The 68,650-nt window shown below is 40.0% G+C and overlaps 1 protein-coding gene across 2 annotated transcripts; it reads left to right on the top strand.

The window, feature by feature from the left end:
• Window positions 1-25,975: 25,975 nt before the first annotated feature.
• EHF (ETS homologous factor) lies at window positions 25,976-41,137 on the top strand. 2 transcript variants are annotated; one of them, XM_009513971.2, is made up of 8 exons: window positions 25,976-26,304; window positions 28,811-29,056; window positions 29,374-29,433; window positions 31,811-31,879; window positions 31,971-32,039; window positions 35,031-35,090; window positions 37,553-37,748; window positions 38,552-41,137. In XM_009513971.2, the coding sequence occupies exons 1-8, from the start codon at window positions 26,208-26,210 to the stop codon at window positions 38,649-38,651; spliced, it is 897 nt and encodes a 298-aa protein (XP_009512266.1). In that variant the 5' UTR covers window positions 25,976-26,207; the 3' UTR covers window positions 38,652-41,137. The 2 variants fall into 2 exon arrangements, with proteins under 2 accessions (XP_009512266.1, XP_009512267.1); XM_009513972.2 differs by lacking the exon at window positions 31,971-32,039.
• Window positions 41,138-68,650: the final 27,513 nt, after the last annotated feature.

Genomic DNA, 68,650 nt, shown 5'->3' with positions numbered 1-68,650 from the left:
AAGGAGAGACTCACGCCTTTGAAATTCAGGGCTGTGCTGCTGTGGGTCACTGAGTCTAGTTTGCAAGCCACAGAATGAGTCCTAGTAAAGTCACTACAATTTTTCTCATTCTTTCCTCCCACAGATGCACCATGCCAGCTGCTAAAAGGCATTTCAGAAAGGGCATGGGAGAAACCTGGGAGAAGGTTTTTCTTTCTAAATAAATCAAGTCATTAATTCTGACTAATGCATAGTTGCATAGTAACCCTGTATAGGGGTGATGAAGTGCCAGCTTCATGCCAGTGTGCCTCACTGCAGTACCTGTGATACTGTTCACATGGTCACTTTCCAGGATTTAACAGCCTCATTGGTAACAGACAAATGCAGCTCTTCAGTGCTCACTCATCAACCAGCCACGTAGCTGGATAAAATTGGCCCCTTCTCCTGGCAAAACGGATTTACACATACTTTCAGCTGGGAACAACGTGCCAAATGTAAGGATTAGAAGAATGAAATCTTTGCAGTGGAAAAGATATTTGGATAATATTATAGCTGCCAGACATGGGAAGCCCAGCTCAAAGACTAATGCAGCAAAACTCTAAGGGCAAAGGCTGAACTTCTGTGCCCCTCAAAGTTAATTACCATGATAAGTGCTAGTACAATAGTCTGGTATATGCAAGACCTTTTATGGGGTTCCCTACTTAACTCTGTAGAGTCTTCATATCTAGACACATCCACGGCAACTTGGACTGTCTCACAAACAGAAATGCATTCATCTTTATAGTGTTACATTGTTTCGGGAAGAGTTACTTCATTTCCAGCATACTCGAGATAGATCTAGAGAGGCAAACTGCTGAAAGGCTGTGGCAGAACCCAGAGGAATAACCCAGGCCTCTGAAGTCCTATCTATGTTCTGCCTTGCAAAAGTATCTGCTCCACGGTGCAAGTTTTGTAGTGGGAAACACCTGACTTTCTCTGAGGTCAGAGTAAAATATTTGCTTAGCCTATCCTCTATCTCCACTAGAACAATATTTGCCCTGGTCATGCATGCATCGACCATGCGTATTCCCTGGCAGGTAGTGTACTGGTATGTCCAAGTAAGGGATGTGAAGGAAATTCTTGGGACATATAAAGGTATGGCACATATATCTACTGAACAATTTCCTTTTAACTGCTAGCGAAGTGAAAGTATAGTAAGGAAAGGGTGTATTGTTTCAATTTCATTATACAAACAAATAAAAGTACTTGCAGTTCCATGGAATTTTAATGCAGTTAATCATAAACCTGATATTTGCATCTCATGGGCACTGAGCATTGTGTAGATATTGGAGTTGGGATAAACTGGTTTGAAACCTTTGCCTGCTATAGCGACGTACAAGGGTTAACCCTCACTCCCCCACTCAGATGCTGGCAAAGAAAATCCTCTCATAATCACAAAGATTGGAAGTTAGCCTATGAATTGTTCACACCTTATGCTATCTTGCAGGTAGCTGCTTGCTTTGGGATGTCCCCAAAAGATCTGTTCTGGTATGATTCCTAAGGCTGACTTGAACCATGATGGGTTGGGTTTTTAATGCCCTTTGTACCTATGCAGTTCTTAGGCCCCTTCATTAATTTCTGTGAAGCTATTCCAACTTTGCCTTATGGCAGATGTGTCCACTCCCTGACTCTAAATGCTGAAATCTTGGAGGCTTCCTTAATAGCCTTTCCCAAGTACATGAATGTACCCATTTGAATGCTCTCAACTCACATTTATGCACCAAGACAGACATATGCATAATGAGTTTCTTACTTTATCCCCTCCTCAGTCATTCAGCCATGCAACGCTCACCCACATGCACGCAGACATGCATGAAAATGCACTCATACAGAATCTTATTACTCCTCAATGTCATGAAGAGTGAGAAGCTCACATTGAAGAACTTGGTCACCCACACGTTCATGCTGCCATGGATCTCTGTTGGGCATATTCCTACTTGAGCAATCCAGGGGCGCAGCACTTGTGCCATAGATTCCTCATAACTAATCAAATCCATAATCTTTTAGTCAGACACTCTGCACCCCAACCTGTCTGTCTCTGTATTCTCAGTTATGACCTCTGTTGTCCTGGCCTTGAACTGCTTTTGATCTAAATCTGGCTGTGGGTATTTGTGTCCAGGGATGCCTTTGATTCCTCGTCTCTATTTCGTTTTGCCACACCATATGGATTACAAGGGTGACTGCCTTGAAAAGTAGCTGATTACAGTGTGAACAATTTCCATTTTCACATAACTGGCCCTGCCATCCCTTTTCATTCCCATTTTATTTGCTCCTTGATCTGTCCTTATGACAGATAACCAGTCTTTTGGCAGCCTGTTGTCCTTAATTTTTAATTTCCTGCTTTCCCAGCACATAAAAGAAACCATGCATGCTCCTTGTAGGTCTCTGCTGGAGATTATCTCAAATCAAATCCTCTCCTCTGAACAGCTTTTAAGCTTGAGAATGTTCAAACCATTTAGATTTGCAAAGACCCCCAGTGAGCTCTTAGGTAATCCAACACCCTTAAACTGGGAAAAGTCTACTTTGATAAGAAATAATGGTAGAATCGAAATTCTGCAGCTGGGTGCCACTTACCCATTTGTAGATTTCCTAAAAAGCTTGACACCATACGGTGTATATAAAATGCCATAGCAAAATACAGATACAGAGTCATTAGTGAGGATTTAAGTGCAGGAATGAACTTGAACTCTTGTGTAGCTCAATAACAAGGTATCCACATGACACAAGACCACTTCTGAGCTCTGTAGCTATTCTCCAGTTCCTACATATGTGAATCGGTGGCACCTGGGGGATTGTGCAGTGATTTGTAGTTACAAATGATCCTAGCACAAACATACTTCTATATTCACCAAATTTTGGGAGCAAGAGGTGCAACACTCATAGGAACGGTTGTGCCTCTCCCAGGCCCTGTGGTTTCATCATGTCCTGGTTTATGAATGTAACAGGAAAAGTATTTGAGCCCTGCTAAAAGTTTATCTCACCATATTTGTGCTCCTTTTTTATCCTTGTGCATTATTTTGTGTTTGCATTTAGTGAAAGATAGTTTTATGTTCTCAAAAATCAAAGCTTTTGTTTTGCTTTGGTCCTGGCAGCATCATGGTGTTTGCTAAGAGATTCAAACCACAACAGATAGAAAAGACCCATTAGGTCATTTTGCCCTACCCATTGTTTAACACCTACTATTGCATAGTTATGAAGCTTCTTCTCTGAGAGATCATTGCACAGTCAGTATAGCCTCATAATAAATTGACTCCTGAAATGGCAATTCAGTTGTCTATACAACTACATTAAAAAATGCTGTTAGATGATATACCTTACCAAAACCTCACAGAAAACCATGGAACTGTGTTAGTTCATGTGGGCAGAAAATAGTCTTATAGTTTCTTACCAATTGGTCCTGTTGACTCCTTATAAATTTTTGATGTTTTTCTTTCAAATGAGAAGCAAAGCATAACAGATGCTGCACTGGATTTAATGGTCTCCTCAGTGCTACATGTCTTTTTATTTGCCATGGACATTATTTGTCAATATTAATCTCTCTCCATATTTCTCATGAGTTTACTCCCAACAGTTTGAGTAACAATGTGCTCTTGCAGAAAGGAGTGGCTGGATGCCACTGCACTGTTACATTGAGTTGGTTTGACCTGCACACCGAGGAGACAAAAACAAACCCATAATTAATAGTAAGCCTATATTCTCTCTAGGATTTGCATTTTTTTCTTTCAATGTTTGTGTAACCAATTCATGTTTGTCCTGCTGGTTCATTCTAGCCCTTTGTTACCCTTATCTTTTGCATGGAAAACCTAACTTATTATTTATAAATTTTAAAATCTTTTTTTCCCTTCTTTTCTGCTAGAAAAGGAGTCTGATTTAGAGAACTGTTAAGTGCTAAGATCTCAAATTGAGGTGAGTGGGAGCTGTGCTTTCAATACTTCACATAACTATAGAATACTAAGTGCTCTAAGTATGTGCTCAGAATGGATACCTTGAATTATTAAATGGCTTTATCTTGATCTTTTTAGGATTCCCCATTTAAAATAGGGATAAAAATTATTACCTTCTTACCTCACAAGGGAAGCATAAAGGTGTTTTGGTTCTAATACTTTAATATTAGTGCTAATGCATTAATATAATGTAATACACTAATGTACACATATTAAATGTTTATTTACATTATAAATAAATGTGTTTCTATAATACCTCAAATACCATGAGGATGAACACTATAAGAAAACTCATGAGGAAATGAATAGACATTTTCAGAGCAAGTTTGATTCATGTGCAGCAAATAAGCTCAGGGACACTCCCTCAATCATAGTATTGGCTAGCTTCTCTTCAAATGAGTATCATCTTGTCTGTTCTTAAGTACAGTACCTCCTAACTTGTCACAATGTTAATAATGTTCTCCTAGTGCTGTTTCTTGTGTATGGTTTCTAGGTTTTGAATGTGATGGGCAAAGATAGGTGTTTCAGCATTGCGTATCCCGTGGGTTAAGCCCATGAACGAAACCTTTAGATCCTCTGTAAAGATATCTGCCTGTTGTATTGACAGTAGCTGCTGGGCCAAATGGGGGAAGTCATTGGAAAAATTGCCTTTTCAGGAGGGTGAATGCACAGGAATAGCCTTTGTTACCTGCTGGGAAAGCCCTGTGAAGCCAGGAGGTGGAGAACGCTCAGTGCAGAAGGAAGCTGCAGGGAATGTGGCTTTTCATCATGGAATACATTATGTGGACTGTGATTTCTCAGTGAGCTATAAAATGGCTAATTTTGGTTGGATTTTATTGGGCATGGTAAATAGCACACCCTTAACTTGACATCCCATTTTCATCAGTCTTTGCTTCAAACATAAATGTACTTAACCTTTCCAAAGAAAAGGCAGGAATATTTTTTAATACGGATACAAAGAACAGCATTTTTTTGTCTGCCTTCTTTAATTTGTCAGAAAAACATACACTATTATGGATGACAATTATTCAAAAATTTTGTTGCAAAGCAAATCCCCATTATGGAAAATTTCAATTTAGCCAAACACCTAAGGGATAGACTTTGGCAAACTGTAAAGAAAAAAATTACAATGACTTGCAAGCCTAAGTAATGGGCAACCTTAGTAATAGGTGGTGCTTGCCTATACCATCGAACACACTTTGGAAATACCACCTGTCCTGCTCCTTCTGGCTTCTCTAGCAACGTTTTTACAGAAAGTATATTATTTCACAGCAAACTTTTTGAATCACTTCTGATATGGGGGCAAGAAAATGAAAGCAGGAATATCATACCCTGAATTCTCTGATTGCTCAGCGAGTCTAACCTACGTATCAGCCTATTACACGCTCCTTTTGATATTCCACTGGAATTCAACAAATGAAGTGGAGATTAATATTAATGGAAAAGTAGAAATTACCATACATTTGTTCTCTGTTCTCAGGTGTCAGACACTACAGTAACAGACGCCAATTTAAGAATCTAGACAGATTTAGATAATTTCCTCAATGCTTGATGGCTATAATTAAATTAATTCTGGGAATCTGCACTGACACTTCTGCCATACTGTGAATATGGACTCCTAGCTCCTAATTATAGAGGTTTTAATATTTTCTCTGCCACCTAGAATTGTCTGGGGACCAAAATCATGCTAATTTTCTGGCTGCATTGCTGGAGAAGGATACGCAGAGAGAAAGCTCTGTCTGTCTCCGAAAGCCACCCGTAATTCTCTCTGTGCTGAACCACATGTAAGTGTCAATAGCATACTTGGGAGCATGGGGGTGCAGCATAGCTGGACAGGCAGGGCAGTAAATTTAAGGAGCCACCACCCTGTGTGGCACCGTGCCTTTGAAAATAGCACACTACTAAATAATGCATGCTGGTGTGCTGGCCAAGTTAGCCTCACCTTGCCCAGACCTGTTGGTACAATGTGCTTTTTTGTCTGTCTGGAATTATTCTAGGTCTTAGCAACCAGAGCTGTCTCTGCCCTTGGGAGCTGAGACAGAAAAGGCTTAGAGCCACACAAACAGAAGTGACACACCAATCTAAGTACCATATTTGAACCAAATTTGTGCTGCTTTTGCTGGTGTCCTTTCTAGCAGTAGGAAAAGTCTGATTTCCCTAGCTATGTTGAAACTCAGTGGACACATGCTTCTGTGGTGGTTCTGCAGCATGAGATGTATTTAATGATGTAATCTCTCATGTTTAGCTCAGTGGGATGTAAGAGGTGGTTCTTTGTTAAAGATATCCTTCCTGGGAAGGGAAGTGCTCGTTATTGCTTTCTCATTCTTTGCTTCCTTCTTAGCTTTTTCCTGTTCTCCTGCTCTGGATTGATCATCCATGCTGCTATGATAAAAAGACATCATTCTGATGGTGAAAAGTTTAATATAAATACCCACCAAGACATGAACTGTTATGCAAATTCTTAAACTTGGTGACATAAATGCTTAGAGAACTCTTATAGGTACTAGACCTACTTATGAGAACTCCAAACTGTTATCTAGCTGTCTTCAGTGATGTCCTTAACCTTGGTGCTGTAGCTACAAGACATTACTGCTCTTGAAGATGGACATTTACAGCCATCCTTCTTCCTCAGTGAAAACGTTCTTTGATAGGTGAGAATCAAGGTGAGCAGCCATGGAACTTGACTATAACCTGAGTGAAAAACAATATGATCTTCCCAAGCAACACTTGTACACAGGTGCATCTTATCTGTATAAATAAAAGCAGGTCAGGTTTTACTGTAATTGATGTTAGTGTAGATGATAGGAACAAAGGTGACATTCCTAAAGTCTGAGATGCACTATTTATCTTGAAATCAGGTTCAGCATAAATAACAAGTATGAAATGTTTCCCCTACAATGAGCCTTGAATAATAATTAATAGTGTCTCTGGATGTTGAAGGAGAATTCATTCCCTGTGTTTGGCAAATTTAGAACTGAGAATGCTTGTCAGCATCTGTTGGGAGGGAGATCTATGATGAGCCCTGGGATCAAAAGTGAACAAAGACTGGAAAAGTCAATTCACAGCAACCACTGAACAGTCACTGCGTAATAACATTCAGCAATTCTTGTGTTTTATGCATACAAATTAATGAAACTTCAGAACCTTCCTACGTTACTACATTTTTAGCTGTTGTCACGTTAGATGCCTTTTCTGACTAGTGAAATAATGAGAGAGAGATGAGGGTTCATATTTTCATTTAAGCACCTTGTTTCCTGCTGAGGACCATGGTCGCAAGCTGGAGGGGTAACTCACACATGCTCAAGGAAAGCTTTGGACTCACAACTCTCAGATCTGTCCTGCAAGCACAGATCTTCCGTGAAGAAACAGCCTTTCCTTGCTCTTCACCCCAGGTGACAGCTGAACTGATGACTGAATTAGTGAAAGGCCTCTAACGCAATGCCCAGGTTGTGGCTCAGAACAAGCAAAAATGTTTTTCCCTGACTTCCATGGGCTGTGAAGCAGGTGCCTTAAGAAAAGTTTTAGCTTTGCCCTGCCGATCTTAACCTTCAGAATTAGAAAGGTCAGAAGCAGAGAAATGTAAAGCTGAGCACTCATCTGCTGATTTTCTGTCCTGCTAACCTGTATATAGCTGAGCTTTCATACTCAACCCCATGTACACATACAGTGATGATTTTTTCCCTCATTTTGTCTTTACTTTCTCTCAGATGCCCAGAGAAGCTGGAAGACCAAGAGACTCCCCTTTCTGCAGATTCATGGTTTTTGCAGGATGTTCAAGGTATGAAAAGAAAGAATTGAGCCCATAGTATTGGCTCACCCAGTCAACCTCCCTCCAGCACAGGGTTATTCCATACCATGCATCTCCTAATGTTATTTCCAGACTAATTTTAATTTAGGACATTCCTGCTTTTCATTTCTCCTCATTCTAATTATAATCTCCCTATCTACCTGAAATAACCTCCATTAAAAAAAAAAAAAAGGGATGGTCCTAAAAAAACAACTACAAAGAAATCAATCCCTCATCCATTACCAGGTTTTTCTTTTGTTCTGGAGCCACGTGTGTAACCCGGTTAGACCTGTTCTTTTTGAATACTGAGGACTGAGCTGGCCTTATGCAAATGCTCCCAATCTCATCTTGGTTGTTGTCGTTGAAGACCCAATCAAACGAACAGGAAATGACCTAAGGAATTTCCCTATTGGCTGCCTGAGTGTTCAGCAAAATGTTTTAAAATTAATATCACGTCCATTTATCTTCACTCCTGGCAGTCTTTAGGAGACATAACCTAGTACCTGTGTTTTCCCATTGCCTCAGTTAAGGATTTCCACTCCAGAATCTGCAGCTAAATGAGGTAAGGTGTTTGGGTATCTTATTTTAGATATACTTCCTTTAAATTAACACCACTGAAAAAAAAAAAAAAAAAAGAGGAAAGTGTCTACTGGACTCATGCCCACCCTACCGAGCCCCTCCCTTCCCACTTGGGACTAGCAGCTAAGCTCATTTGATCAAAAGGCTTTTTAACGTTGCAATAAAGATGTCTGTTTTCCTATTTTGAAATTGTATCTTACTTGTGTTTAAATATTTCTGTTGTGTTTATATTTGATTGGGGCCAGATGTACTGCCTTTACTTACCCAGAATGGCATTGACTTTGAATTGAGCCAGTGGCTTTGTCAGGATTACTTAAAGTTTCCTGAGGATTCTTTTTATTATGATGTATTTAATAATATGCTGGGTCCTAAATCTCCTGCTTTTGTCCACAGAGTGGTCATCTGTTCAGTAAGGCAAGGGGTGAGAAAGTGGACCTTCTCAATATCATTAAGAGTGCTGGTGTCGCAGAACTGGGAGACACTTTACAATGATGGTGTTCCTTTTGCTTTTAGTGATGAAGATCTTGATGGTGATTGTGCTGATAACAAAAAATCCTAAAATATATTTATAATTTGGCTTGGTTTTATCCTTAAGGCAATTTCTTGGCAACTCCTGTGGTGAGGGGGGGGTCTGCCTATCTTAGTCCCTTCTAAGATAAAGCACCACAAAGAACCCAGCTCAAGCACTGGGTAGGTAAATACAGTGTGAGTAGAGGCCTACAGTGTCTTTGCCTGTTTAATTTCTTTCTCTTCCAATGGTAATTTTACTTGAATAGAACCAGAATTGGCCCCTTAAGGTATAGACACAGCTGTTCAAGTAATGGTAGAAGTAAACGTAAAGAAAAAGTTGCTCAAAATCCATGTCGATTTTGTAATATATGTGGAATGGGCTTAGTGATGAAGGCTTGCATTTCACCATGAGACATTTTAGGCGCATACTTTTGTGTATATGGTTATAAAGTCATTGAATTTTATCAGTATTGTGCTTTCCGATTACTTCATCTAAAAATATCTTGTCAACTTTGCTTCTGAAGTATATCCAGCTATCCTTTTTTTCATATTCTTTAGACAATGAAACTGGTTCATTGTGACAGAAATGAACATTGAAGTAAAAGTTTCATTTAGTGGTTTTGTTTGTACTTGTGCCACATGGGACTGCGTTAAATATACCTAATTCGCACCAGTATTTCCTGTAATCTGTGAAAAAATTTAGTGGAATAAAAAAAATACACTCCTTTAAGTTTTGTTTTGATAGCAAATCTGTGGGTAACAATTTAAGTCAGTTTTCTGACATCTATTTGCGCTGTAGAAAATTCCAGCGCTGGAAAATACAGAACTTTTCTATTTAATGCAAATGCAGAAACCGAAGAAAACAGTTGCAATTAAAAGTAGAAAACCAACAGTATTAAGGTGTTTCATCAACAAATATTGCAATTAATGACAGTTTAATTCCTGGCCCTTAAAGTTTTCGAAACCAGAAGTGATTGTTGTGATAACAACACAGGACTTCCCAGAATTTGTCAGAGTTTAATTAGTTGACTTGAACTACAGCTTATCTTCTAGAAAACTTCTAATCTTGAAGAAAAAAGTCCAGAAGTCCAACAATGGGAAAATCAGCAGAACTTTTTGAAGTGCTCCAGCAATTAAATACCATGCCTCTAAAAAGATTTTATCTCATTTCAGTCTGACATGGTCTAACTTCAGCATTCAGCCACCTGATGTTGTTGTCTTGTGATGTCCCCTGGGTGGCAAATTCCTCTTCCTTGTGTAGGTAGCTAGGGACAAATCCTTCCACAGCCTAATCTTTGATAATTGTGTAGTAGTCCGAGCTCCATAGGCTATTCTCTCTCATGGAAAAACTTACACTAGAGCCAAATCCTCTAGGACCTCGACCTGTTCCGCTCTAAGCTTTTCCATCCTTTAATCAATTCAATGGTCCCCTCTAATTTTTGAACATCTGCTGTGAAATTTGGATGTCAGGACTGGAGACAGGCTGTAGGAACAGCAGTGCTAAACACAAAGGTAATATGAGTCAATATACTGGGAGTTCAGGATCAGGGGTTTATAGAGTGTGCCCAAGGCTTTCTTAGCATCACTGTCCTCCAGACCCCCTTCTCGCCTTCAAGCATTGGTCCGACATGCAGAGATGAGGTTATTGTTAGTGGAGCTAATGTTGTTTGTTTGCTCTGTTTTTTTCATTTTTCCTAGTCCTAGTCTTATTTGTAAAGCCTATAAGGATGGTAAAAAAGTGTGCTTTTCCCAAGTCACAGTAGTAAAGGATCTCCTATCAGACCAGTATAATGCTTGGTTTGCCCCAGCACAAATTAGGTAGCCCTTCACAGCAATTTATATGGTGACAACAATACATATTACCCCAGTCATGGTGAGATCAGGTAATAGAATGTGGTCTGTTTAACATGGGATATTATTACCCTCTTTTCTCCTGAGACAATATACTGTGGTATTGTCATAGTAATTTTATATTACTTCAGATATTCTCAGTGTGTTGTGAGTTTTCAGCCGTGGTGGAAACAGCCAATAAGACAGTTGGACAATGACAAATCATCTGGCTCCCACTGAATTTCCTTTTTTTTTTTTTTCATTTCCAGTGAGTTTTATTGTTAAGATCAGTACTTGTTCTGTCTGGGAGGTACAAGGTAACAAATTGCAGTGGAGAGAGATCAAACTAAAAAGGAAGAAATTGTCCAGAGACACAGATGAAGAAAGATTAGAGAGGAAAAAGGAGGATTTCTGTACACGTGTCTGTGTCCAGACAGGACTGACGTGTTAGGCTGTTGCCTGTCCCACGGCAATTTGCACTAAAAAAACCCCTGTGAGGTTGAAATCCTACACCTGCTGAAGAAGTGAATATTTATATAGAATTCTCACAGAGGAGGATTAATGATTTTATTGCTTCAGTGAACTCAGAGGACTGTCCATGAGCCATGATAACTTTCCAAAATCGAAGCTTGCCTAGCCTCTCTTGTTCATTGCTTACACACTCTTTAAAAACATGTCTAACAGTCTCAGGACAAACTATTCAGTCTTCTCCCAGGCAAACTTTCTACTGACTGCACTGTAACCTGGATCTATTCTATGGAGTCCACAGTTATGTGCTTTCTATTGCTGTTTACTTACTTAGAATCAATTTACACACACCTGTCCGAGCTCTTTCTGCAATACGATGAATACCATCTCTGTGAACTGGAGCAATGACCTACTGTACAGAGAGACAGGTTGGAAAGTGGGTCCTACAGGACAGACCTGTCTAGCTTAAAAATTGGTCAGTGTGCTGAGACCAAGCTACAGATAGAGATGAATGGCCCCTTCTTATTCTGATGGTAATGTGACCACCCTTTATAGGATTTTCTGCAGTGCTCTTTCTCGTTAGCCTTCCTACAGTTATAAAGTAGGTATTCTTGTTGAGAACTAGGTGTTCCTGCAGCAAGCAGCACATAAAAAGAAAAGGGTCACAAACTTAATTGTCAGTTGTCATTGCTAATGACACATGATGTTAGGATGTGGCAGAACCAAGTATAAAGTCTTTGCTGTACATAAGGAAATGGACAGAAATGCTAACGATCTTTGTTGCTTGCACAGTTTGTGAAGTTTAGTGAAGTGAAGTCTTTGCCCCATCTCACAGCTTAGTTACTATCGAAATTTCAAGCATAAACTCATGGAGCTTTTGTCCTAATAAGAAGTGCCCTGTGAACATGAAATCCAACACCATCTTCAGCAAAGTGTGCTGGCTTCAGCCACTCAGCCAGTCTAGTGCTCAAGGGCACTTCAAGATCTCTAACCACAGATGCCTGCTTCTCTTTCTCCCTGTCCCTGCCTTCAGCACGCTCTGCAGCTTACACATATTTTGGCCCCTGATGAACCAAGGATTTATTTCAGTAAGTTTTCAAGAAAAGCGTACACTGAGAATTTGGTATGGGTGAAATTCATAAGTAGCACTGGTGATAGAAAGGGTAAATAAAGAAGCATTTGTTCACACAGCTGGTATATGGAAAAGTAAGGATTAATTTGGTTTCTGTAGAAGTTATCTGGAGTCTTTCTTAGTATGGGAGCTGCTTTGTGCTCTACTGGGGTTGTAGCTTGCACCAACTCCCTCACTGAATGCCTAAAATACTTGGTACATTTGTTGGTCATTGGTCTATAGAAGGGTGAGAATGAGTAAACATGGAGTCATGCAGCCAGTGGAGCAATAAACTGGCATTTGGCATTTTGCGTGTCTCCCTCTGAGGAAGAGCCCTCAAAGCCTTCCTTTCCAAAAGCTGACATCGCTTGTAGTTATCATTACCTCTGCTGATGTTGTGAAATGTGCTCCACAGGAAAGAGTATGAGAACTAGTAGATAAAACAACTAGCTGGGGCTGGATAATTGGTGGTTATAGACCGATAAGATGGGGTAGTAAAATAGAATTGCTTTGCAGTGGTGAAAAGAAAGTAATTCTACTTAAAGGATCTGCAAACACATAGATTAAAATAAAAGTTCCTGCCTATTATGGAGGAGGGATACAGACATAAACACTGGAGATATTTCCTCAGCTCACAATCAGGTGTAGCTGTAATAGTCTCCTGAGCCCCTATGAGTCTGTAACAATTGAGCAACTATGTATAAAAATACGTTCTTTTTGTCCAAATTACTAGTGCCATTATCAGAATTGTTTTTGTTTTTTTTAAAACCACTCTGGGTTTTCTTTCATCTAGCAGTGAGCAGGTAACTAATTTATATTGCTATATAATTAACAAACCCATGTAAACCCATGTAAAACTGCCCAAGATGCTATGGTCAGGAATCAGACTAAGTCCATGATATAATGATTACCCCCAAACTTTCTTAATGATTTTTACTGAAACATATAATTATTATTACACAATACTTTAGAAGCTTGCATCCTGATGATGCACTTTCAAAGTACGCTTGGTTAAGCAATTGTCTCATAGATTGGAATGGCTATGGAGGGGCTTTATCAGGGAGTCAAATTCTGATGCATTCAAGGGCACTGTTCTCATCTCTTTTGCAGCAGGACCTAACACACTACTCACATAAAACAGACTTTACTTGTAATAGTCCCAGGCAGCTGCCTTGATAAGGGAAGATGAAAAAGTTTTAGAAGACTGTATGATTAGATTAGATGAGTAGATGAGGGAGATAGGTGATTAGATGAGTAAGATATTCTTACAGGCTAATAAAAAATGACATGTACAAAATGTAAGATATCATTTTTCCTTCATTTAGTGACTTGTAGATATCCTTACCCCTCCCAAGACTTTTTTTAATGGAGCTGTAATACTTTGTAAGAACAGGTAGAAACTTCTTTTCCTTCTTCAAAGTCTGAAATGATTAAATGTTTTTGGAAGATAGTAAAATTGTAGTCAATCTAGGAAATTTTTCTTAGCTTGCCTGTAGCCACTCCCTATATGCATATACTCACACAAATATATTGCACTGAGTACATGCACATCCCTTATCTCCTGCACAGACTTTCTTGCTTTACTTTATAATATAGGAATTCAAATATTTGCCCTCATTTCAATCCATTTTGTTTGCTAATCTGAATAACTAGCTTCTTCATTTAATCCTTTAAAATGCAAAGCTCTTTGCATTTGGTATTTGGTATATATGTGTGTTTTGTCTGTAGGTATAAATGACTGGCTAGCGTTGTCCTGCAGTGCGGTGAGGGGGGTGCTCACACCAAGAGCCCCAGCCCAAGCTGTCTGCGACTTCCACGCCTGCTGTTTTTGCCCTATGCAGCAGTAGTTTTTCTTGCAGGAACACGTGCGCAGCCTTAGAGCTGGTGTACCCAGGGCTGCCCTTCCCCATACCCCAGACTATAAGCAGCAGGCCTGCAGCTCTAGAACAAACCAGGCTCTTCTGTGCTAGCTTTGATATAATGGAGGGAAGAACAGACTTGAAGGTGTTAACACAATCAATGCTTTATATATGTGAAAAGCTAACAGGGCTTTGGGTCTTTTAGAACCAAGGTGTCAGGCTGCCTTATGCTATGACACATCTTCAATATTAAAAATCTTACGAAGATTTAATCATTAAAGATAAAAAGAAAAGAAGAAAAAACTCCCTAGCACCTGAAAACAGCTGTTATGAGGATCTCTGCTAACATTCCTTCCTAGAACAATGTAAAAATTGATATAATTCACATGGTACTAAATCTCCTCTTGACAAAAACAGTTGTTTGAAATAGACCAGAAATATTTTTATTGGTATTGTTGGTGGAACCTGTTCCAGTTACCTTGAGGACTAAGTGAGATACATACCTGCACAGGGGAGCGGAAAGAACTGAGGGAAGTGAGCTTTTTTCCCTGTTTCTGACTCCTCCAGCCTCCATCCTAGAGACCAGCCACAAACTCCACAGTTGCTGTAAGACCTGGCACTCTTGTACCATAGGTAGATAATTGAAGGTGAAGTTTTTGTCTGTTGCTGTTTGCTGGTTACAGGTTTGTGGTGGTGTTTGAAAGAAGCTTAGCTGGCCAGGTCAACCAGTCTGACTAAGTAGAAGGCAAAAAATGGAACAGAGAGGAAAAAAAAAAGAAACAAAAATTTAAAAAAGAGAAATAAAAGAAATAAGGAAGAAGAGAAGAATATCAGCAATCAGTGAGAGAGGAGGAACAGGATCACAAACTTCACAACCTAGGCAGCGTTTGAGACAGTCAAATCTGGTAGCCTGCAGAGGCTGCATTTCAGGATTACTGTGGTGAGGCTCTGCAGAGGGTTCCCTGGTGACCATGTGCACAATAACCAGGTAAGGCAAGTTTATTGCTTCCAGTGCAGCTGCTCTGTAGTGACATTACTGCCTGTTTGCACTAATATCTTAGTCTGGTATTTGACATTTTCCGTCTTTTAAAAACAATTATACATAACAGGCTGAGTTGCACTTTTGTGACTTGGACAACCTGAATATAGTTTTTTTTTACATGTCAGCTGACTGGGATGGGGATCCTCCCTCTCTGTTGCCAGGTAACTTGCTGTTTAAAATTCCTTTCTTCCATTGTTATAAAAAAAATGAAAGGAAGAAAAAAAGCGCCTTGAAATAGCCACAGTTCCACAGAACAGAAATTTTTAATTTCAGCCAGCTCTACTTATGAATTTCTAGCTTATTTTCAGGATCATACATATATAGGTCAAAAGCAATTTTTTTTAATTTAATATTTCAAGTGTAGATTTAATTGTTTGGCTAACTTAACATTCAAATCTCTACTAGGCACATAACAGTCATGATACACAGAAGAGTCTTGGTTTCAGTCTGAACAGGTCCCTTTTTTTATAGAAAATTCTTTCCCTTGTTTAATGCCTTCTCTTTGCCCTCAAAAAACCCATGATCATCCTGTCAGCTGCATGTTGAAATTTTTGCTGGAGACATGATGCAATGGATAGCAATGGAGCTTGAGCTGGAAGATAAGAGTTGGACTGACTTGTCCATTGACTTGTTATATGACTTAAGCAAATAATTTCAGCTCTGTGTCTCAATTTTCCTATTTGTAATAAGAAGGTAAAGCTAGTTCCTTCCTTCGTTTCTGTGCTTTGTGCTATTTACTGCCTGTCTGTGGACTCTTCCTTTTCTGCTTTATGACTGTCAGTGTTTCAGGAGTCCTTCCATCATTGTAGATGCTTTTACTGTAGATAAGCCCTGCAACCTTGATTATCAGAAGAACTTTAAAGTAGCCCAGTTCCAAGATGAGTACCTACTTCTCATGGAATACTTTTTTTTTTTTACTTTCTTTTAAATAGTAGATTAAGGGTTGGAGTATGTGTGTGTTCATATGGGAAAGCAAACCTTCCCAGGGCTTCAGGTTTTCTTTACCTCTTAAGAAAGTTCCTTTACTGCTTACCCTTCATTTGTTGCTTTTTCCTGCTAATTTTTGAACCACTGTGTTTCAGATTATTTTTCTTTATGTATTTTGTATGACACCTCCTGTGTCTTAAGTCTTAGACTAGTGTGTTACTTTGACCTGCTGAGGTTTCAGCTGATGGAAAAGTACAGTATTGAGGTTGCCTCCGACACCAGACTATTTTGTAGCAAAGGACTATTTATGAAGCGGGAGAGAGTTCACGTAAGAATCGAAAGAGTACTTTTGTTCAAAACCCAATGGGAAAAGCTCTATCGTCAAACCGGCCCAGGCTGCTGAGGCAGATGCCTGGCTTTGCTCTTTTGTTTATATTCCAACAAATCAAAGCTGACCTGTGTTGTTATCAGAGTAGAGCAGCAGGTGCAAAAAAATAACTCTGCTGCCAACTCAAACGAAAGGGTAAGACTAATACCCTCTGGGAGGTATTGAGAAGATAACAGAGAGCCATGCCAGCAACTGAATTAACGGCTCTATTTACGGTGGGTTTTACTTAATAACCTGCTCCTAACACAGACACATAAATACTCCATTGTATTTTTTAACGCAACCTCTGGAGAAATCAATGGAAACAGGATGGGCAGCTTTTGCTGTGCCAGGTGAGAAGGAGCAACTCCATGGAAGTGTTGCTCCTCTAACCACATGCAGGAGAGAGAAGGAAGCTGTTATTGGCTTTTACAAAAGCAGGGAGACATTGATTACGACAACTTTTTGCCTTACTTATAGAAGGTGGCTGCAGAGCAAGGAAACTTCATTCCCCCCATTTTCTGGTTGCTTTTAATGAAGACAGGGAGCGTAAATGAGCGCCAGCATATACGTCAGCTACTGTCCCAGTGCCATGTGGCTTTGGGAGGCTTAGGGCTTCCTTGAAGTCCTGGGTGCGTGGGGTGAGTAAGCCTGCTGCTACACCCAGGGGGTGAAGCAGACAGCTCTTGTGCAGCCAGTGGAGTGGGATGCCAGGGCAGTGGTCTTGCAATCTCTTATTCTTTACACAACAAATACAATATGAAGAAACCACATGGATGTAGCTGGGCTCCAAAGAAATGTTTAATAAACACACACAAACATGTGAGCCTGAATGACAGTCAAATAATAGTCTGACAGCAGGTTCCTGAAACAGGGTCAGTGAGCTCCATTGAACTGTTCCAGTGGAAGCTGCCCACTTGGGGATGCTTTCCTTTGCAAACAGCTGCCCAGCTTGGGATACTTCGTAGTCTAGAGAGGAATGCAGTGGGAGCAGGCATCCTGGCTGGAGCTATCATGCATGTGGGATTGGCGAGTCCCAGGTTAGCACTAGGGAACATGGCTGACCCAGGCAGAGAAGTCAATTGTCAGCCGTTTAAACCCTCCCTGTCAGATGCACAGAATCATCCTTCCCACCTTGAGCCCTGCACTGCCTCTGCTATGTCTCTTCCTTGAAATATCCTTTTGCTGTCATGCCAGCAAAAGAGTGTGTGATCAGATTTTGGTTAGCCAGGCAGTGGGTTGTAATAAGGTATAAACACTGCTGTGGACTAGGTTAGTCCTCCAGCAAGCTACCTAGTTTAGGATAAAAAGCCTTATGCTCTTCCATCTTCCCTGTCCTAGCTAAGTTTTGCTGTGGCCCTCATGTACCTAATGAAGAAATACAATTAGTTTGTTGATTGAATGAATCAATTCATGTTGAAAATAGTAGTATCAATGGGAAAAATTGCATGTTCCTCAAGGCACTGTCCTGGTTTTCATATCCATCCCATGTTCCTTATTCTGTTTAGTTGTCACTCAAATTGAGCCCCAAAGAGGAAACCTGTGGTTTCCAAGCAGATGCCCTTTATAAACACAAAATGTATGAAATACATTTTACAAAAAGGAAAAGAGAAGAAAAGGATCTTTTTATTCTGGAAGTAGGAAAATCAATGGTTGCTACTGTTGAAAACCAGATTAGTCCCATAACAACAGAGAAGTGCTGGTGGTGACAGTGGTTAAAATAAACTTCTCCATAAAGTACTGGCCTCTGCAGCAGCATATGTCAGAGCCTCTATAGCTGAGTGGCTGTTATGTCAGAAATACTTCAGCATCTAATGAGAGCCAAACATGAATACAAACACAATTATTATTGTCATTATTCACTAATAACTGAACAGTCACACAAGCTACATTAGCAGTATGGAAAGCAGTTCCCTCGATATGCTGTTAGTCTTTAATGCAATGCAAAGAGAAGCTGTCATGGAAGGTAAAGGGAAGTGGTTGGGGAACCGGAGCCAAGGGAAAAAGCAAAGGTGTTAGAACATGATGGTAATATTTTGTTAGCTGATGAGGTTCTTGCCTAATTATAGACATGTGGCTTGTCAAGCTACAGGGGCATCTAGAGTGCTTTTTGGCCATTTGTATATTTAGTGTATTGTAAGCAAAAGAAACGTGTTTAGCAAAAGGAGATTAGGGAGATGAGCTGGCTTCTGGTTAGAGGAAGGATGTATGAGAGAGATAGGAAGGACATGAAAGGAGGTGTGGATTTGTTCCATCAGGTGTGGTATTAAGTGCTGAAAGAAGAATAAAGAACAAAGGTAGTTTTTCCCATTATTGTGTTTTCCAAGACACTGTATCCCTGAGGCTAGACTGACGAATCTATGGCAAATGACTTCTAAAAATTCAGGAAAAATGGCTGACCTGAATTACCACAAACTTGCTGAGGTAGAGCAGACAGTAATGAAAGGAGTGCCATACGCTGGTCAAAGCCGTGTTTTGCAGCACCAACTCAAAAGAATAAAAAAAGAAAAAAATCCTGGGTTTTTTTTGCCATTTTTAGCTAATGTGTCTACTTGTTCCAAACATTTTAAGGATATGTTAATGGAAAAATAACATGAACATTTATCACAAGAAATAAAGTCTTTTCTTGACTTGCTTGTGTTAGCTCTATGACTAGCAATTCCACTAATAATATATAGATCTGTGGACAGATCTTCTGCAAGAAGAGAATGAGGTTTTTGACAGTAAAGTTAATTATTATATTCTTTTTTTCATATTTAAAAACTAGTGGCATGGCAAGAAGAGGCACATCTAGCCTGTGATATGACAAGGAAGCATGGATCCCAAACACTGGATCCTTGTTAAGTGGCAGGTTCCAGTTCACTGTTTCTTCTGCTAAGGTAACATAACTATGGGTAAAATTTGCAGAAGTACCAACCTTTGGCCGTTAGCACTGTCAGACACATCTATGCCTTGAGGACTCTATGTTCACAGTTGGCCTTCTGTTTGCTTGCTTCTGATTTAGAAAAACAAAGAAGGAAACCTTCTTTTAAAATTCTCCCTTTTATTTTCATTATACTAATAAGTACCTTGAAAATAGAAGTCAGTTCATATGAAGATTGTTGATTGTGGAAAAAAGGGGTCAGAGAAAAAACAACCTATGAGACTTTGCATATCGTCAAGTAAATTTTCTTTTTTTTTTTTTTTCATTCATAAAGTGAACTTTGTTCTCTCTCAAAAAGGAAACTGAACTATGGTTTTGTCTTTAAATTGCATTGTTAAAAGAGAGATAAGAACCAAACCCAAACCCTAGAGCGGAGGGATAGCTCAGATAGAGATCTAGATCCTAACTTTTCTACCCAAGTTTCTCTTTAGTTAAAATATATATGCAAGATTTTGAAGCCTCCATATGAACATGTTAAAACAACCACCACATAGCTCTTACAAAAGTTGCCTTGTAGTGCATCATGAAAATCAGATCCTTAGTAATAAAAGATTCCAATCAAGCTTTATTTGATTTTGTTTATCATGATCCTATCTGTAATGTAGGTAAATGTTAAATGCTCCTTTTCTATTCATCTTCCTTTTTCTGGTCTTTCAGTTTACCTTCAGGTATACATTTAATATACAAGGTTCAAAGAAAACAAAAGAATAAACCAAACTCTTCCTTTCCAAAAACCCACAACCGTAAATGATCAAGGTTTCAGTGTATCCTCTGAAAGCTCACCAAGAATCAGATTTGCACATGCAAAGGTGGGTTTATGCATATGAACCACAGCTGTATACACCAAAAATATAGAAGCGTAGGAATGTGCAGTTGGGAATCACAGAAGGGGAAAAGATTGGCCCCAAATCCCCAAACCAGAATCCTGAATACAAAGAGATTTGGAGATTACTTGGAAATTTTTCATATAAAAATGATTCCTTGAACTTCACACTCACAATGTAATTCAGTAAACACATTTTGTTACTGTGGCCCAAAGGTACATATGATGGACAAAAAGTGAAGTGCATCAAATACTCAGTATGTTATACAACAAATATTGAGTGTGATCATACTGCTTCTTCATATGAACTTTCTTCAAAGCTTTCAAAGACTTTGGAAACAAATTTTTATGGGGTATGTTTGCAATGATATTAGTGGAGAGTCTTGAGATTATTATCAGCCAAGCCAAGCTGCATAAGATGTCATCTGAAAGGTACCTTGTGGGTCATAGCAAAGTGGTCCAAAGTTGAGCATTTTCTTGTGGACACCTGCCAGGAATCAGCCTCCAGATGAGTTGTTTCTTTTGAGGCTTCTCTCTGCACTAAAACAAAGGGATGGAAACAACAAAGTGTGTCATGGCTACATGTGGATCTACATGGCCAGAAGGGATCCTACCACACTGCAGAAAAGGTCATATCTGAAAGTGAGCTGTGGCAGGGATGATATCTCATCTGGGAGTTTGGCAGACACCAAGGATGAACCTGAGACCTTTGCAAAATAGACAGATAGAGATCACAGGGCAATCCAAGGGTCAGCCATAACTGTATGTGTAGGCACGCTGGCTCAGAATAAGACCCTGGAGCCCTGGTAGTAATACACATTAAGTGAGAGGAAAAAAAAAACCCAACCCAGAAGATCCAAAGCTCACAGTAACATGTAAACAGGCTCTCAGCGTTTATATATTCAGTTTTTGCCTGCCCTTACCACTACTGGAGATGTAAAATAGGTGGTTGGAATGCAAAGCAGTTAATTGATCATATACATTACAAGTACAATGCATTTATGTTTCTGAAGTAACCATATGTGTAACGCAGGTCCACTTGCTTTGTTGTAGTTGTCCTTTGTTTCTGGTGTCTTGAAAACTCGGCCCACTTCGTTGTCTTTTGATTTTTCAAGAAAAAGATTAAAAACCGGATTCTGTTCCTTTGCGGCTGCAGTTATTACCCAGTATCATTTATTTTAGATTGCTGTTTAAGTGCTTGACTGTAATCCAAGTTGCAGTAATGATCTGAAATATTTAACATACTCTGTAGATTCTAGTTCCACAAAATCCAAGCCCTGAAAAACAGGCATTTTGTCTTCACTGTGTACATAACATACTTCAAAGAAAATAAGCCCAGGTGAAATCTGCATTTGAAGTTCAGCCATGATGGTAAAAGGGGAAAAATGGGGAAGGATCCCATAGGTAAATATGCCAAAAGAGATCCACCCTTTTGGACAGGCCAGGAGGAGCTGCACTGAGCTTGTCTCAGCTAGAAGTCACTCTTAGACTTTGCATAGCTTACGGGTGGAGTCATAGTTTAATAGTTTTAGTCAGTTTTGCCTTAGATATCTTTTTTTGTGTGTGTGTTTTGCATAGAGTACATAGCTTTACAAACCAGAAGTAGGCCCCCTTCCCCTATGGGCTCCACACCCCCTCATATTTCTAATTAATGAGACCCCTAGTTCAGTTCAGTGTTGTAACAAGCAACCGTGCAAATTAATGTCAGAACAATCACTCTTGTTGTAGTACTTTAGGATTCACTCATTTTCTCTGTATTGCTTATTTGCCTTTCATACTGTGTTCAGCACTTTCCTGTCATTTAATATGAGCTGTTCCTGAAAGATTCTGGTTCAAATAAAGGAGAAACTCATTATCAGGATGTTAAGACTCATTGGGTTGAATGTGGAAATGGGGATCAGAGTAATTTATTTTCAGAGCACACCTGTAGTGCAATAAAATAATTTGCATAGGGTGCACTATACAGTGTCCAAGGTTCAAGGATTTGTAAATATGTTTTTCTGCAATGCTGGATTTGCTCCATGGGCAGGCCATGGCTCCTTGCTCTTTTCATTACCGCAGTTTACGCAGAGTGGTCAGGTGTTCAAGGAAGAAAAGAAGAATAGAGCAAACGATCTCCTGTTACTGCCAAGTCACTGGGTTGTGGCTCAATCAAAGCTGCTCCTGACTACAGTGAAAGCCTTCACTAAGAAAGGCCATCAGGGTTTGGTCTTTGAATACCACCTGATATATTGAATGTAGGTGAAAGATTCTTTTTGGATGCATTCATCCCTTCTCATAGAATTCTCTCCAGAAAGAATGTTGCTGAACACCAGTGCACAACTATATTTAATCTTGCTGATTGAGTAAAGTGCTATTTGCTTCCTCTCATAACTATGCAATGTTCCTAGTAGTGGTATAAGATTATACTCCAGAGATGGCTCCTCTTCAATGGAAAAGAATGGAAATGTGTATACAGATACACACAATGCACACACACACAAACACAGAGGCATATGTGTGTATATAAATACATGTGACATTTCCCGTGTGCTTTCATTTATAATGTACCATGTCTTTGTAGAGAGACACATCCCAAGACCTTTATATTTCTTCCAAAATCTCAACTCATCTAGAATCCCTTTTTAACACGGTTTCCTGAGGAAATGAGGTTTTTGTTGTTATTCTCTCTGTGTGTTGGCTTTTGCATTTGGTCTGTAACAATCCTTGAGTCCCATCGCTAATTTTAATTAAATTTGATATGTGGTAGAAGTCTCAAAGATATGAAGTTCTTACAGGATTAATGAAAACTGACTTCCAAGTACAGGAGTAATATCTATTAATACTCCATCTGAAAGAAAGAGTGAAGCTTGAGCTCACTCCTTTGAGACGATGAGATATTATGAATGCCCCAACCGTGGGAAAAACTTCAATCAGCACTCACATCTTACTAGACAGTAGAGAATCCAACCACAAGATACACAGTCATAGGAAACCAGGCTTCATTAGTTCCACCATTCGCTTTGATACATGGCATATGATTAAAAGAAAACTGAACATATTATGTGTCCTTCCCCTTGAGGCTTCACACCCTTTAACTAGGTTTGTCTATACACAAGGGAGATTTGAGGATTTGGCCCTAAACTAATGAAAAGCATGCCCCTTCCAATATCCTGATTCAAAATCTTTCCAAGTATGGGATGAGAAACTGCTATAAGCATAAATCTGCCATGAACTTGTATCAAAGAAAGGCATATATGGGATGAAATGGAGACAATCACAGTTTTGTTTTCATAGGGAAAGCATTTTTGAGCATGATGCTGTATGCTTCCAAGCAAAGGTGTGGAATTATGTTAGTGGGACTTTATACTCACCCTGAACAAAGTGCTAGAATGATTTCCAGGTAAGGAACACCCTTGCATTAAGATAAAGGAGATGACTTGACAATTTTCAAGTCACCAAGAAACCAGTACCTTGAATAATACACGGAACTTTGGGAAAGTTTGGGTTAAAGCTAAAACCAGTCCTGTTCCTGTGAATAATGTCATATTGCAAATTCTTCCTCTCAGGCACAATTGTTCCCACAGGTTATACTGGAAATTAATTAAGTTATTCTGGCTGAGATAACTTATATAGCTTTCAAAAACATATTGATTGCTTCATTTATAAAGCAAGTTCTATGCACATTATCTGAAAATACTATGAATGTTGTTTAGGGATAACGTGGAAAACAATTGCTGCTAGACTGTGTCAGGGAAGAAGAGTTTAAAGGAAAAATAACTGAAATCCGAATCTAGGGAAAAGGCTGTCAGAGTGCTTCTTCTCAGATCTCTGATATGCGTTGGTCATGGTTCCTGCTGGGGTGGAAAAACTATGCAGGACACATGATTTTGTTTATTTAACGAACCATAGCTTGAGTTGCTGAATCAAAGTGTCATAGGACCTTTTAGTTTGGAAATTCACCTGATTAGTTATGATGAAGGAAATATAAGAGTTTACCTGAACTGAATTTTCAGGGAAAAATTACACAGGAGATTAAACACAGAAATAACTTTGGTTCATATGCACACATGTTCCCAGACACATTTTTATTTGCACAAGTGTCAGGCATGAAAATTACGTAGAATTCCAGAACTACAGAATTTGCAGAAGGCAAAAAAAACCACCTAACACAGTACCTGAAATTCTGAGATGGATTCTGAAAATGTGACTTCAAATCAATAAGTTGAAATTCAATATTAAGTGCATCCTGTAATTTTGTTTAAAAATAAGTTTATTTACCAAACTAAGTTCCCAAGAGTGTTTTGCTAAGCCTCAAGTTTTATAGTTTTTCCAGAATATCTGGTATTCTACCTCACCTCTATCTGATGCTCTAATAAGGTCTTTATCATTTATGCTTCATTCATTCATACCTAATTGTGTTAAATGATTAAAACCCATATAGCTACAAAAAAAGGCCCTGAACTAGGATATACTGTAAAACACCATTCTCTGTGATAAACTTTCTAAGACTTTTTAAGCAATTCTCAGTAACCTTTCTCTCCCCCTCTCCAAATATATATATCTGGGGCGGGGGGAGGGGGGGAAGAAAGAGAGAGACTTGTAACTTTTAAAAGTTACAAAAATTATTTTAAATTACAGAGGAAAATACCAACCCAGGTCGTCTTCAGGCTGTTCTTTAAAACCAAGGCTGAGTGTTTCTACTGACTCCTTTTCTTCTACCAAAAAATTTGCTGGTATAAGCTTGTAGAGGGTCAGGCTGTGCTCTCAAGGAAAGTTTTGTTGTTGGCCTCAGTGGCTGACCAGTGACTTTAACTTTCATGAGTCCATTTTGTATTTCATCCCTTTTTTAATTCCAAGGTGAAGTCTAGCTTCATTCACATGCTATCCTGATGTCTAATGTTTCGTTTTTACAGACACTGTGGCTTCCAGCTTAGAACATATTTGAACACAGGTTTCATTTTTTTCTGTGTATTTATATGAGTAACAATCTGAGGCCTTTATAATATTTAACAAATTACTTTCCAAACTCTTGAAGAATGTCTATGGTTATAATGTATATTTTTAAACTTTGCAACTTCAAACCACTGAAAGATAATGTAAAATATCAAGAATACCTGTAATTGGGGAATTTTGTATACCTTCATGGTAAAGATTAATCATATAATAAATATGTGACATTTTTCTAAAATATCATATAAGTAGGTTTGTTTTTTTTAAGTATAAATAAAATAAAGGACACTTTTAGTCATGGTGCTAATGCTAAGATAAGTAGAAAGGAAAGTTTATGTTACTTAAAACAGGGAATGCTGTCACTCCTAAATGCTGTTTCTGTTACAAGACTGTCTGTCTCATTTTCAAGATCATTGACTGATTTTTTGGTGGTTTGAAATGTATGATCTCTGATATTTGTTTCTGGGAAGTGTTATGGACACTGCTGACACAGATCAGATAAGAATCTGGGTCAGCTGACAAGATATTCCCTGTAACATTACCTCCGTGTAGCATTAACATGTAGGCCCTTCTGTGTGAGGGCGTTTCTGAACATGGGTTGTTGTCAACCGTATAGTTTCAATTGCAATTGTTGATAAGCCTTTCTTCCCTCCTAAAAAAAATAAAAGAAGAAAAGGAAAGCATGTTTAAACCACATTTCTCTTTAAATTAGGAAAAAAAAAAGTAAAACTATTTAGTATTTTATTTCTCAAAGCTTGGCAGTTTTCCTGTATTGCTCTGTAAGGAGCCTTGCCTTTTCATTCAGCTTCATTTCTGATTACAGATTATTCATTTATGGATGGGCAGCTGTAGAAACTTGCTTCTTGCATATGCAAATCAATTAGGGTAATGTTTATCATAAGGAGATTTTGTGGCAGTGGAAAAGGGGTTGTGGCAACATGTTCTTGATTTCAGTTGTATCTTCTACAAATGGAATTGGCTTCCTCACTTCAACCTCAGTGGATTCTTTTTTTTTTTTTTTTTTTGCCATTTACCTCTTGGACTAGACACTGCTCACTAAGCAAGCTGTTCAATTCACTTACAGATCATGATTTTGGAAGGAGCTGGCAGAATGAGTATCAATTCCAACAGCAATCTACTCCACCAGCAGCCTTCCTGGACAGACGGATATTCCACATGCAATGGTAGGAGGAATTCAACAGCTCTGAGCCATGTTTTTTGGGGGCAGGCTGAGGGGGGAAGGGGTTACTACAGCTTTAAAGATGCACAAGTGTTATTTTTCAGTAACACTAACTTACTGGAGTTACAATTCTGGTATGAAAAATTTCCATTTGTTGCTTTATCTGTAAAAAGCTGAACTCAACACTAAGTTTCTGAAAGCGACCAGTTTATGGTTCATTTCCTTACTGGTTCTTTTTCTTAAAATGAATTTAGTGGTGTTGGAAGTGCCAAAAGCTCCCTTTCTTCAGTCCAGAATTCTTTCTCTCTTACCTTTAACCCTCACACCTTCTCTGAACCACATTACTCTTCAATGCTAATCACCCCTCCAGCTTTCCAGGGGAATAGTCTTTTTGCTCCTTTACTGTATTTGCTTTATCAGCTCATATTCCTAGATAGCTTTCTAATTAAACTGACATTAGAGCACTAGATAGCTTGCAATCTGCAAACTTTTCATTTTTTTCTTACTGTTTTCTGATTATGTGCCTGTATATACAAGAATGTGTTCATATATACATATTCTTTCTCAGTATAAAAGTATATACCCATATATGTAGTTTTTGATATAATTTTTAAATTATTTTCATCACTCAGTCAATGGGTAAACGTTAAAATCAAAGCAGACAAACACATACTGAAATTGTCCTTCTAATCCAAATAATGCTGCAACAAAATTTACAATGGAAGCTCCCACTCAATGAAACTCTTTTTCATTTGTAATTTCTTAATACTTAAGAAATTCACATAATAAATGTGCCGCCCTGTCTGTAACAAATTCATGGGGGAAAAAGCCCTGGTTGAGTTTCACTTTGCACTGGATTTCATGAAGGGAAATGGTGGGTCTCTTTTCGTGTTTCCAGTGTGAAACTCCTTAGGATTCACTTATGTTTTAGAGGGCCAGGAAGCTGAAAGATCAGATCGGCCTCTACAATCATTCACCACTTCACTTCCTTTTACCGAGCTACTCTTTCCTTTTACTAAAGGCTCTCCATTTACATTAGGAGTCTAGTGGCCTCTGAGATTCCTTCACCCTCCTGAAGTGATGGGAAGATATATAAACCTCCGTTTCAGGGAATACTTGACGGCTCCGTCAAACATTTATTCTCTGACATACCACAGTCTTAATTTCCACATTTGTTCCCCAAATCCTTCAACAGGAGGATGAGAAACAGTCCTGCAAACTCCCTAAGTTACTGGCACATATCTTGTTGGCCAATATTGGTAAAGAAACCTAAGTAACTCTGAGGCTTTCTTGTGTTTACCTGGAAAATAGCATTGTCCACTGTACCTTAACCAAAGAGACCTGAGGTCCAGTGGTGCCTGAGGGGACATGATTTCCTAAAATGAGTAATTCTGTTGCTTGTGGTCCTCTAGCAATATCCGCTATTGACAGTATTTCTCACAGCTCTGTAGGTAATCTTTTTCTTGGGGAGACTCAGAATGGACTGGTGCCATATCCTGGAGTGGGGCTACTGTAGAGCTAGGCCATGGCAGTCTTTCCTCCTCCTGTAATTCAACCACCTCTGCAGTCTGTCATCCTTAAACGCTTCATACACTTGTGAACATTTTATCGTGCCACCGTCTCTGCCTGGCATACTCCATTTTCCTTTCCCAAAGAGTAAATTGCACTGAAGTCCTTTTGCCAGCCCTTCTGTGAGAGAAGACTAAAGCAGTCCTGCCTTTGCTCTTATCTTATATGATTATCCTATCCACACACACAATTTCTTTCATTTGCACACGTAAATTATAGTTGTGTAATGACATACAACTGAGGGCAGTTTAAAAGATTGCCAAGAAAAGATCCAGACATCCTAACAAGAAAATTAGGCACCTTCCGTAACTAAAAATGAGTTTTACAGTTGCATACAGAAATCACCTTACCTGACTACAGAAATAGTGTGGATTAATCAGAACACAAGCTCTATCAGGAAGCTGTGAGCCTTACTGATAGACTTTTACTGTGGAGCAATATGAGAGTGCCTTGGCTTTTACTATTCTTTGATTGAATCCGACAATTCATATTCAGTCCTTATTAAGTCCTTATTCAAAGGAAATTTTCATGTCACATTATGAGAATTTTGCAAGGCTTTTCTGTCATTTTCTGAGGCACTAAATTTTTTTTCCCTCACAAGGATCAACATACCTTTTCAATAGTATTTCTGTAAGGTATCTTCCATCAAAGAATTTTGGTGTATTTAGCCAATATTAATAAATTAATTCCTACATATTCAATGTGCCAAGAGAGGTGTAATGTAATAATTCCAGTTTTCAACTGGAAAAACTGAGGCAAAAAAAAACCTAACCCCAAACAATACCTTCTCCAGCAATAGCTACTGAGCTAGTGTTAAGGACTGAGAAAAGAACCTACATCTGTGGACTTCCAGGGCATGCAATTTAGCTATAGACCTTTCTTGTCATTGACATAGTCCCATAGTGCTAACAGAGACAGTAAATACCTATTTTCTTTTCCAGTGTCCAGCAGCTTCTATGGAACCCAGTGGCATGAAATACACCCGCAGTACTGGACTAAATTTCAAGTCTGGGAGTGGCTACAGCATCTCCTTGATACCAACCAACTGGATGCCAACTGCATACCCTTCCAGGAGTTTGATATCAATGGGGAACATCTGTGTAGTATGAGCCTACAGGAATTCACTCAGGCAGCTGGGACAGCAGGGCAACTGCTTTACAGCAACCTTCAGCACCTAAAATGGAATGGTAAATAGGTATTAGGCAGAGACACCCATACAGTGGTCTAACTCTGGGATCTTCAGAAGTCGCATACGTTCCCCAGAGACCTACCTGGCAGGCCTTATTTGCTATGTTTGCTATACTGCTTATACCTCGTTCACTGTATTGCTAAATTGCTTAGTTATGACATAAGGCAGAATTCTGAAGGTCCATGAGAAAGGGTATGTTTCCCACTCCAGAATTAGCCCTCTGGCTCAGCTGTAGCAGTTGCTGCTTGGAGCTAATACCTTTGATTCTTCTGTGCTTGTTGTCATACATCCTATCTGCCATATTCTTTCTTGCAGGCCAGTGCGGAAGTGACATGTATCAGTCTCATAATGTTATTGTGAAGACAGAGCAAACAGGTGAGTAACAGTTGGATAACTTGTCTTTTGATGGTGACAAAAAGGGGAAACTGTCTATTCCAAAAGAGATATCAAAATGGCATTAAATAAAATGGAAAGTGTATCATGCAGAATAGAAGTAAAACAATTACAGGTCAACGTCTACTTTTGAAGGTTTGGGTAGTACCACTGTATCTTTGTATGTGGCCACTTTTCCTAGGACACCTCTGCAGTAACAGCAGTCTATACTGATGTTCAGAGTTGGAATAGTTAGCAGTGTTCAGTGAGTGCAGCTTTGTAAAGGACTTCATTGTATGCTTCATTCAGTGGATTTCAAAACAACTGTTTTCACAGTATTCTCAGTTTAAAAAAAAAGATTAAAAAATTTTGTTAATGTTTGAAACATGAGGAAATTTCCAAACAAAACAACTTTGAGAGAAAAAAAATGTTACATTTCAATTTCTTCACGTGTTTAAATGAAACTGAAATTCAGGAAGTATTTTGGTTTGACCAAATCTGCATTTTTCCTGTGGCAGTCTCTTTTTACCAGTGTGTTCATAGCTAGATCCCTTTCCTCCTAGGACTTTGTTTCACAATGAAAAGAACTGCAGTTCAGTTCAATCTTCCTCTTCAGACACAATTATTTTCTGGGTTTCTTTGTCAGACGGTCTCTGTCCATAGCCAAACACACTCTACCCCACTAGTCCCAGCTTCTTTGTATGTGGGTGTGTTCACAAGCCACGTTTTAATATCTCCTGGCAGAATGAATCCACATGTGTAACGTGTGATGTCTCTGACAAACACTGCCAGCCTGTTTATTCAGCTAACTGAGAGCCTGTCCAGCCAGGGACACTATTCACCTTCTGCCTGCAGTAGGCAAGCATTGCAATCTGCAATCTACTCCTTGCCCGTGCCCATGTAGTGCATGTGATGTGCATGCAGCAGCCTTGATGCTTGTCATATAGTAGGAAAATACAGTAATCCTTTAAGTCCTGATTTATGAGATCTTGGTATAATATTAGTTCCGCCTCCCACTAGAGATACACGGTGCAGTGAAAAGTATGCAGTGAAAAGCTGCACATCCTGGAAAGGTCAAAGCCCAGGACTAACTGATGGTTCTCCTAGCTGTGCCGAATCAGTAGTGGTGTGGTGTGTCTCTGACGATGCCAACCACAGGCAGTGGGAGCAGGTTTAGTTTCTGCATGGGGAGGAGCAGGCAGTGCAGATTGTGGCTGCTGGGGAAGGGACTCCTTGTGATCCAGCAGGGACAGGGCTGGTGGTTTACAGGGGAAGACTGCCTCATCCTAGTAGACTGTTGCAGTTGCAAGGATATGGGTACTGAAAAAGGCCAAAGCAGGAAGACAAGCTGTCTCCCTGTATTCTGGCTAGGTAAGGCCTGTTTTCAGAGGAAACATTAGGCAGATCAGGTGTCCAAGCAAGCAAAGGGTGTGTGCTATTGTAGGAACACAAGCTCTAGGTGCCCAAACATGCAGCTATTACTTAGCACGCCTGCTAAATTCCTATGTCATAAGTGGTAACTCGGCCAAGCATGATGATTTAGCTGTAACTCATTTTTGTTTTTTTTATTTCATTTATGTGAACATGAAATAAAATTAAGCAAAACCTAGATTTGAACCTTACATCTCATATTTTCTGACCTGGATTCAAATGAAAGAGAGATTTTTTTTTAAGGCTTCTGACCTCAAAAATGAACTGTGAAGAGAGTAATTTCCTCTCTTTACCAATGTACAGGTCATAAAGACAATACTTCTGTTCTGCTTGTATTGATCCATCTGACCAGAAGGTCACTAAAAATTATTCCTCTTTAATCATGTTGGTGATTTTTAGCCTAAGGATGGGGACTTGACATACCTGGAATAAAATGGCCCTTCGCCTAGGATTAGGCTTTGATGTTTCTCACTGTGTGCTTACACATGAAGCTCTGTTTCAGAGGGGACTTTTGAGTTCTACCATTATAGAAATAAATACTCATTATAAGCATCCTCCTGTTTTGCTAGATATTTGAGAACACTTTCATCTCTATGGCACCAAAGCACTGTCATAATCACCAGGGTCTGAGCATTCAGGACTAGGTTGGGTAGAATTAGAGTTGATCTGGCATAGGAAACCTGCCTCAAGGGCAGGCATAAAAGATATATTATCCAGGAAAAGGAAAAGCCTACTATGTTATTTCTAAAAGTCAGTGCTTTGTGTAAGTCTGAATATGCAAAATGCATCCATAATTTGAGTGAAAGGAAATAATTTTGTGCACAGCCCCTTCACTTCTTGGTTCCCTTTTTTCGTACATTTCTTATTCCCTCCGTGCTCAGTATTCGCCCCTGAGCTAAAAAAATGTTCTTTTAGTGATCTGATTTTCCTCTCGGTCCTTTACTTTCAGATCCATCGTTAATGGTGTCCTGGAAAGAAGAGAATTACCTGTATGACAGTGGATATGGTAGCACAGTAGGTAACTAACATCACCATACTTCATGCATTTCTGAGATGGTTTTATTGTTGTCTGAGGCTATTACTTTAAATGTCTTCTTTTCAATTCCCAGAGCTATTAGACAGTAAAACATTCTGTCGTGCTCAGATTTCCATGACGACACCAAGTCACCAGCCTCCTGGTAAGGAACTTGTAATTAATTGTTTGTCACTTGTCCCAGAGCTACCGACGTATGACAGTGTCTGTGCTATTCTGTCGTAGGATTGAATCTGAGCCTCCAGTAATTTTAAACCAAGCAATACCTACTCTGACAACTATTTTAGCTATCATTATTACAATTTACAATAGTTTGCTTTAAAGAAATGCCTCTGTCATCTCTCTCTGTCAAGACAAAGAAGATCAAATAATCTGCAATCTCCACATATCTTTTAAAGTGACTGAGTCAAAGAGGAAGTTGTTAGCGTCTGAGAGACGAGATGTTCCAGCTCCACCATACTTTTCTGCCGTGTAGCTGGATATGGGCAATCAAGTGCCGTGTTCCTCCCCAGAAGTGGCTGCGTTTCCCTAGTGAGGCGGTGGCTCATGCTGAGTAGGTTGCTTGGTTCTGGGGTGGGTTTGGAGTTAGCCTGGGGGAGCTGCAGGGCAGGCACCAAGCTCTCTGCCCAACTGCACCAGCAGAAGGGCTTACTACTGGAGCCCATCTCAGCTGACAGCAGGGCAGGCACCACCTGCCTGTTCACCCCTCCACAGTGCTTCCATGAGGCAGAGATACAATTTACCTGCTAAAGGGCAGGATAAATAGCAAAACCATTTCCTGTAGTGCCCGGTGAAAGTGCAGTCCAGGCACATGGGTTGGGGCACTCCATGGCCATGTCCCATGGGCAGACACCAGGAGCGGAGGTAAGAGAGTGAGGCAGTGGGAAAAAAGGAGAGCAGAGATGGCAGGGGAGCGAGAAAGGGGGGAAAGAAAGGCAGGTCCTTCTTAGAGGCTGTTAAGCAAGCAGACCTGAGGGAGAAAGCAGTGGAGGTCATGGGAGGGTGAGAAAGGGAAGCACACTGCTGTAGATGCAGCCTCGCAGGTGCTACCTCTACACTGGGGGCAACCCAAGCTCTGTGCCTGCCCATTCGCTGCATCCCCCAGCCTCCCAGAACAGCCAGACTTGCCAAGTGACATACAGTTTAAACTAATGCACTCAGTGATAATTAAAAAAAAGAGAGAAAACTTGACCAGAAGAAGAAAACCACCAAACCTAAAAAAACCCCCAACCAAACACTCTGCTTTCTCCATCACCCCCACCCACTCCCACAAGATGACTACCAGGATTTTGGAGCTCTCTGACAGGACTGGGGACCTGTCAAGATCCTGGCATAGTGTGTTTACCTGCTGACTGCTTAAGCCTAGAGGTAGGGTGGCACACCAAGGGCACAGCCTCCTGTAAAAACTAAATTTGTATATCCCGTAAAAAAATGGCTCATTCCTGAATCATATGCAAATACTGTGCAACCTTTTGTCAGAAGTTTTGCAAGACAGCTTTGTTGAAACTGCATCATAAGTCTTTTCATCTGTCAGGCCGCAGCCTCCTAACATAGCATGTTTGAAACTGGTCTACATGTAGGAATGGAGGCAGAGCAGGCGGCTATTTACACAGCTGAAATCCAGAATAAATCACCAGCTAGGCAGAAGGCAACTGAACTTCCAAGAGTAAATCTCCAGCTAAGTGGAGCATAACAAATATTTGCAAGTGAATTGTGGGATTTTAAAATGAGAAGGATTTATACAACAGGGCAAATAAAGAACTGGGCCCTGCTGTCCTCGCCTGGAGTTCCCACAGACTTTTAATAACATCAGGGGAATCATAATCTGAGAAAAGGCAGTGAAATAAGCCTCATTTTACTTTTTCCCCCAAGCTGAGTGAGGTTCAGGCTAGTTTCTGCTCTTTGAGAGTGGGAAGGCAAGATGACTCAGAGCACATTTGCTGCTTGGGGGTCAAGGACAATAATTATGCCAGGCTCAGAATAGTGGAGGTTAGGCTTAGCCTCACTGACCTGTTCAGTTTATGTTTCCAGTTATATATGAATAAAGCAAGTGTGTGAATAGCTTTGCATCTACCTTTTCACATGCAGTTATTGCAGTTGCTTGTGCAAATCCAACAAGTTTCTATGCAAATGAATATTTCCTGTGAGTCATTTTCCCATGCAAATGCCCGGTTTCCATGAAAAGTATGATAATCGTGCATTCATAGAAGCTGGGAAAAAGCGCGTGGGACCTTAAGCTTTGCTTTATGGAATTCACGCACAAAGCATGGTGAAAAGCAAACACAGAAGGGGCTGCCTCTCAGGACTATCCCACAGATTTTGTGAGACTTAGAGCAATCAGATGAAAGCTATTCATTAATGACAAGAGGAGAGCCAGGCTGCACTGGTTTGAGGGCGGGAGGGTTGAACGTGCAGGCTGTGAGGTAGGTTACAGTCATGAACAGGCAGAACTTTTCTTCTTCATTTCTGAAGAAATGCTTGTGCCAGAAACCCTATCCTCCTCTGGCTGGCTGCAGGTGATAAAGTACCATTGATGAGAAATGGCTTGTTTCTATGGCTCTGAGCCAGGGAACAATATATGCACGTCCAGCTGCCAAAAACCTCCTACCAGCGCAGCCTCATTCCCCGACCCTGCCCCCCCCCAAACAATGTTTTGCCAGTTCATTATGTTTTAGTCAGGTAGGTGTTCTGTGCATTGGTACCAACGCATACATTTCACATTAGATCATGTCTTCAGAAACAAATAAACCCCCAAAGATACATGCTTCTGCAAAGACTAAGACATAATGGGACAATTCAGGATTCCTTTTATAGACATGATCATCTTATTTTTCTCTCTCTCACACATAACATGAGGTGAGGTATTTGTTAATCAAATTTAGGTTTCAAAAGCCAAATGTTTACCTCTGCATTCATTCTTTATTCATCAATGGTCTCTTTGTGAAGTGTGCTGATTAACATATAGTACAGAAAACAAAACTCTCCCCCTTCCTCCTCACGTAGATTACCTTCTGAAAAGTGATTATCTTTAAAAGATATATTCGTTCTTTTTTGTGGTTTTATTTCTTTCAACCTGCGAGTCAATGGAAAGCCTTTAATCAAGTTTACAAATAGGCTTCATTTTCCTTCTCTGCAGATTCTTCAGATGTCAAAAAATCGCAAGATCATACCCCAAAGTCCCACACCAAGAAGCACAGTAAGTCGACACCCATGTTTATAATGGTTGATTGACTGAAGGAAAAGGAACACATTAAAAGCAAACCCCCTTTGGGAGGGAAAAGGAAGCATTTTGAAAACAAAACTGGCTAGATTGTTATTGTGATTGAATCCTCCAAGGATCTGATTGTTTCTAGTACTGCTTGCTTACATTATTTTTGTCTCAGCATTGTTATACTTTTCAAATTGCTTTTATCAGTGGGGGCTTATGGGGAAGCCACCAGAAGCTAGTTGCCTCTGCTCTGTGTTGAGCCAGGCTGGTGGACTGGAGTAAAAGGTTAAATCGGTAAGGTCTTTGCATAGGCATGGCCATGCTTGTGCCCGTGCCTGCTGGGCGAAACATGCACCAGAGACCCTGCTCAACATCGCCTTGTAGAACCTTTCATGCACAGCATCATGAGCAAGTGCCTGCCCCTCAATCATGCCACCTTATTCTGCTCCAATATGACAGTTTTTCCACTCCCCTTATCTGCTTTTTCTGCTAGTTTTGATTCAAGCTGACTCTGAAGACAGGTTACCATAATTGTGATTTCTGGACATAGTTCCATTAATATACTTTACTGAGATTTTTGTGCTGAAAATATCTTGTGTATGTCTTTTGCATCCTGTGTCATTCCCTATTTATAATAGAAAACCTTAGTGTTGATCCTTCTCTGCATTTTTTAGTGTTTTATTTCATCTGGTTTCAGTATGGTCTCCAGATTATCTGTCTCCTCCATCCCCCCTTTTTACCCTGCTCTGTGACTCTGCCTAGCCAGAACTCCTGAACTTTTTATCTGCGCACAGATATTTTGTCTCTTTTTTTTGTGTGTGTATATCGAGGTTGCTAATGAAAGGATTAGGCAGGCTGGTCTGAAGACACACCTGTGAAGAACTGAGGTCACACGGTTTGTTCATCTCAGAGAAGAGAAGGCTGAGGGGGGACCTCATCGCAGCCTACAACTTCCTCAGGGAGGGCAGCAGAGGGGGAGGTGCTGATCTCCTCTCTCTGGTGACCAGTGACAGGACACAAAGAAATGGAATGAAGCTGCATCAGGGAAAGTTCAGATTGGACGTTAGGAAAAGGTTCTTCACTGAGAGAGTGGTTGGACACTGGAACAGGCTGCCCAGGGAAGTAGTCAGAGCACCAAGCCTGTCAGAGTTCAAGGAGCATCTGGAAGAAGCTCTTAGTCATATGGTTTCATTTTAGGTAGTCCTGAGAGAAGCAGGGAGTTGGACTCAGTGATCCTTATGGGTCCCTTCTGACTTGAGATATTCTATGATTCTAAGAACTCAGTCACGGCCGTGGCACGTAGAAAAGGTCACATTGCCATGCTGGGCTAATGCCCTACATTTCTAGTTGCTTCAGTATTGCTCTGTATCATGATCTTTTGAGTATGTTACTGATGTCCAGATAGACTAGGTCCACCACATTTTGTTAATTCTAGAAAACAATTATAATAACAAAGAAAAATATTGGATTAGTTGACTGAAATCTACTCATGTTGCACTGTATACTTTTTTCTATTTACCTTCACATCTTTGACTAGCTTGTTTCCTTCTTAATTTGGTCTAAACCCTTGCATGCCTTTGAAGTCAGACCAAAGGACTGCTATCTTTCTGGTCCACCTTGTCACTGTGTTTATTATTCTTCATTCATAAACTACTACACCTGACTTGTTGAATTTATTTAATCTTTTTTCTTTTTGATCTGGGCTTTCTGGTGCCATCTCTATAGTAACTGTGGGATGGACTTGTGCTTAAACTGGGAGGTCTACCTGTTGAACCAGATCTGTTTTTGCCTTTTCTGATATCACAGACAAACATTTTATACCTTTTTCACATACAATTTTGACTAGCCAGTTTTGTCACTATCCCTCTGTCCACTCTACACCTTCTTACTTCTTTAAGTCTACCTAAGAGACCTGAGACCAAATACTCAATGCAGAATGGCATTTCACCTCCTTTGCCTTCTGTTGTCTTTCTTTTAAATACGTGGAGATTCAGTGCCTGCTTCACAATTATCTTGGCTGTTTCACGTACCGCATGATAATATCAGGTTACATGCCACGCTGTAGAAGAGTATCAGGAAAAATGGGCAAATGAGATGAGGGGAAGAATTAAACATGTTATCTTCAGGGCAGAAACAGTGTCAAAGACTGAAGGAAGCTGTGGGTGGTTTGCACTCTGCTTCCCCTGGTTGCAGGGGCTCCTACATGCCTGCCACAGGGCTCAGACTGCCGAAGGCTGACACTCACTTCCAGCCTCGGTGTAAAGACTGTCAGCATTTTTTGCTTATATATCTCTGAGGTGGGGGTCCTGTGCTCCAGGAAACATGGCTTGTCCCTTCCAAGTGGTCACCATCTGTAGATGACACACTGTAAGAACATGACATAAAAATGGCAAGCATAGCCCAGAAAGCTCTTTAGACACTCCTTCCTCCTACCCCCTTTCCTCTTTCAGACCCTCGAGGAACTCATCTTTGGGAATTTATTCGAGATATTCTTCTCAATCCTGAGAAAAACCCAGGATTAATCAAGTGGGAAGACCGGTCAGAAGGTGTCTTCAGATTTTTGAAATCTGAAGCTGTGGCTCAGCTCTGGGGAAAGAAGAAAAACAACAGCAGCATGACTTACGAGAAACTCAGCCGGGCTATGAGGTGAGCTGAGATGTTGCTGTAGAAGACTAGGGCACATAGACTACCTGAGTGGAGAATCTGGTTGACTTTTAAAAATGTATTGTCAGCAGCACCAGTTGCTTTATTTGACAGCTGAGTCTCTCCCACTGATTTTGAGATTGTAACATTATGATATTCTTTGACTTTTCTTTCCCCACCTGCTTCTGTATACTATAATATATAATATATATAACATTCATAAGTGCTATATATAATATATATGCTGTTGCTGTCGCCCAGACAACTGATGTAGGGAGGAAATATGGTTGTAGCAAGCTGAAAGTTCACATGCTACTGAACTGGGAAGGCTTAAATTGCGCAGTAGTTTTCAGAAACTAGACATACCCCCCACCCACTATCTTAAAATAGGTTTACAAATTCTGTGTGAGGATTTTCTTTGGCCTTTGTTTTAAAAGTCTGAGCATTTTCACATAATCTATGAAATTTCAAATGTATTTTTAAATGGAAGCTGAGATTTTCTCCTGGTCTGATTTCAGATCCTGGGTTATCTGGAAAAAAACCTCATAAAAGTGTGCAATAAACATGGCAATATACTGTGATCTGAAATATGGTGAAATTCAAACTCAGAAGATAATTAATATAAAGTAAATAGATGTTCAATTTTTTCTTCTCTGTCTTTCAGTTATAATAATCTTAGGTATTATATATATCAATAGAAAATAAAGAGATTTCAGCTAGCCGAGGGATTCCCTAGTTGGCAGTGTCCTTTCAGGACTCTAAGTGAATTTAATCTTAAATCTTTTTCTATGTTTTTATTTTAACAGATATTATTATAAAAGAGAAATCCTGGAGCGTGTGGATGGTCGGAGATTAGTATATAAATTTGGAAAAAATGCCCGTGGCTGGAGAGAAAATGAGAATTAAATATGTCAAGAAATAACATTTAAAACACCTGGATGTAAATATTCAAAGACTATTTTCTTATATTTATGTACCAAACTGGGGTGAAAAACCAATTCTGCTTCTGTCGGGAAGAAGGAACATTATCATTATTGGTGTTAAAATTATTTTATTTGAAGTATGTCCTGTATGGGGAAAAAATGTACACAGTTTTCTGTGATATAAGGTAACATTATAGAATTATGATTATTTTTCCCTTTTTGTGAAGTTTTTATCTTTTTTTTTTTAAATCATACAGGCATAATGTGATTTATGAGTCATGCAATGAAAGGGAAGGAGCAAAATACTAGGGCATTTAGGGAGTATGATAATCTACTTTGGAAGGCAACTATAAGTGGAGGAAACAGTAAAGCATCTCTGAGCCAAGTAGTCTTCTTCCATAGTCAGCTGGTTTATAGCTTTCATTGGCCAATATCACTTGTTCCTTCCCTCCTCTGATTTCTGAGTGTTTTAACACTTTGCTAGCTTCCAGTTGTTTTTGTTGAGTCATACGGTGGGTTCCTCTTCAGTTAGCTTATTCCAGCCACAGAGAGCACTGGCTCTGCAAGGCGGCTGTCAGCATTTGTTTGGAGAACCCATACTACCTCCACCACTAGGACCTTCTTTTGTAGGCAGAAGTTTAGGACCTGACCTTACCTGGTGCAGAGTATTCTCCCTAATCTCCAAAGGGCATTCAGCTCATCCCAGGAAAAGGGATATTTGTTTTTAACTAACATCTTTGAGGTGAACTGCAGGAAGAGAGTTAGTCTCAGGGACCAAAAGCTATTGAAGGAAGATGATTGTTTTCTGACTGGGCAAACTTACTAAAAGGCACTGGTTTCCCAGTAGAAATATTCATATTCCTCCCACTCTCTTATATTCCTGATTAAAGGATTCAAATCCATGCCGTATGAAGCAGTGAGGAGGTGGGCAAGCAGAACATATATTAATCCCATGGCATGAGGGAGCAGTCTCCCCAGTTCCTTCAAGTAGTATGGTCCTCCTGGCAGATCAAGTCTCACTTGGACAGATACTTTGAAAAAACCTTTGAGAAATGCAAAGCTCCATTGTATGTAAAATATTAGTTCCCTTTGCTTTTCTCAAGTCTAACTCTACTTTGTATTTGTGGGCGCTGCTTGGGATTCCTAGTTGGAGAAAACCCCACCAACCTAAAGACACTGAAATTTGGGGACATTCAGATGTCGGTCAGTATTTTGGGCTTATCTCTAGCAGTGCTATGCGGAGACTGAACATTCATTGGCAGCTTTTTCTTTCTCCAAGTCATGAATGTTTCCTGCTGGCACAAAGCACATGCAGAGCATGGGGAAATAAAAACTAGAGGAGGCAGCACTTCACGAGGTCACTGAGTACATGAGATGTGGGAATTGAGAAACAGGATTTTCTTGGTGATGTTAACAGAGGTGAAACCAAGATCGTTTCCAGCTCACTTTTTCAGGGGTGGGGAATTTGGAAAACAATAACAGGGACTGAGAAGTCCAGAACAAAAAAACCCCCAAAACAAAGAAAAAAACCCAAACAAAACAAAACCGAAACAAACACAACAACAACAAAAACCACACCAACCCCCCCCCCAATTAACAATATTAAATCCATCCAATATCCATTTCCTCAGGTGTCCCCTGGATTTTAATCCATATTAGTCTGAAGTGCAGCAAGGTACAGCTGGAGGTTGTAGGATATTCCATTTTTTTAACTGTCTTTAAAGGGAATAGAGATGAAACCAAGCCACAGCAGAACTATCAATGTAAAAGGAATCAAATGTGTGTAGCAACAATTTATAGGCAAACATGAGAGCCTAACTTGCTATCTACACATGTAGGACATGTCAAACAATAACACCACCTCCTACACTGTGTATGCCAGAGCTGTCACCATCAATTACCCATACATGACAATTTCTTATTTTTCATAACCTGGGTGGAGAGAGGTTCATCTTATTTACAAATCAAATCATGAGCCGCTGTACTTCAAAGCATTTTTTCCTCTCAGTCTATCTCCCTCTCTTTTCTTTTCTTGACTGACTGTCCTAGCCTTGCTTGCTTTTGCACAACTCAATAATTTCCTTTTTTTTTATAGCTTGATTAGCTACATTGCACTTCGTTTGCCACCATTTTGTAGTTCATATGACAAGAACCAGGTCACCAGAGGAGGAAAGCACCTTCACTTTGCTCCAAAGACCATTCCTTCCCCCCACCCCACTGGTATTTGCAGCCATTTGATCCATGCTCTTCACCCTCCTCCCGTCCCCCCGCTCCAGTCCACACCTAGGGTGACTATTTTAAATCAGTGGTACTGTCACAAATCTGTAGTACCTTATCTCAGGTTAACATACATCTTACAGCAACTGATTCTAATACTTTCAAAAAGCTGCTTCACCAAATTTCTTGGGAGATAAAATGAACTTGTGATATACATGCGTCGCCATTTGGTTACCAAGTAGCAGCTAAATATGCTTTTAAAGGTTTTGAAAGATAAAGTTTTATTTAGAAGCATACTGTATAAATCTAGAGAGTGATTTATGCTGGAGTGCTGTATAAATGCCAGTCTTACACTGTCATATCTTTCAGCACGTGGAAATCGTGCAAGTTTCTATTCCCACTCTGCAGAACTTTTCAGACTAGGTACTTGTCATTCAGCATTACAATAGCATAAAGCTGGAATACAAGCCAGCCAACATTTGCTCTGTTTTACAAATATATTAACCTTTGCCTAACACAAACACAAAGGACTGTTTACAGTTCTTGCCAAGGACAGATGCAACCAACCAAAGGGAGTCTTTTCACCAGACCTAAGCAAATGGAGAAAGAGAAGAATGTTTATGTAAATTACTATTTAAACAAAAAGCATTTCTGATTGCTCTTTTATTTTATATTTCAGAGGCTGAGCAATCATATTTTTAGATGTATCCTTTAAGTCAGCAGCTGCTGAACTGGTAGCACCATGTGTATAGATTTTTATTGTACCATAAGTTTTCATATGTATAAAGCTCTAGATAGGAAAGTATATTATATTTATATAGTTACATGCAAATCACAATGTCGAAGGTACTGGCATGAGCACTTGCAAACTATATTTTCTGCACAAAATTAGAGCAACTTACTCTAAAAACCTCCTGAGAAACTGTATGTAGGCTGGTGAACTGCACAGACATTAAAATGTTTAGTTACATTTTCATTTTTCTTTCTGCAGCACATTGCATAATTCCTGCTTGCTTGTCGCAGCATCATGTTCAATGTATATGTGTGGAAACAAATACACATTAGATATTTCACTATTGCCATCGTAAATCTCAGCTTGGTGACTATGTATCACAAAATGGTTCTAAAGACTGTTTCTATTTTTGTGGATATGATACAAATTCAAATAAAACACTCAGAAATTTTCTGATTAATGTTTATCTTCACTTTTTTATGTCTTGAGATTGGAAGTGACTAATATTAATTCTTTCAATATTTCAATATTGACAAAAGGACTGATGTAATTACCACAAAATCCAGTGGCTTCAATTCACTAATATGCTGAATAGCCCAGCTGCTATGAAGATACTGGATTTCCAAACCTGATTTATGTCTCACAGGCTTTGCTGGAATACTTGATTATGTCAACGCAGCTAGATTGCCTTTCTTGTTCAGCTGCTAAACTTTACAAAGGTCTTACTTCAGCACTGATTTAATGTCAAGGTGTTCTGAAGAGTGTGCAAGGGCTAGGCTGATTAAGGATGACATTACTCACACTGAGCATTTCCTTTAGTGAATCAAAGAAGCTAAAACTATGAAATCCTGTCTTTCGTGTTATTTTTCCATCTAAGTGGTGGCTACAAAACCACTTAATGAACAAAGAGAACACCTCTCCTGATTTGGTCTGCAGCTTGAGGAAATAAACTGAAAATACCTGTAATTAAGCGAAAGTCAGAATGGGTCTGTATGGCATATACGCTCTGCGGGGAACTGTGGCTGTATCAGAACAGTGCAAGGGTGTAGTACGTGGACCTGCAATGAGCCAAACTGTAGCCCCTGCTGCTGCTTCCCTGAGTAACCTAAGGTGGTTGGCAGCATGGGGCACCACGGTGGTGTAGTGCAGCATGCCTGCTGTGGCAACCTGTGCTTGTCACTGTGCCAGCATGTCTGGAGTTGAGCTGGAGTCTCAAACTGGGAGCTTACCTGCAATGGGACTAATCACACCATCATGCTCTATAATCTGCAAATGTGCTTAATTTTTAAGCAAGCGAGTGATTCCACAGCATTTGAAATTATGTGTATGGCTGTTTGAGGATGGTGGCTCTAAGAATGTTCAGTCAATATTGAATCAGCCTATATTCAAACCCAGAATTTCAAGGAGCTCCAAAATTATGTCCACCTCAGTAGAACAATATGTTTGAATTTTAAACACAGATACAACCCCCATGTTTAGCATGCAAAACCAGGTCAGTTCCCTGAAAGGCTTGTCATGATCTAACTTGAGAGTCCCAAGCCAGGTTTCAAAAGGAATTGGAACCAGATTTCAAGCAAGCTCAGACTGAATTTTAAATAAGCACACAGCTGGTTTTCCAGTAAATGGTCAGGCCTTTTGTTTCAAGCAAGCCGAGGCCAATATTTGAGACAAAGACAAATGAGAATATTGTTTGGAAACATGCAAATAAACACACACTTTAAAAACCCCAAAACTCTTCTTTAATTGGGACTTAAAATCAAGCAAAACTTCAGCTTTCAGCTGCATTTTAAGGGCATATGAAATAAAAAGTCAATGCAAAATTCAGACTTTGAAAATCCTATGTAAATTGAGAATAAGTAAGAGGAGTACTGTAAAGAGAGTCTACCAAGCTACATCTAAGCCTGATACAAATTTGTGGGCATGTCTTCATCAAGGACGAGCGAGAATTGCTTCAGGTAAGTGAAATCTGGTACTGCAGAAAGATGAGCAATTTAGAGTTACCAATACTAATAACTTCCAAGAAGTGTAAGTAGGACAATTATAATTTGAAAGACAGATTATCTATCTGGGGTTTCAGCATTTGCTCCCTTGCTAATGGAGCTTTGCACAATGCAGTCTAAGTCCTCTGCTTTGTGCCAGCCAAGAATTTCTTCTGACAACCTCTCCTGCTGCCTTTCCTCAGATATTTAGTTCCTTCAGTCACCTGACTCTGTTTCAACCCATGAAAACTTTAGAGAAAATAACAGGGAAGGAAAAAAAAATAGGCAGGAGAAAGAGACTGAGTAGATGGCCAGGTCTTACCACACCAAACAGTTCTGTGTGAACATACAAAGACTGTATGCACAAAATAGTTGATGACATCCAAGTCAGTCTATTTATTTCCATCAGAGGTTGGTTGCAAAAATTAAAGATAAATTAGTGTTTACAGGTCTAATTATAACTGTGAGGAGAACAAGAAATTAGAACAATATGGCTATGTGCACTGCATAATCTTGTGAGCCATAAAAATATTTAATTATGAAAGTAAAATGACTGACACAGTATTTTTGCTGAAGACTTCCCCCCTCTGTCTTCAGAATGGTGTGATATTCTCCTTTGCTTTCATTGCGTTTTGAATTTTCAACAATAAGATTCAGTCTCAACACAGGGAATGATGAGGGAAATATATGACCTGTAATGCTGTACCAGGTTCAAAACAAATAGGCAAGCTATATCTTCTTCTTAAGCTTTTTGGTTTCTTATTCAGCATTTATACTGTTCCTGGGAACAAGGTGCTTTGTGTGAGGCTGGGGGTAAATTTAGTCTAAATATGTGACATCACTAAAATGAAAAGGAAAACTAAAATATTTTTAAGATTGCAAATATTTCTTTTTCTACAATTCAGGTTCTAATGCATCTGCCCCAGTCAGTTACTATACCATGTAGTAATACTTTTCTTGAGGTAAGACTGTTAACTCGGTTAGCTAAATCTGTTTTAAAAGAGCTGACTATTTTTGTGAGAAAATTGAAACATGCTCAGGTATTTACATTTTAATTTAACTAACCTTGTATTGTTTCAGCAGGAAAAGACCTATATTTTACAAGAGTATTTTCATGTTCAAAAGCTCTCACTGGCAATTTTTTTTACTGAAAACCAAAAAGATTTCCAACATACCAGGAAAACAAAAAAAACACACAAAAAAAATCAGGAGATTTTTTTTCTTGCTGTTTTACTTTTAACTTTTGGGAAAAGGTTATGTAGTAACCTTCCTTTTATTGTTTTGTTTCTGCCTTTTACATTACATTATAGTCATTGCACCAGCAGTGAATCTGATTTCATGAGCAGTCACCGTTTTAAAAATATTTTGTATTTTCTATATCCTATCAAGCAAATGAAGATACAGGGAAATTTTAATAACTGACAGCACCTGTTGAGTATCTTTCTCTGTAAAGTAAACACATACATTTGGACATACGCATGCCAGCATACCCGGGATGGGATGTTCCCACAGGAACTGGCTTGACTAAATCTCTTAAAGAAACTGCTACATTAATACAATTTGACAAAAAATCTGTTAAGAAAGATATTCAGCAATGATAATGTCAATTCAAACCTGGTGAGGAGCCCGAAAGCAGACAGACTGTCAAAGGAAGCTCCAAAAGGAGTGCTGGCGACACTTTTGTACTTCAGTGACTCACCTGTTTTTAGAATTTACAAAGATAAACATAGAGTTGTGAACAACTTCAACCACAAAGATCGAGACAGTATGAAAATCCCATGCTCACTACATTGGCATCAGTAGCTCAGGATTCAGCTTCCCCTCACTGGAAACTTTGTTCTGGTTTGAAGTTTTTCTGGGAGAACCCTATTAATGAAAATTTCTAGGTGAAAATCAACTGCACTTGGTAGTTGGAATTATATTTTTCTTAAAGTGTTATGGTTCACAGCAGATCTGACATAAGCAATTACACTTTTTCATTATAATTAAACTAATTAAGGATCTGTCCCATGAATTTTGCATCCTGATGGATCATTGCTGTTACCTTGCTTACCTTCCTTTCTACCACAGGACCTCCTCATATTCCACTGTCATCCCCAATGCCTGCCCCTAATATCTGATGCAGAGTATTTGATCTAAAGTGTTCCTTTGGATCCTAGATGAAAAGTGAGAAAATCTGGACACAACCTACAAAAATCTCAGAGCTTCACATTTTTTCGCCTCTCAAATCTTGTTGAGGAATGGGGAGACAGGCTGTGCCAGAAGTGAAGTTTCTGTTCCTAGAGCTGCCCTGCAAGGCCTGCTCAAGAGCAACACAAAACATGCTTTTGCCCCATGCCTTTACAAACAAAATTGCTGCATATGCAATACTTTTTGGCCCTGGAAAGTAGGAATGCTTCATAAATATTTGTCAGCTGGTGTTATACATTTTATGTATGTCTTGTACTTGATTTCTTATTTGTATCTGAGTCTGCAGTTTTATGCCGCTCTAGATGTTGAGATAGATTCTTCTTCCAGCGATTTCATTCAAGTGAATAATAAGTCAATCAGATCACAAAATGAGATTAGCAGGTGGACTATTTATTTCACTCTTCATGAAAATAACTTTATTTCCATCGGCGGATGCTTCTTGACTGATCCCAGATTTTTACATATGTTTATGATATGTGCTAGGATTTCCTTGTTTCAGGCTGTGGGTATCTCAGTGAGGAATTAATGCCTTTTAAGCAATGATTTCAGTATCAGTGGCACATCTTGTGAATTTTGCAGAGGAGCCTCCCCCCTCTCTCTCTAAGAGCAGTGAAGAGACTATCACAGCACGAAGATACTCTGAAAGCCTCCTTCTTGAAACTGAGGGTCTTCAGGGGCTGACCAAGACACCTTACAAGCTGCTTTTTAAAGCTCCTTTCTGGATCTTGAATACTTCAGGCAATAACGTGACCTGCAGTATTGTGTGGCAAGGAGATTATTGTGCTTCATAGCTCTCTAAGGAAGGCTCCAGGATGGCTCCATAGAAACCTATGGGTGAGGAGAAGCACTGCGTTTATTCAGGTTGCAGCCTCTGGAGACTGTAGGATTCACTGTGTATAGAGGTTTAATGCCACTGCACACCCTCCATCTCCTGGGCTGCAGGTCCTGCATTTCTCAGATGTGCCAGGCAGATGTAGGCTGAAGATTTTTAATATTCTTAGAGAAGCACCTCAAATGCTGTGACTGCGAGTGCTGCAGAAAGGTCAGGAGATTGATGGGACTGTTGAAGCTCCTGGAGGTGATGCTGCCATGAGGATGCTGAAACACAGCCTTGCCCTGGAGATCATAACATGCCCTGGGAGAGTGGACTGCACTTTGTCCTTCAAGTCTTGACAGTTTTGCTCACTATTTGTCAGCTCCTGCCTCCAATCTTCTCTCCCATCCCCTTTTCCCAAGTGGGGCAGTCATAGTGTTGCTGGCTGTGCCCACAAAAACTGCTCTTTCCCTGGAATAAAATGTAAAAAGTTTGTCCCTCAGCCCCCTGTCTTCTGAGTTGGCTTTCATGGGCTAAGACCAAACTAACCCTTTGGCTCTAGCTCACATGGTTATAAGCGGTGAATTTGCCAAGTCAGGGAAATTTAAAAGCGCAAACCAAATCTACAGCCAGGGGCTCTCTTACAGAGGCACTGCAGTTCAGAGAGAACAGAGGATCACATCACAGCTCTGATATTGCCCCATTTCCTGTGGACTACAGTACTTCTCCTTGACACAACCATCCCACCAAGCCTGTGTCCAAACACTGAGGGGAGGAGAAACAACCTTCACTACCAAAGACTCACAGACTGTAGTCTTATGCTATCTAAGATCCCTGTATTTTCAAAGAAAGCTTAAATAGACAGACAATTAATTAAAGAAAAGATGGGGGGAACGCCTTGAATTTCATCCTTCTCATGGCAGATACAATCATAATGTCTCAGGTAATTAGCTCTGCCTCAGATGATGATCACTCAGTTTAGGAGTATATAAAATCTATGAGTTGCTATGTGAGGCAATCTGTAAGTCTCCATTCATCCTCCTAGAGTTCCCTCTGTACTCTTATATCTCTCTCTAAATCGTACCTCTTCTCCTGGGGGAAGGCTCACCAGAGCTTATCAGATTCAATTACTGCTGTTTCATATCAATGTTCTCATGTGAAACCAGAATACAAATAAACCAAGACTACCTCCATACCCCCAAAACAATTAAAAATGCTGATGATTCACCAGTTATTCATGCCAAACCAATATTTTTCAGTATTTTATAGTCCATGGGTGAAACATTTCAGCATGTTCAGGCTGAAATCATTGGCATGCCAGCAGGCATCTAATGGAGAAGGGCACTATGCATGGGGATGCACGGCATATTCAGCAGCTGTCACGCAATCACGTACAGCTTATGGACACATTTTACTTTTCCAGTATGTTTGGGGCTGAGAGGATAATAAAAGTTATATTTGCTTTCAAGGAAATTTAGAGTTGGATGATAAATTTAATCCAATCTATTACCTTGCTGCCACTGGAAGAGGGACACACTTTGCCCTTCCACCTCCCCAGACTTATCCCTGGCTCAGCTTGGCTCCTGCCCACTGCTGTGATCCCTGCCCAGCCATGCTGAACCCCGGGGGCTCGGAGGCTGCCCAATGGCGCTGCAAGCTCATGCGCTTCTGTAGAGCTCTGACTGAGCTAGAGTGGGCGAGGGAGCAAACTACCCCATTGCGTCAGCCCCCCTCATACCTGCCACTGTCAGCAGCTGCAGCATGTCAGATGGAGCAGTTCTTTAATTTTTCTATGTAAACAAACAGGGATCAGGGTTGACAGTACTGAAGGACTGGAGGACTGAAATAAATTTTGAGGCTGACAGTTATCCTTTGGCTCCCTAAAACCTGAGTGCACTATTTAAATGAAGGAAAGTAATTCACACGCTGAACTGTGTACTTGTATTGGTGAGGAGCAACCCTGTGCTAGCAGTTTGGGGGGGCAGAATACAAAGACCCACTGTCGGTGTTGCAGGATCTAAGCAAGCACTGTCTCATCCCCAGTATGCTCTGTTGCCATCGAGTTTGGTGTCCATGAACAGTTGTAATGAGACATGCCCTTTATCTTGCTTTCCGTCAGATGTAAGTTTTCAATACACATACAGTGAAAAGTTATGTGCTGGAGTTTAAACCCCTTTTTTCTGGTGTGCAAGAAGAATTTAATTCACTAGGCACAGATAACCCATTTGTTTATACTCAAGTTAAGAACAAAGTCAGCTAATAGTCTTTACTGTCACCTTTAATAAATGGTTTCACAAGATAAAAACTCCAGGCAGCTACGCCCAAGGGCCATCAGCATTTTTAAAGCCTCTTTACATTTCAAGAGAAAGTCACACTGCAACAGCCAGCAACACTGTGGGAGAAATACTACAAACTGGTATTTTGGTTGGCATCAAGGTTATAAGTTTCAGGGGACCTGTAGGCAGAGACCGTTAAGCCGATCCCCCAGCCCAGAAAGGATGTACACCAGCAGGCCTTTCCTCAGCCTGGAGGAAGGCAAGGCTGGAAGTGGGGCCTTAGCAGAAGCATACATCCTAGCTCAGCCACCATGTGAAACACCTTGAGCTTGTTTGCCACTTAATTTAGTCATAACCTGTTTAAGCTGACTAGAGATTGCTGTTGAAAGGGCAGTTCTGGCTCCCTTGTCTTGTTCCTGTGTGCCTGTTGTTGCCTGATGTTGGCACCAGCACTGCTGCTGGATAGGTCCCAAAATTAGTCTGAAATGAAAAAGGGTAAATTTTTTTGTTGGATCATGCATTCTGTGGCCACAGGATCATCAGTCACAACTCAAGGGAGGTGGGAGAAACCTGCAGTCAGAGGAGCAGGTGAGGGAGATGACTTCTTTTCTCTTCAGCAACTGTTTCCAGCTAGATTGGCATAAGCCAGTTTGTGAAACCTCAAGCGATCACCTGCGTCATGGAAAGGACCGGGGGAAACCTAGTAGGTGTACTATGCTTTGATTAATATAGCAACAATTTTACTTAAATTTTGTATGGTAGAGTTTTGGGAATAACTTCTTGACTGTGCAGCTTGTCTTTCTGAAGGGTTGGTTGTGTAGCTGGAGGCATGTGGGCCGCAAAGCTGTGCTGTGCTCACCATGCTGCAGTGCACGGTCAGAATTATAAACCATTATAACTGTAATGACTGAAATTGCAGTGTGATGCATCTAGTCCTTTTGAACTCTGGATGCTGCATTTGCATATTAATATCTGAGAACAATTACCTCATGTCTCCTAAGGGAAGTGGTTGAGGCCCCATCACTGAGCACCAGCAGGGCCTGATTTTCAGACGTAGTGAGCAATTACCTATCCCATGAAAAACCAAGATGGAAAATAAACTGCAGATAATAATCTGGTACCAGCAGAGGGATAGGATAGGTGTGACCTATTATGTTTTTTTCATCTCAAAAATTTTATGATTTGGCTGTATGTGTTCACCTAATACGCTAAAGTAATAAAATAAAATAAAAAATACTGTGTGATCAACTTATACAGCTCTGTTCCTCAGTCAGTTCCCATACCTTTGCTCCCCAGCCCATTCAAAGGCCTTGGTTGAAAAGAAATCCCAAAGAAACCATGATTGGTTCATCACACCACCACAAAGCTTGGTTACAAGCAATTAATTTCTTTGGGCTAGATTATTCCCTGGACTTACACAACTGTCCAAATGAATGAGGGAGAATAAAGCATCTCCCACCTGATGCTGAGCAGTGACTACATGTTTGGGTTCAGGTATGATGGCCTGGCATCAAGTGTGATGTGTGAGGCATCTGTTCTGCACATGCCTTCCCAAGAACAAGGGCACAGGGGTCAGCTGGAGTCATAGTGATACTTCTCTAGCTTAGGCAGTAGAAAATGGGAGATGGGAACTGCTCTGTGAGGAGCAAGAGATGCTGCTTGCTTCCAGGAAAAGTCAGGAAAGAAAATATGACCCTTGATGGGAAAACTTGAGGTTGGGTTGGTTTGGTTTGTTTGTTTTGTGATTTGGGTTTTTTGGGTTGGTTTTGTTTTTTTTTAAGCAAGACAGCTGCAAGTATCCTTTCAATCTAGCCCTACATAAGGAACTCAAGTTAGTAAAAGGTCTATGGTCCAGGTGTTTACTTAGCAAAAAATGACCCTCTTTACATCTAGGAAGGCTGAGATACTGCAGTTAGAGTGTCCACCCTCCTATGTCTTTTTCTGGTGAAAAGCAGGCAATTGCCCTGATGGTGCCTTGCAATGGAGAGGGATAACATTGAAAGAGTTAATGTTTTACTATTTTAAGATGTTCTTGAGTATGCTTTTTTCTATCTACCAAATGCAATAAAGCATAAATCATAACTATGACCTGGATAATTATGTGTATGTGAAAATATACCCATGTGATCATACATGATTGGTTTCCCAGAAAAAGCCAATTATCTTAACTATGAAGTCCAAACTTGTTAATCACTCCTGCCTGTGTCTTCTCATTTTCTCATTGGCTATGTCTGACTTTTTTTCTCCAGCTGTTGTCTTAAGATGGTGGAGCTGGAGACTTCATTCTTTTTTCCTTAAGTATAATTTTAAATGTGTTTCTCCTAAATAAGTCCTGCTTTCGATAAAGAGGGAGGTATGCTCATGCCTCTGTGGGATGCTACGTCGTTACTTATTAAGGGACTTGTTATGTGTGCAGGTACATAAAATGTGTGTATTGGTTTTGATCACTTGCAGAGATCTTGCAGTGGATAGTATCAGCCATTTCAGATGGCAACTCTCCTGTTTATCACTGTGCCATTTTCTATTCCAGACACAAATCTCTCTCAATGCCTCAAGTGATTGCAGCTGAAGCACTGCATGCAGAACATTGACTTATGACAAATGTACATGTGTGAGATGTGAGAGGTCTAGCTGCAATACCTAGTCTCACTAAATTATTTCTGGAGTGTGATATGCTTGAAAAGATTATTTCTGCAAGGCCTTGAAAATAAAATAGATTAATGCTTTTCTGTTTTATTTTACACCTCTATTTTCTGCACTAATGTGGAGAAAGCAATAGTTTGCAAAAAGGAATGAGTATGATCCACAGATGAGACATCTCAGGTAGTGTTCTCTGGAGTTGTTTGCTCATAAACCTTTAATTCTACTTTGGGCCTGTTAGTTTTATTTCACTATGAAGAAATCATAGCCTGGGTACTGAGTACCAAAGGCATATAGCACATCTTTTAAATCTTGGTACATGTAGCATGGTATGGAAGTAGAAAATTGCTGCTAGTAAGTTTTCTTTGATGTGTGTCCTGGGGAAAAACAGAAAAGAAATACTAATCTTCTTAAATTAATCGCAGCTTTTTTTTTTTTTTCAGAAGTCGTGTTGCAAATAAATAAAAGCAGCCATGACTTACAACCGAATATTTTTTTAATTAGCTTGAAAGGTTTTTTAATGTGTTACAATGTAAAAAATGTGGGTTTCTTCAGTTTGAAATAGGTTTGTTTTCTTTTTCATTTTTCACTGTCTCCGTCTGACTAGTGAGAGCATTTTGAACTTTTGAAACTTTCCCAGTGGAAATTTGGTTGGACATCTGATCAGCATGCCCACACAAATTAATATCAGCAAAAACAAAAAAAAAAAAAAAGAAAGAAATGAGACTTCAGATTGGAAAGGTAAAAGAATATGAGTTAGATGTTTCACATCAGCTAGTTTTATAGAAATCCATTTGAAACTGCTTAGGCAGGTGGCTGAGGCAATCTTTGAGTTTTTAACAATGATGTTCAAAAAAGAAAAGCAGAGATCTGGTAAACAGAAAAATGTAAATACAGAAACTATACTTTAAAAGGGGGTAGTAAGGAGATGATGACCAAGGCAAATATAGGTCAGGAAGTATAACTTCAGCTTCTTGAATACTACAAATAATCAATCTGTTTGCAAAACACCTACAGAAGCAGCAATGGATTTCCAAGCACCATTCCAACCAACTTTATTCTGTGATAACATGACAGGCTGACATTCCTTTAGGAATAGGAGAGAGAATGTGCTATGTTCAATATGCTAAGATTTCAACTTCATACTGTTTCATAGGATACTTTCATAAACAAGGTATGGAAAGATGGTCTTAATGAAATTACTTTAAACTGTGTTGAAACTGGATGCAAAATTTTACTCCAAAAGTGGTTATTAGTGATTCACTGTCAAACTAGGTTGGATTTAATGTGGCTCCACTGTGATCTTTCATGGGCCAAGTACTAGTGAATATTTTCATTAATGACATAGCTTATGAAAAAAAGAGAGTCAGTTTACTGAGTTTGTAGGTCATGCCAGCTGGGAGATGCAATACTCCCTTTGAAAGGATGAAAATTCAAAACAATAATGACAGATTACAGAACTGATCTGAAATAAGTAAAAGGCCATTCCAGACAGACAAAAGCAAGATCAATGGCTCAATATGTTGCACAAATATGCTACACAAATGTGCAACAGTTGCACAAAAGCAAGATGGTAAATGACTTATTGGATGGTTGTTTTGTAGAAAAAAGTAATGTAACATTGCAGTGGATGACAGGTTAAACATGAGTTGTCAGTGTCATGCTGTTGTGAAAAAAATAGATGAGCACATATAAATAGGTGTGACAACTCTGAGATAACAATACTGGCCTTCCGGCCTACTCAGCAGCAGTGAGACTAGCTTTAGCTACAGTATCATGTCCGCCTTCGGACACTGTACTTAAAGGAAAAAAAAAAAACAAAACCAAACCAAACAAAACCAAAAAAACCCACAAACCCCAAAACAAACACGAAAAAAAACAAACCAGGAGCCTGATAGTGTAGCAAGAAGGTCTAGAGATCTAGTAGATGTGTTTTATGAGGAAAGATTAGAAAATCAGGGTTACTTTGCAGAAAGATGTTAACAGTCTTCAAACATGTAAAAAGTTGCCAGAAAGAAGATAAACAATTTCCTATTTCCAGTGAGACAAAACGAGAAATAACAGGCCTAAACTAGCAAACAAAATTCAGTTTAGATGTATGCAAGAGATTTGTGATGGTACGGATAGGAATCCCGACAATAGACATTTTTAAGAACAGGTTAGACCAACATCTTTGGAGAATTACATTAGTGCAGCTGATCTGCCCTTTGGGTGAGGGATGGACTGGCATGATCTTAGATCTCTTCCAGCTTGGTTTTTTATGACTCTGCAATATGTCTTTGTGACTCATGTAGGCTTTGATGAAACAAAAATGGCTCTACAGAAAAAATATTTTTTCAAAAACATTTTTTCCAAATATTTTGGCCAAGCTGTGTTCATTGACAGTTCGTAAAGTTGTCTTTTGCTAGGATTTCACTGTTGTCTTTGGTCTCTTGCTTCTATATTCTGCAAGAAATTATAGGCATTTCTGGGGCAGAACAGTAGCATATGGACATGCCATTTAAATTAGAATATGTGCAAAGTTCAAACTGGCTGCAGAGGACAAGGGAGAGAACAGATCACAATGACCTACTCTAAGTTATATTTGAGCCTCACCTATCTCTAACCTGTTAGGTTACTGTTTCCCTGCAGGTGAGTGATAAAGCAAGTTCAAGTTTTAAAAGGAATTAAGACAGGTTGTGGATATCATTAGATTGTGGAGAGCACTAACCAACATTGGTCTATGCTTCTATACTGGCAGCATCATGTGCTGTAAATAACTGCTCTTCTATCTACAAAAAAGATAAGACAAAAAAAATTTCCTGTATGCCTAAAACACTTATATAGCCCATCCTGGTATAGTATCCTAAAACACCTTTCAATCCTGCCCTTGAAATATTACTGTCAAAGACAGAAGTACAATTATCATCTTTTTACACACCATTTATACACAGAAAATAAAGTCATGATCTGTGTGGTGGTTTTGAGATGCTCATGTACCTGTGTAGACTTGAGCTCAAACAACTTCCTCTAAGTCATACAAATAGTGAGGTCCTGAATGTGAATGCATCTGCCAGATATAGGCAGCTGCCCTGCACTGGAATTGTTCTTTCCTTTCATTCAGCTGTCATGAAGCACTAAACTACCTAGTGGAGGCACGCTCATTTCTAGTGAAATGCTTTTGGTTTTGCTGAAAGTGTTAAAAATTAAGGTTTGATTATTTTTGTTTCTTTGTTTGAAAAAAAATTTCTTATAGAAACTTGCCAGTCTGTGAAAAATGGACTGTACTAAATTAATAGTGCAAGATTTTAGCAAAATAATAATTAAAAAAAAATTTACAGAACCTGAAAAATGTGAAGTAACATAGACATTTCTGGTTTGACAGAAAAGCCTAAACACCCAGTTAACCAGCCTGCCAAGTTAACTTTTTTTCATGGAAAATTAAAACTTTTAGCTAATCCTATTCTTGTTGACCAGTGGGAGTCAAAGGAGTCCCAGTGGAAGTTGGATATGTGGAAGAAACAGTTTCAAAAGAAACAGATCCAGTTAAAGGAGTTCGTGCTATTTTTTTCCTTTCACATGCCGTGTGCAGCTCTGCTCTTTTGCAACAGACTCATTCTCTGATTTCATTCTCTAGTTTTCAGTGTTCAGTTTAGTTCTCAATAAGTAGCTTAAGAGAAAAGAAGCCGAGAAATCTTACCCAGCACTAAACTTCCATATCACTATCAACAAAGCAACAAGAAAAGGAGACCTAGCATCCAGAACACAGCTGATACAAATAAAATACATTAACATCAATAATCTAAGACGAGTAAAGCTTGGTATTTAGGAAAGTAGTTACAAAAGTCTGGCTGCAACCTACTAAGACTAGTCATCTGAGGATGGTCTGTAGTCAATGAAAGCTTTGTGTCTGTGTCTGTGTTTGGGACATGCAGGATATGCGATGCCTGCGTTGGAAGAGTCAGCAGACAAATTCATTGCAGGTAAGCGGCATACTCTGCATGGCATTCCAGGAGTAGTAGAAAAACCTATGCAAAGCATATGCTGGCTCTGGTGTCAGACCAGATCTCTTTCTAGCAACTATAGATAAGTGCTAATGACTAATTTACTTAGTACTACCAAGTTGGTCCTACTACTTAGGCAAACCTCTCTCTGCTACTTGGGGCAAACCTCTCTCTACCTTGGTGTTTGGAGAATTTCAGCACTGAATCAAAAGACAGAGCGTGACCTAAGAGTTAACAAGATGGAAACATCTTACTGAACTTGCCAGATGACAGCAAAAAAGATCTTGGCTATCTAGAATGACTTGGCACCTGGGACTGTCATCCTCAGGCACATGAAATGATGTGGGATCTGGATGTGTCAGGAAGCAAGGACTGAGCTTCACACTGCTATCTTCTAAGGATAACTTGCTCTCTTTCTGATGCCTAATAGGAACTGGGATATGCCTAATCAGACCAAACAAAAGATGTAGAGATTAAATTGCTCCATTAGTATGCAGTAATGAGATGACTGGAGAAGATGTCTCACATGCAACAGCTTCATTTCCATGCTTAAATTATTTACTTCTTTATTAAGTCCACTTGAATCAGCATTTCATCCATGGAAATTAAATGTATGTGGAAAAACAGTAGGCATCTTGACCACAAGCTATGCTATGGATGCAGATTTAAATACATAAGCCTGCAGAGTTAGATATTACTAATGAATGAAATCGAGCAGAAAAACCATTTGCGTATGCTCACTCTTGCCACAACTGTTACAAATATCCTGAAAGGTAAATGAAGAGTATTTAAAAGATATAAGAAAGCAGAGCAATCACCAAATATAATTTCTCACAGCACTGCTGTTTTCCTTCATAGGTAGACTATTGATTTCAGCAGTGTAGAAGAAGTGGCAGAATTATCTGCTTACAATTATGATCCTCACAGCTTGAAGACTCTGTTAATTGTTATCTGACATTCTGGGGAAAAAATTATAGCTTGTGAATGCCCCTGTCTTCCCCTGCTCCAAAGCAGAAGCAGGCATGATATTTTCACGTGAAATGTTCTATTTCTAGAAACCGCTAAGGTGAAATTTTGTGTACGATTTCTCTGTAGATTTCATGATCGTTTTAAAATAATCTCCTGCCTCACCCCTCCTCAGCCACGGGAGGCAGGAGGAGGGCTAGAGGCAGCAATCCTGTTAGGCATCACCTTTGTGCACGAGGGTTGATGGCACTGCACTGGCACCATGACTAAAGAAGCTTCAGTCATTCAACATGGGCTCTGAATAGGAGTTGACTCCTGCAGATGAAAGACTCCATATCCCAATTACTCACCACTCAGCTATCCAACACACCCAAGGTTTTCAATTTGTAATAAAAACACATTTTGATCTTGATTCTCTGGAAAGAGGGCAATTTGTTAACCATGAACTGATAGGATTTCCTCTTGTCATACCAAATAGTTCAGCTTTGTTTTGAGAGCTTTGTAAATTCACTGTAGCACAAAAACTGGAAAATGCTTTTGATTAGAATTTTCCCCTGCACTTGCAGGGAAGCGACCTGAAATCTGAGATGTGACATGACTTTTCAGCACGGATTTCACTTGAATTGTCAGTGAAATTAAGGTGTCAGGAAAAACAGTAATTAAACAGCATTTCAAGTTGGTTATGGGAAAAATCTTCACAAACAGCTATTTGCATTCATATGAAGTGCTTCAGATTAATATTTATTTAATTATGAACTGATAACAGATTCACTTTGCTGTTGTAAAATGAAGTTGTAGAGGCACATAGAGAATCAGTCATCACAACTGACGGAGAAACCTTAAACCCTTCCCAGAAAGTGGCAAGAAAGGGGTGCACAGAAGTGGCAGGCGATGTGCTTTGATACTTGAACTTAAAGCAAACACCCTGAAATGAGCCTTATAGTTGGGATCTGAGCACCTCACAGCTGTCATCACAGCACTCATCATCCATTGAGCCTTGTCTGACAGAGAACAATGTATTTTACTGAGGACAGAACTGCATGTTTGCACAGGGGAGGACGGGGGCTGTCCCAGGCCACGCAGGCAGCACCAGAGCAAGGACATTTCTGTGCCTTGTTTCTGTTATTCTGATACGTTTCTTCTCATCATATGGAAGAATATAGGCTAAATAAAAAGCTGGAAGATGGGTGACATTTATGAGGTACTTCAAACTAGCAGTGGAAGAATCTTGTAAATAAACACAGGTGATCATGCATTTGAGACATTTTCACAAGAAAATGTTACCAAACCACTGTTTTTTAAATGCCAGGAGGAAAGATTTGACAAAGCGAGTGCAGGTCACTGGGGAGCTGCCCAGGAATAACACGTGTATCTCTGTGGCCTTTTGGATGTCTCTAAACAAAATCCCAGCAGTGAGCGAGTGCCTGGTGGAGGCTGGGTCCTTTCCGGTACCACACCATCTGCTGCAGAGTCCCTGTAGGTTACGCAAGTCTGTCCCTTTCCCCCAATGATTGTTCAGCAGTGCTACGGTTGCTTTTGAATCAGGTAACAAAAAAATAACTGGAGTTTTTTCCTGAGGTGAGTTTGTTTCTTTTTGGTTTACAGGCTGTAATCATCCATGCTCTCAGCGGTGACAGGGCACAGCTTTGTGCAGAAGGTGTAGCTGATGGCTTTGGCTCCTTGGCCCTTTGTGTTCAGACACTGCATTTCCTTCCACGTGAGCTGTGAAATGTTTGGCAGCTCTATTGGTGGCTGGTGATGTAATGCAATGGTTACCTTAAAAAGTGAGTGCTAAACCAAGCACCTAGGAGGTGAACCTTTGCCCCTAGTAATCGTCCCCTCTAGTTTCTGTATACAAAATTTAATTGTCTTTATATCTGTCATTTTCTTGTCTCTTTACATGTGGTGATGCTAGAACAAACAATGAGGAGATGGTGAAGTTGCAAAAGGAGTAATTTTATCTAATTGTATTTGTTTTCCCTCACTGTTCTTCAAAAATTAATTATATGTGATCTGTAGTATTTGCTGCAGCTTGGCAATATGTATAGCAGCAACAAATCACATTCAATCTCAGATGAAGCCATCACCCTCAGCTAATGTGTGTAGGAGAGGCATGCAGACGACGTTTTCAGCCCGTTTATTCATTGTGTAATGGCTTGTTAAACATTTTCCATGTACGGTCTCTATTTAGTTTTAGTTTACTCTAAGTCACAATGGTTTAATGTAAATCCAAGCCATAACATCTACCAGACAGCTCAACCATAAATCAGACCAACCTTTGGTCTTTGTGCATTTCTTCTTTAATGAAATAAGAAAATGCCCATTACCTGCCCTTTAAAATGAGACGAGAAAATAAATCATTTTGGTTACTGCATAGAACAAACCAGTTCAGGGAGATTAGGTCTTTGCCCATAACAAATGCAATAAAGTTTTAGAAACACTTCCTTTTAAGAATATTTGCACTCACCTTTCGTGTTATCTGGCTTCAGTCCTGATTGAAAGAGAAAACACGGTGGGGAAAAAATCACTCCTGCAGTATAACTTTCAAACTCTCCAAAGTCAGGAGCACAGGAAGATTGCACTGGAATCTTGCACTTTTTGCAAGATTTCCATGTGTCTTTTTAAAAGAAGTTTGGATTGGTGTCTAAATTAGGTTATTTACTGAACTAAGCAAAACCTTGGCTCTACTGTAAACAAGTCACAGCATGAGTTTCAGCAGTGCGTGCTTTCTCATTTGTCTTCACTTTAGTGCTTCACTCTCTGCTCAGCTTTTCCAGTCACCATGTGCCTAGCGTACCAATCAAGGATTTAGCTTTTTTGTTAAACTTGTCAATGGTGAGTTATGTTATTTGGACTCCAGCTTTGGCAGTCAATGCTTTTTCTTCCATCCCTCCTCCCTCTAGGCCCTGCACTGGAGGCATGAACCAGAAGACAAATCACAAAGATGAGGCTCTAGGGAATGTTACCCAAACCCTGTTGTTTCCACCAAAGAGAAGCACAGCCAAACATGGACTGTGCTGTATTATGCAGTACAGCCAGACCCCTCTACAACATGCACCCCACACATGTCCTCCAAAACTGAGCAGAAAAAGTGAGCAAGGAACCTGGTGATGCTGGTAAGAGCTGTGTTCTTAAGAAAAGCATTGTGGGGTGAGCCAAGGGTCCCCCTGTGTCAGAGCCAGCAGGGTCAACTTGGGTGTGGCTCAGGGCAGGCTGCAGCGCTGGGGTGTCCTGGGTCATTGTGAGCAGGCAAGCTGGGTGCTGGGAGCAGGCTACCCACAAAATTAGTACAGCCCCTCTGCTGAACTGCCTGTGCACAGTGCCCAGTACAGTGCAGATGCATCCCAGGTGGTTTTACACTTGCTGCCCAGGGTTGTTGTAGCTCCTTGATCAGCAGGGTTCATCTCCTACATCGTTAGGTGGATTGCTGCTCTAAGAGTCATGTTGTTTCTGGTGTTTGTACTCACTCGCACACATCTGTGTGGTGCTGCCTTGCACTCTAACAGACAAACTGATCCATCTGGCCAGATCTTTTGTCCCTGTAATGAGACAATGAAAAGCACACGGACAATTACTCCCATAACTTGTCAATGTACACAAGCCATGTCATAACAAAATATGTCGGCTGGGCGTGTAGATGGACCCGAGGTAGCTTTCGCTTAGCTTGCTCAGGTACTGGTAGCATTCGAACTGGGAGTGTGTGTCCAACAGCCAAACCTGCCTGGGAAATGGGGTAAACCCCTGGGCAAATAGCCCATGTAGCGGTCCATGCAACCACAGCTTGACCTGCAAGGTTGAGGTGAAAGTAGCTGGGGTCCTTCTCCAATGCGCTGCCTGCTGTACGCCCTCAGGACGCACCCCCAGTGTCCTCTGTGCTCCTCGTGCTGACACCCATGGCAGGAAGATGAGGGATGGCTGTGATGCTGGCGAGCCAACTCACTTCAACACCAATGGCCAGAGCTCAGCCCGACCCTCTGCAACCGCTCTCCAGCTTTTCCCTGTGGTGCACCCCACATTCTTCCTTAACATATTTCTTCCACATTAGAAAGGGCACATTAAACCACAGTAAGCCATATGGCAGACATTAAGCCTCTGCTGACTAACTGATTATCTGTGTGGGTGCCTCCCTTTTAGCTGCAGGCAGAGCTGGGGACAGAGGTTGGTCCCCTGCTGAAGGTCTCCAGCAAGGCGTTCCCAAGAAACCAAGACACCACGTGGTCCTTCTGCCTGGGGCATTTAGAGGGCTGTGTGCTCTATTGAAAAAAAGCACAGATCTTTAAATTCCAAGCTCTCAATATTTCAGCCTGAGAGGCTGGTCCTCAAGTTTTTTGGGTTAAGAGCATGATGCAGAGGGACAGTGGAACTGGTGGACCTATTTCTGTGTTAATGAAGACAGAATGTACCCTATATTTCTCCTCTGTATTGACTTTATCAGATTGAAATCTGATGGGTCTGGTATATTTGCAAGAGCCTTGTGTGCATTGTTCTGCTGTTTGGTTTTGATAAAATGTGGTATTGTACTTGATGTTCTTTAGCTACGTCAGACATTGCTTCATGGCTAATGCATGGCATTAGTCCATACCACAAGTTGTGCAACACTTTGCAGCAAAAATATTGATGCCTCTTTGGGATTAAGAGTGTTATTTCAGTGTGAGTTTAATGACAGAAGGGAAGAGAGAATTGGAGGAAGAATAATTTCACTGCAAAATGAATTTTGGCAAGTTGATTATACGGAAAAAGGCTCCCTTTCTTTACCCATTCAAGCATTATACGTCTGTTTCTAGAAGCAAATCTCTTTTCTTCTTTTAACTTTTCAGTTTTAATTTCAAGCTGAAGCAAAACAGTAATGACAGAAAAGCAAAAAATTTTGGCTGGAAGCCCTTTAGAAAGCACATCTAAACAGGGCTGGAGGAGAGAATTTTGAGAAATTTTACAGTACCTGGTCCTTTTCCCAGTGGGTGTTTTCAGTAACATCTCAAGAATTGGGACAGTTCAAGCCACCATGAACTGTGCAGTGTTTCTCTCAACTGTTCAAACTCCTATAATTCTGCTGGAATGAATGGAGTGACAGCGGAGGTGCATTTGGTCCATTCTGCACAGAGCTGACACTTGGATGTAATCACTCAGGGAAGATCTGATGGGAACTAAATGCCTATAGCCTCTGTGGCTATATATGAGCTACTAAATTAAACAGTTAAGAAACACTCCTAGCTTGATCTTTTATGCCATTGCACTCTCACAACATCCCTGGCACATATTTTGCCACTTTCTCAAGCAGTTCCCAGCATGTTTTGTTTTAGGACTAGCTGCTCCCCACTAGCAGCCTGCGGGAGGTGAGGGAGTCCGATGGCCCTGGGGACTGTAGGGTTTAGTTTGTCCACAGGTGCATCTGCAAACTGAGTAGGCTTTGCAGTCCCAGGGAAGCAGGGGTGGCAAAACCAGGTGGCACTTGGGCACCCCAGGCTGAAGGCTGCCTTTTTAGCTGAGCCCGTGGTGAGCTTGCAGCACTGGGTTTTTGGCCTTTATGGCAAGAACATGAGGTTCATTTCCCCTGTGAAATGCAAAGCTCCTTCCTGCCCTAGTGGTGCTGAATTTATTCTGCTCCTTGTATTTCCTAGCCAAGGACACCCACGTGCTCTGGAGGGCAAGGACCAACGCAGATGAAATGGTCCTGTTTACAGGAGAAAAGCTGCTTCAATTTCTTTAGGTAGCAGCAAGATAGAGCTCTTGCATCCACCCTTTGGACTCTGACTCATGAGCTCTACCTATACATGCTGCACTGTTCAAAGAGATGATGGGCTGCCACACCTGTCTGCCAGGGGTTATTGCCCTGCAATGGGGGTGATGAAAAGGCAAAGTATCAATGTCTAATGCTTTCTAGGTCACAGACTGCTAAATGCACACAAATTACTCTTTTGCTTTTGGTTTATCTTTCCTCTGCCTTGAAACGTAGCAGTGTGTGGTGGTAATTCATGATGCCCTCAGCTGCAGCTAAATAAAATTTGAATTCTTTGAGATTCATTCTGGCTTTTAGTTGATTTATTTTTTTTCACAAATCCCATTCCCTACTGAGACGGGGATATTAGCACTACTACTGTTAACCACAACAATAATAACAGCAGTTAGTACCTAAATGAACCAGACAATGAGTTTATTAGATGCCACAAACACTTTTTATCATGCAGTGCAAACACTTATGTCATACAGCCTAAATGCCTTGACTCCAGCTGAAAACCGGACCATTGGCTTCCTTCCAGAGTATTTCTGAGTGTCCACAGAATAGCTTCGGGGTCAGAGTCTCGCATGTCAGCCCAGAGCCGGGCTGTCCAAATCCAGCAGGTCAAAGAGGGATGTTCTACACTTACGCAATAATTTATTCCAGCAAGATCACTCCATCTCACTCTAAACCCAACACTCATACATATTAGAGGAATTTTTACCCACCAGAGTTTGCATGTGGTGTTTTTGCTTATTAAATTCACGAGTCCTCAGGTCATCATTTGCATTGTGTATCTTCCTCTCTCAGACTGACAACGTTGCAGTATGAAAACACTGAGGCTAATTGTTCTGCTATTACAAAGGCCTCTTGAAACAAAGCAGGTTTGTAGGATAATTCAGAGCAGGTGCTTAGTACATGGGAGGTTCAGTTGTCCGAGTAACAGACACCACAGGAGTTTACTGGCTCTGGAATTAGTTATATTAGTCTCTAGACACTTCAAGCCTTCATAAATAGAGAGGCAGCTTAAACAACCTTCATGAGTATCTTCCATATCTAATGCTATGAGCATATCATTAGTTTATGTTTCGCATAACTACGCATATTTTTCTGTAAGTAGGTCTACCTTTATTTTACTGACACTGTTTTTCAGTTGTTAGTATCTTTAGGGACATAGATTCAAAACTGTATTTAAGTCGTGGATAAGTAGTGTTGAAAAGATGAAGGGAGGAAATCCTGCAAAGTCCAGTAGAAATCTTTTCAAGTCATGCATAATTCTTTTTGTAGGATGTCCTACACAACAGAATCCATCCTACTGAGTTTAACTGAATGATACTGCTGTAGCAGAGCTTCACAGTTTTTAAACGTTTTTACAGAAATGTAGATTTCCAGGAGGAAAATGAGAATATATCCTTTTATTATGAGTATTTATCCCCAGGTTGTAGTAAGAGATATAAAAACTTCAGCCAGTGAAAGGAGAGAAAGCTGAACATCCCATTGCAGACTCCTTGCAAAATCTGTCCTTTTCCTTTAGCTCTAACTATTAACTGGTGGCAAAGAAAAGCAAGCAAGGCTGCAGTAGAGTCAGACATAGCAGCAACCATATAAAGGGTCACTGCGTTTTTAAAAGTAACTTCTATATTCATATGACATAAAGGATTTTTAAATATAAGCTTTGATTTGTTCCAGGGAACTTTGTAGTTGCAATCAAAGTGGAACAAATCTATGGATGTCAGAAATATTACTGTAAATTTTTCATGAAATACTGAAGCAAAACAAGATGGAAAATAATTGTAGAAATCAATATGAAGTGGTTGTGGAGGGTGGGGGTTTTGTGCTTCAAAACATTAAAAATATCTTTTTCTTCTTCAATAAAAAGTGAATATCATAAGATGAAAGAAAATCTAACTACAATACACCAGTTCCAAAACAGATCCTGCAGAAAATTGTGCCATAATTTTACCCTGAAAGAAAAGCTGGAATGTCTGTGTTTAAACTGGTCTGTAAAATGTACTGTTTGATTCAGATGGACATTCCAGAAAAATTACTTCCAACTAATACCTGAATAGTTTAACCACAAATGCACTGGCAACTGTAGCAATATCCAATTACAGCATTTGATAGTCAAGCAACATTATTTTATGGTAATTACCTTTCACAGCAATTCCTTGGTGTTCCTTTTAAATTTACTTTAAAGCATGCTCGTAATAAAGTATGCTCATAATCGCATGACTTTTTATAATTATATATATTTACATGCTGTACCTCATCAATGCAAAAAAAAACCCAACAAGCCAAGAGAAATAGTTGTACTCAGCAGCAGAATGAGTAGGGGAAATTGAAAAAGAAAAGATTTAACAAAAACCCTAAATCACATGGAAATGAACATTTATCTCTCTTCCTGCTGTGATGTCCAGGTGAGTAAACAAGAATTACTTTCAACAGATTGTTTTGCAGAATTACGTATGTTTGGTTCATCACCAAATTGTGACCTGTAATGAAGGATTTCCTAGGTGCTGTGCAATGACCTGGTAAATCATCGTGTTGTAGTGGCTTTCACATTAACCCCCCCACCCCATATATACGCCTGCAGTGCAGTCAGTGTTAGCAGCTAACTGATGGAGTAAATGAGCTGCAATTACTGCATGCAAAGAGTTAATGAAGAATTGTTAATACACTCTACAGTCATCATTCAGTGTACTACTGGATTGCGTACCTGCAAAGAGAGGTTTCAGCCTCATCAGAGGATAATTTTGTGGATCATTTATCTTTTAATTTAGCATTCCTTAGCTGATAGAGTTGTTCTCCATAAAAAATGCATGGTAAATATTTGGTAGAAATTATAACTAATTGCATAATGCTTTTGGAATATGCATTTATATTGCATATGTCAATGCCTACTTTCTAACTGCCACTTAGGAAATGTATGTATGTAGATGTATGTACACTATGTGAATGGATGTATTTCTTCATGTTATTAAGAAAGTTTTTAGAAGTGAATTCAAATATTTGTACTAGTTTTAGGAGCATCATAAAGTTAAGCTTCTTAATAAATAGCTTGTTTTCTTTCTAGAGGTTATGAATCACATTTTATGTTTCTTAACTACCCAGGAGCAGTTAATGAATAATCAGTCATGCAAAGCTGTGACATTTGGTTAAATAGCTCAGTCCTGTTTTTACTGCTTCAGTCCTTTATATCTTTAATTACCTTTATTTAGCTGATATAAATCACCCTAGAACACATGCTTTCCTAAGCAGCCCTATTTCTGCATGTATTCCACAAAGTACTGATTGCACTTCTGGCCAAAGTGCAAAGCACAAATGTATCTTTCTTTTTTTTTTTTTGGCATGGTTATAGAAATCTTTTCTACACTTCTCAATCCTTTTATTTAGAAAGAAGTCCTTCTTTCCCACCCTGCTCTTTCTTAGACGTATTTCACTGCACTGGTATCCTTGCTCACTTGCCTTCTCATATAGGTACACACACCTTTGTTTTATGCAAAGTCCCCTGTAAGAATATGTCATCTTTTCCAGCAGCTTCACTACTGGAACAAACTTCCTTGGATATGCAGCCCAAAATCGGTTCATGAATTCTCCTCCCCTCTTTGCTATTGTATCTGCGCTCCTCCATGCCTAAAGAGCTTTGACACCAAAACTGCCCCACACAGCCAGTCTCTAGCTGACAGCAAGATACTCTATATTTAAGAAAGCGATTCACTCAGAGGGGTTTGATAACTTCAAACATAAACAACATTACTGTCATAATAAATGCCTGGAAAAGCCACTTGGCAACCTAACCTACTCAACTGGGTAGGTATAATGAAAAAGTGATGATGGGTTAAAATCATAGCAACTAGAAAAGCCAGTCAATGGCTGCCAAAAACACTCTCAGGCTAATGTGAATGTCACTTTCCATTTATTCTCTCATAATCTATCTGTCACAGTGGACAGACAGATTTGCTATAATGGCTAGTGTCTGCAGATTAACTGTGATTAATTCTCCAAAATGAAAGGAGTCCGTTTTCATGCAAAAAGTATATTAGGTTCTACAAATTGTCTTGCAAATCTCTAAAGGAAAGATGGACGAAAAACCCAAAGAAAATAAACTAGCCAAATTATTTCAGGACAATAATTTAGTTAGATCTATTACTTCAAATTCTCGCTCTTCTTTTTTTTAATATGGTTTAACTTCTGTTCAAGGACTACAGCTGATTATAAACAAATGACGGTAGCTGAGAAGATGAAATCAGATGTCCTATATTTCTGATTCTGCAACAGGCTTGTGACCAAGGACAAGGTATTTCAGGTTTCTATGTTTTGGACTAAGTATATGTGAGGGTTCAGACAAGCTTTCTCCCTCGCTTCTTCCCTGTCCCCTCAAGCTTTCATTCTGTTTTCAAAATTTTCCCTTGAAACTTCCAGCTCGTAAGTAATAGGGCAACATCTATAAAAACAATACCTACCATGAAAATATCTGCTAAGGGATAGCTGCATAATGTCAAATGCATCAACAAGTCATTAGCACCCTAAGCTGCTGATGCATCATCTGACATCAGTGATGCCTGCAATCAGACTGGCAGAGGCTGCTGTTCTGGCTGGTCTTGCTTTTTCAAATTCCTCTTTGCATGTTCACTGCCAACTGTACAAAACTGATACGCCTTTTGATGAAACAAAGGAATTATTATTGGACAAGCTGCTGATAACAATATGTTGTTATTTGCATATCTAAATGCTGGCTTGTGAGTAAGTGCTGTAGGCCTGGGAATGGGTGGGTTTCTGTTAGAGTGATTCAGTCTGTACCTTTGCTGGGAGCTTTAGTGGATAATAATCACCAAGTATCCTTCCACTGTATGTACACAGAAAGGTAGGAGACACTCTTTCCAGTCCAGGGAAACCTTCGTCACTGAGTACATATAGGAAAAAGCAAGCTTTTGCTTTATGGTGATGTTTTTCTTGGTGTTCCATGAAAACATTGGTAATTTTCATCACAGAAAGTTCCATGAAATTACCACAGAGGTTTTTAAACAGGTTTGGAGTTGCTGATACCCCAAATTGTTAAGACTTATGACCCCACTTGAGTCCACTTCTTTGATTTTTGTAATGCAAATGTGTCATCTTTTCCAGGCTTCAGACAATGCAGCTAACAAGATAATTTGTGTCCCAATCTGAATATATTACCCCTTTAATTGGGATCTAGTTCCAATGTTTTCCCCTTCCTTCTTTTTCCTATCTACTTAACTTACCTGCTTTTTATAGCATTGTCCGTCCACATTTTTAGTGATAAATATCCATGTCCCCTCCAGTTCCTGTTGTGCTTCCAACATTTGATCTATTTTGCTAACAAGTTGATAAAGGCTCTCTCTTACACATTATACCAGGTACACCAGTGCTATTAGTGCACGGCTATACACATACTGCTTATTTATTCCCTCCAAACTAAAGCACCCACTTGGGAATCAGCCGGGATAGAACAACTCCGGGTACCCACCCTTTGAAGGGAAAATCCTAGGTAAAAATCAAACCCTTTGTGACCTGTAGAACTGTTCCTTTTATAACAGGTGTTTCTGACACTGGAACTTCAGGTGCTTTTTGCACTGCTCCAGGCTTTGGAGACGGTCCAAAGCTGTTCTTGGAAGACCCTGATGAGACATAGATGAATTTTGCATGTAATGATCCATCATGTCGTTTGTCCATGGTCTTTCTGAACTCCATCATTTCCAGAAATAAGGGGTGCTTCCTTCCAAGTCCTCTGATGGATGAAGACCTATCTCAAGACATTACAGCTCCCCACCCACAGAAGATAATTTGGAAAATGTAGGCAGTGAGGCATGAAAGAAAACTCTCCTGCCCTGCATTTAGCTGAGGAGCAGGTGCCATGCCTGGACACAGACAGGGCAACACAAGTCCCGTGGCCACATCACACCCACACCACTCCTGGGTTGTGGGGCTGGAACATGCTGGTGATATGCAGGGAGCAGCATGTACCTGTTTTTCACCCTGGTGTGAATTTGTATGTGTGGAGCAGTGTCTGTAATTGGGTTCAAGGGCTCAGAAGCTCCCTGACTCCCAGTTTGTATGTGCATGCTTTACCTCCAGCAAAGCTGTCCAAGTAGTGATGTTATTAAGGAATCCTGGGACAGGGTTTGTGGGGGTCCACATAGGGACTCCCCACATGGGGGTTGTGTTCATGGCGATGAATAGCAAACTGTGGAGGTGACCCACCGGGGACTTTTTAGAAAGCACAAGAAGCAAGAGAGAAAGGGATAAATAAAGAATGGGGGTAAAGCAGCTGTGTGCAAATATGCAAGTCAGCAGCTGGCCCTTCTCCCCTGTGTTTGTAGTTCATGCAACACCCAGATCTTTCTACTGGCATGCTCACTGTAAGAGCGCTAGTGTTAAAATGGGACCTGGGCTGTTGTATGGGTGCTGCATGTTTATGATGAATCTGTGGGAGATGATTTTTGCCCT

Source organism: Phalacrocorax carbo, chromosome 5 (assembly GCF_963921805.1).
Source record: "Phalacrocorax carbo chromosome 5, bPhaCar2.1, whole genome shotgun sequence".
Classification (NCBI taxonomy): Eukaryota; Metazoa; Chordata; class Aves; order Suliformes; family Phalacrocoracidae; genus Phalacrocorax; species Phalacrocorax carbo.
The sequence above is the reverse complement of the archived record's forward strand: the minus strand, read 5'-3'. Positions and strand labels throughout refer to the sequence as shown.

Bases quoted from the DNA above. Each gene is read 5' to 3' on its own strand.
- EHF (XM_009513971.2), top strand. From the start codon at position 26,208: ATGATTTTGGAAGGAGCTGGCAGAATGAGTATCAATTCCAACAGCAAT. The intron at 31,880-31,970 runs GTAACTAACATC...TTCAATTCCCAG, and splicing joins TGGATATGGTAGCACAGTAG to AGCTATTAGACAGTAAAACA. The intron at 32,040-35,030 runs GTAAGGAACTTG...CCTTCTCTGCAG, and splicing joins ACCAAGTCACCAGCCTCCTG to ATTCTTCAGATGTCAAAAAA.